Source organism: Jatropha curcas, chromosome 8 (genome assembly GCF_041381405.1).
Source record: "Jatropha curcas cultivar XTBG-Jc1 chromosome 8, XTBG_Jcur_1.0, whole genome shotgun sequence".
NCBI lineage: Eukaryota > Viridiplantae > Streptophyta > Magnoliopsida > Malpighiales > Euphorbiaceae > Jatropha > Jatropha curcas.
In genome coordinates this window covers 25,522,461-25,593,524 of record NC_143158.1, presented here as the reverse complement: position 1 = coordinate 25,593,524, position 71,064 = coordinate 25,522,461, and the positions used below count along the sequence as shown (strand labels likewise).

The window sequence follows — 71,064 nt, the reverse complement described above, 5'->3', positions numbered from 1 at the left end:
ACGTTGGAGCCCTAATCTGTATGTTGAAGGACAATGTGTTGATAAAAGTGATTGTGGTGTGTGTGACATTGGCTTGGAGCTCATGGGCTGCCTATCCATTCATGAGCACTGCAGTCAACCCAAGAAGGAAGGCTCTCGCCCTTTACCCTGTTTTTCTCATGTATGTATCCGTTGGTTTCCTTATCATCGCCATTAATTAATGCAACAAACCCATCTATATTGCCGAGATTTCCTTAAGCAATTGAAACTCACTTGCAGTACATAGGAATTTTATATGGTTGATTTTTTTTTTCTTCTCATGCTACTATATCTCTTTTTGACCTTATTTTCAACTAAACATGTTATGGAGACTCAAATGTTATACTGGTAAAAAACTTTGGTGTATTTCTATACTTTTTACATGGTGTCGTTTTTGTACCGAGTTAGTAATACTTTTCTCAACATGGAATTGGGTCTTTGATGTTATGAAATCCTATTTCTAAGATTTCTTGTTTCCTCTTAAGTCTTAAGGCTTGTTTGCTGTCCGAGGAATCTGTTTCAGGGGCCCAATCAGGTTCATCCTGTGACAGGCTTGGGAAGGTGGTCAAGTTTTTGACAGGAATCCAATCCATTGGGTCTAGCTGTTGCTTGATTTATTTATACCTCCAGAATGAAAATGAGAATAGAAATGGAATTTCATAATATTAACAGTGGAATACTATTTATTTTTTTTATATTTAAATAGATTAGCCAGGATGTCTAAATTTAAAATTTAATCCATTGTATAGTTCTTTGGTTTTATTTCTGTTTTATGACTAGATCAAATAAAATTTATTAGGATTAGATAGTGTAACAGGGACAAAATTAAAATATTATATAATGAAATTAATATAACATTCCATTAATGATTAAGTAGTGTATTATAATTAAATTCTGAAATGAAGGAAACCAGATGATTAAATAGTAATCCATTTCAGTATTAATGACAATGACACATCATTTTGTTTGTCAGGTCACAAAAGGCTGAATCTAATACAAGGCTTGTGATTTAGAATTAGGGTAAAATATAATTAGATTTCTAAATTATGTTCAAATTAACAGTTAGATATATTTAAAAACATAATTATGATATTTTTAACTTATATTTTTTTTGGTCTTTCCGCTCAATCCATAATGGTAAAGAGTTATTTTTTAAAAGTAAAATGTAACATAATCTTTTAAAAAAAAAAAAAAATGTAAAATGTAACATAAGTTAGAAATCTCATAATTATTTTTCAAATGTAAAAGAATTTAAGTATTAATTTATTAGCGATTCAACTATATTTTAGCTGAACTATTTTCCTCGCGATTATCTATGCACCCAAAGAGTTACTCTGATTCACATGCTTCGCCAGAGCCACGGGTCCTGAAATTATATGTACGAGCCTATTTGTTTTACTCATTTTTCGTCGAGTTTTTATTTTGGTAAGAAGATGTTTCATTTTATCAGAAAATCGGTAAAAATTTTGGCCCTATTGTAAATTACACATTTTAATTATAAAATTTTCAGAAGAATTAAGTTATGTAATTTCAATTTCCATCTTTTTGTGTATTGAGAAAATAAAAGTTTTAAATAATATTATCGGTTTCAAGACTTTTGCATATAGAAAATTCGGTTTAAAATATACTACACTTCTGTCTCTTATTGATTCAAATTTATTTTCCTTTGAAAAAATATGAAATGCTCATTTTCCAAAAAAAAAAAAAGCTCAAAATCAAATATATCAGATTTTCAAGAATGATAAGAACTACAAGGATTAATTATTTAAAATACTATTAAAAGATTTAATAATCATTATGTTTTAGCTTTTAATGAAGAACTTAATCATTATAGATTATGTGGATAAAACAAAATCGATACAGTATTTTATTGTTAAAGCTCAAATCAATCCTTCGCAAAGTACAAACAAGTTGCAGGGGGATTGTATCAATTGAGTGTAACAAAAAATAATTGATATGACTTATTTATCATTTATGCCAAGAAGCCAATTTGTTGCGGCGCAATGATGTTCCAAATGCTAAGCATGCAATTTGCTTTCAGAAGTCAAAAAGCTTATAATTTCATACGCAAAATTTCTCATATTTGCTGGGGGGGGGGGGGGGGGGGGGGGGGTTTGCTCTGAGGTTTGAGCTCGGCTTAATTTAAAAATTTTAGGTTTAAATTCCGTTTCTATCAAAGTTTATTCTCGACTCAAAGTTTAAATTAAATTTAAAAAATTAAATTTTAATAGTTTAAATTAAATTTAAAAAATTAAATTTCAATTCGGCTTGAAATTCAAGTAAGCTATATATATATATGCTTGATGAACTTTCAAGTTGACATAATTATGCAATTAGACTTGAACGAAACGAATCGAACTTTTTCGAGTTGAACTGAACAGCTCACGAGCCAATTCATCTCATTTGCACACCAATGATGTTGTTTTGCTTATATTTTCTCTCATTAGAATTAGGACTTTTTGTTCATATTTTTAATAGTAGTTTACAAAGTATATTGTTGAATTGTAAGAATTGGGATCTTTTTTTATAATTAATCCTAAAACAACTAGATGAGAAAAGTAGAAGTTATCCTTGATGAGTTTGTACAAATCCTCGGAGCTGAATACGGAACAGGATGGGACCTTGACTGTCACCTCTTGTTTATCATTTTTTTTTTTAAAAAAAAAATATATTGTTTATCATGTTAAAAACATGGTCAAACTTGACTACTCACCAATTAATTTTTTTATTTTATCAAATATTTATTAAAAGATAAAGATTAAATGACAAATAAAATTTCACAATTTTAGTATTATTCACTAGTTTGATGAATTTTTTTAATGCATTTTATTCTTTATAACAATTGTAAATCCATATATCTATCATCTTAATTGGCATGCTCATGCGTGCGGCTCACACGGTAAGATGTTGAGTAGTTTTTTTATGAAACATTAGAAACTAAACGTTGCATGAGCTAACTTTTCACAAATGCTATCATAATTTCTAAAAATTAATTCAAACGCTATGTTACCGAATAGTTTTTTAAGTAGTTTTAGCTTCTTAAATACAACTTAAATCTAGAAAACAATCATATAAATGCATAATTATTATGAAAAAAATAAATTACAAAGTGTCTATTAATAAAAAGAAATATGTCGAAATTGTAAAATTTTAAAAGAACACGTCAAAATTGTAAAAAATATCAAAGTTATGATTTTCTTTTTTTTATCATTACGCTAAAACCCTGTTCGATAATTGTTTTTAATATAGTATTTATGCCATATTACATATTATATTCGTGTTTAGTTGAGAGAAATAATAAAAGGAATATAAACGAGGAATTCATAAATTGACCAAAATACTCATATTAGTAAATTTATTATAAATTAATTTATTCAACTAATTATTTTATTAAAAAAAGGCTTATTATTTTTAAATTTATAATTTTTATTTTGAATAATAAAAAAAATATAAAAATGTCCAAAGCCATACAAATGTATAGTTAAAATCGTTTATATTATAACCTAGTAATGACTATCTGAGATGGTATCTTTAGACTCTTAAATATATATTGTCGTGATATGACAAATATGATTAAATAAGATGGCAATATAAATAAAAGAATAATGGAAAAAGAGAAAAAAAAATGGAATTTAAATTTTTATTAAATGATCTTGACTTGGTATGTTGCAAATGCAATGTTTTTAATTATTGGAATTGATTTTTTTTTTATAGCATAAGGATAAAAATGTACCAAAGAAGAGAAAGAGAAAATATAATATATCGAAAAAAAATATATAGCATAAAGGCAAATGGTATGATGGCATTATTAGTTGATGTGGTAGCAATTAGTTGTTAGCTATTAGAACCATTCTTGAACCACGAAATGCTCTAATGGCTCAGAATTCAAGTTTTGGATCGAAATTTCATTTATTCAATGACTAGAATTGGGGAGCCGGTGACCGAAGCCCCGATGGAAGAGAAAACAATGGATGTGATTGTCAAAAAAAATTAATTAAAAACTAAATGCTAAATACTCAAAAGTTAAAAACTAAAAGTTATAATATTTAACCCTTGATGAAAAGATTTTTTAAAAAACTATTACAAAAGCTAGATTACCAAATAATATAATTGATAGAGATAAAATTTTGACGTGATCAAAACACTAGAAATTAATTAAAAAATTATTGTTGAAGAAGGCAAAAAATGATATTTCAGGGAGAACCTAAGAATTGATATTATATGGTTTATTGTAATACCTAGTGAAGAAAGGAATGGGGAATAAATATCTTATTTCTATCATATTCAAGCTACTAAACATAACTTTAGAGTCTGTTCGACAAAATTAGTTGTTTTGATATCAGTTATTTGTTTTAGTAGCTAGTAGTTATTTTAGTAGTTTTTCATAAAACGCTAAAAATTAAACGATACAGAAGCTAACCTCTTATAAAATGCTACCTTAAATGCTATGTTAATTAAACGACCTTAATAACAGTGCTCAGAGTTTAATTTCTTTACGTTCGATGAACACTAGTAAAACAACTCACTAACAATTATTTTAAATACTTAACTTTATTCAATAGGATGATTGGATAAACATTACCTCATTTAAAAATAAAAAAATAAAAATTACATATATTTAGTCTTCTGGTTAATTTGGAGTTTTCTTATAAAATTACATAGACTTGAACTCTTATTAAATGAAAAAGAAAATAAAAATTACTTTTTTTAAAAATTTTAAAAATATTCTCTAACTCACCTAAATTTATTTATGTAGCCTGTCATTGTCTCTTCCATGTCAAGCCAAAATCATATTAAGAGATTAAGACAAAATGGGAGTAAAGCTTTTGTCAAATACTGCAACTCACTGAATAAATCAGAAAATGTTAGATTCTTATTTTTTACACATGAAATTTGTGTACGAATTTTTGTGAACATATTTTAATTTTGGGTCCTTTTCATTTGTGTAATTTATTCTTGAATTGATAATGAGATATAAACGTGTAAAACTTGAAACCATGCTGGACCACCCTTCTAGATTCGATTCTTGCATACCTTTAAGCAGTTAATTAATTCATACTTGGATTTGAATCCATCAATATTCATGGATCATAACTCCACGTGTGTTGGAGATTTGTCCGATCCATATAAAGGGGCATTTGCTGAAAGCCGAGGTGGAAAGCAGGAATTACACATCTGTCCGTTAGTCGGTCCTAAGAGCTGGACATCACTCGATGTTAATATATATATATATATATATAGCACATGAAAATACAAAACTCTCTTTTTAATTATTATATATGAAAAATAGAAGAGATTAGTTGTTTTATTAATTATGTTCGTTATATATTTAACTCATTTCATATATATAATTATTACCTATTACAAGAATCATTTATTTTTATAGATTTTTTATTTGTCTTTTCTATCTTGTATTAGTACTAAGTTAAGACTGGCAGATTCGGTAAACCATCATGTCTTTCAATTTAGCCGATTTTAGTTTGAATTTCAGCATAATGGACCCATACTTTAAAAAGCAATAAGGGAAAATTAAAAAAAAATACAGTATTTTAAAAAAGAAATTTTACAAAATTTATTTTCCTTATGCTCATTTTTTCCTTACAAAAATACAGTATATATGAGCCTAGTTATTTTAAAAATACAGTAAAAACTCAAAACTTTTCATTCTTCGTATAAGTGAGAAGACCAATCAGATTATCACTCTTTTGCTAACTTAAACTCTATTTTAAAATTTACTTAAATCATATGAATTACTATCTTTTAAAGAAGGGCAATATCATCTTTTTCTTAATTTCTATTGTTGTTAAAATTTTATAGATCTATTTCTCTTTTTTAATTCACATGCAAAAACAACGACAGGTATAAAAAAACAGAAGAGTATGGATAAAGCAATTGATGATTGTGTGGATAAAGCACAACCATCAAAATATTTTATATTGAAGCTTTGATCAATCGTTTGCAAAGTACAAACAAATTGCAATGGAATTGTACTAATTAATGCTAATATTGACAATTCACAACTAGAAGAAGCCATTCAAATAAAGAGCAAAAAACAAATTTTAAAGTTTCAAAGTTAATTATTAAAAAATCAAATTTTCTTATCAAGCACAATAAAAGAAAACGACATAACTTTTGTTTCTCATCACCTAACAAAAATGAAAAACATGCAAATTCCGACTCTGTAATTAAACTATATAGTTTTAGAATGAAATAAGAGGTTTGTTTTAGTATTAAATTCAAAAATATTTTACTTAAGTTTAATATTTTGTTATTAAAATATGTAATTAAAATTAAAAATAAAAGATAAAAGCTTGGTATATAGATTACAATATAGAATTTTCTATTATCTTTCCATTCTATATTTCATATACAAATATTTTTAAAAATACATGTTGTTTTAAATTTCATTTCAAATTGAAATTTGATTTGGATTGATATATTTCATACCAATTTACACCCTTACTTACCAATTAAAATTATTTATTTATTTTTTTATTTTATATTAAAGAGAAAAGCTAAATAATAGAAAAAAAATCACAATTTTAGCACTTTGTACCATTTTGATCGATTCTTTTAATATTATCGGTCAATATTTTGTATTTTATTATTTCGAACTTTTTACCATTTTGCTCAATTCTTTTAATATTATCGGTCAATATTTTATATTTTATTATTTCTAAGAATTATAATTATCATTTTAATTCAACTGACGTGGCAATTAAAATTGATAGAATGAGTCTCACGCATGATATACTAGTCTATTTCAAAACTATTAAAAAATTTAAGAAAAAAAATTGTCTTTTTAATTGGTTAGGCTAACCACGTGAAGTTGAGTTTTCAAAATTAACTATAGAAGAGTTGAATTTTTAGTGGATTTCTTAATTAATGCTGACATGGTCAATGCCATATATGTGGCTCACACCGTTAGTTTTAACAGCCACATTAGCTGAATTTAAACCAAATCATATAAATACACAAATATTATGGAAAATAAAAATATAAAATGTCAATTAATAAAATAAAAAATGTGACAAATTTGTAAAATTTTAAGAGAATATATCAAAACTGTGAAAATATCAGAGTGATAATTTATTTTTTTATTGGTTATTACCATAAGACTCTGTTCGATAACGGTTTAACGGTTTTTAATATAATATCAGTGTTTAACCATGTCAAAACATACTATCTCTTTATTTATATAATTTCAGATTATCTTAGATTCAACTGTTGCCATTTAGCAAAATTATAGATATTATTAAAAATATTTCACTTAAATATAATTCCAATCTGACTGTCGGTGTGAAAAAGAAAAAGATATTTTCAAATTAATAAAATATTCAAAGAATGGAATATGGATTTGTATTTTGTGGTTGATTTTTTGAGTTTTCTTATAAAATTACATAGACATGCACTCTTTTTAAATGAAAAAGAAAATAAAAATTAATTTTTAAAAAATAAGCTTTAAATCACTTAAATTCAGTTATGTAGCCTGTCAGTGTCTTTTCCATGTCAAGCAGACATCATGTTAAGACAAAATGGGTGTAAAGCTTTGGTCAAATACGCAACTCAGAGAAAAAAATCAGAAAATGTTGATTTTTTAGTTTTTACCACATGAAATTTGCGTACGAAATTTTGTGAATATATTTTAATTTTTTGTCCCTTTCATTTGTTTAACTTATTCTTTGGATGCATAATAATGACATATAAACGTGTAAAACTTTAAAATTTTATATTTCATCTAAATTATTTTAAAATTTTAGCTCATTTCGTTCAAATATGACGGAGACCCATACTTTAAAATTAAGAGGTAAAATTAAAAGAAAATTACAGTTTTTAAAAAAGAAAATTTACAAAATATTTGGAGATAGTTTCCACCGAGTGCACTGTTATTAATGCTATGTTTAGGCAACGAGAAATGAAAAATAAGAAAAGATTGTTACTGTTCATTTTCTGTATTTATTTTCCATATTATGTTTGGTTTGGAAGAAAATTACAAAGGAAAACAATTCTCACTCCATCTCCATCACTTTCTCTCCCATTTGAAGAGATTGAAAAATTAAAGGCCCAAAAAAAAATATTAAAAATTTTCCTTTCTCTCGAAATTTCTCTCTTGTTCCAACCAAGGAAAAGTGAGATTTCCAAGGTATTTTTCACCTATCTATTTTTTTTTTCCCCAAATATTACATTTGGTTGACGTGAAGAAGGTGAAGGTGTACGGCCAATTTAAAAAAGAGAGTTGGGTTTACTTATCGGAGGAGATTTACTTGCAATTGTAGCCATATATTATATATATATATATATATATATATATATAAACAGGACTGATACAGAAAGAGGTCAGATAATAACCAAACCCAAAAAGGATTCTCTGTTTACATATAAAACTGAAAACAGTGCACCTTTTGGCTTTTCCCATTGCCTTCTTTTACAGCACTGAGCTCTCTCCCTCTCTCTCTCTCTCCCTTACAAAACCATTACTTACAAGCAAACAAAACACATGGAGTGCAAAATGGAACAGAGATCTGATTTGATTCTTTTATTTATTCTCTCAATCAAAACTTATTTTTCTGTGTCATTGTAATACAGTTTACAGAGGGTTACTGCACGCGCTTTTCATGCTTCAAAGTTTTTTTTTTTTAACCTCAAAAATTTTGGGCGACCTAAATCTGTGAGGTCTATTACAGTTTTAAAGTTACAAAGATTTACATTCTAAGCTCTTCACGTTATAAGAAACAATAAATTTTTATTTTAGGACTTTTATAAATAAAGTATTGATTGAATTTACGGTTAGTTGCACTTTCACAGCATAATTTTCATTCCTTAATTTGTTTAAAGATAGAGATTAAGGGCTCGTTTGGTTTAGCCGTTTATACTAATAAATTGATGATAATTAGTAGCAAGTAGATGACAACCGGGGTAGGTAGGTGATAATAATTAGCTGATGATATTGGTGTTTGAAAAATTTTGATAGCATTTATTGTTAAAATGTAAATACCTATTAAGTATGTAATTGTTTTTTTATACATTATGATGTATAATGTATTTTTTTTTATTCTTAAATTGAATATATTATTTTTTATTCTAACGTATTATATAAATACAATATTAATTATATTTTTAAATAATATTTAATAAAAAAATATTACTTTGAATAACTATAAATAAAAATATTAATCAGAAATTTTATTAGTAGTTATTTCTTTGAGGTTATAGGAGTTGAATATAAAATAATATTAAAAGCAACTAACAATTGATTCGAAAAAAACTTCAAAACGTAAAATTTTTATGAGTTATCAACTGCCAATTAAAATAAACAATTAGTACGAATCAGCTGAACCAAACAATCCGAAAGTAAATTTAATTTATCTGGATGCATTTTGTTTAAACTCTTCATCTGTGAAAAAGCATTAAGAGAGCAACGTTATCTTCATGAAACCAGCTACAACCTTCCCGTGGAGATGACTATTATTGCATTCACTGTCCGCAGACAATCTCACCTCGTCTCTTTCTTGTCACCATTTAAATGGAATATCTCTTGATAAAAATTTTCATTATGCCTGAGCATACCACATATGAGCAGAAGGTGGGAATATCTTCTTCCAATGTTTATAGGTTTTTCGTATGTCGAGACTCCTATGAATTCGTATATAAGTACGCCAAATATGGTTGAGATCATACTCCACAAAAGTGCTTATAAAGTTGCCAAATTGCATACTGTTCCGAGATGGATCTAATAGGCAACCTGTGGATTTGCACACAGAACTCTGCGAAATATAATTCAATATGGGTTAGCTCCTATTTATCATTCACCTTTTGCATAACCAGAAGATGATTATTGAAGGACCATGGTTTTTCATTCTAAACCTTATTTAAGTCTACCTTATGAAAAAAATGAAAGGGTAAATGTTAGACCCCATCTCAGTAACACAAATTCCTTTTCTAGGATACTTTAGATTTGTATTTTCATTATACCAAAATTCACTCTTCAATCTGTTAGTAAACATATGAAAACCAAATTTATATGTTTCTAATTCTTGTGCTTTTCAGTTAAAATTGAGTCACTGTTCAATTTCATTTTTGAATCCTCATCATTAGATAAAACTATAATCGTGAAGTTTGCCTCCATATCTTGATTCCCTAGACCTTCCTTTATAGATCACAGTCACACATGCCATGTTATCTGCAAGGCGAGACTTGTTCTGCATATCTGCTTGTTAAAAGAAATGTTCTTTGATTTCTCCTCATTGTGTTTTTTTATCTCATCTCTCTCGCACTTATCTTCCTTCAGTATAAATTAGTTTTCATCGTGATGCGATTGCACGTCGTCGTTGCTCATTTTTATACTCGTTGTTCATTTTTTTTAGCTTTTTAAATTTTTATCATATTAAAGCATAAATTTATATTGAGATTAATGCCAATACAATGGATAATCGATAAAATCAATATTACATTAGAATTAAAATATGTTAAAATTTTTAAAGCAACTAAAATTATCATCTTTGATGTTTGATAAAAAAAATATGATTTAAAATTTTATACAATTTTGTAATTTATTTCATGTCAAAAAAATTTATTATTTATTATTATTATCCACATAATTTATTATTTTGTGGATGAAAATTTTCCTTTTCATCTAAAAATGAAAATATGGAGAGAAATCTTCCATTTCTGACCTAATAATAATAATAATAATAATAATAATAATAATAATAACAATACACATAGATGGATAAGTTTGATACGTGGGGCGAAAAAAAGTCAAGTGGGGCCCACAAAACCTTCCTCCTTCTTCATGCTCACTTTCTATTATTAATTCTTTTTCTGTTTATAATTCATTAAATTAAATAAAAAAATCGTTTTGTGTTTTTTAAGTATAATAGTAAGTTGGTAAATGAAATGATTTTGTTTGGATTTAATTCCTGGCATCTCACATGCACAAATCTCCACAACAAAAGGAAAGGAAAATTTTCCTTCCCCCTAATAAATTTCCTTTCTCTTTTCCAAATTTTAATTCCACTAATTATTATTTTCTGTGCTTTCTCTTTTCTCCTTGCTTACAGCTGCAGCTCTGCTGTCCTTAGCAGTAATTGGCAAGGCCTGTTTTTTAACCTCACTCATTCATTATCTCCTTTCTAGATCTTGAAAAATCACCGTCCCCCAGTTTTATTTTATGTCAGTAAAGCTGACCACATTACTGAATCGAATTTGAGTTGATTCGTTCGTTTCGATTGAGTGCTCTTTTCGTCTCAAAGAGTTTAAAAATAGTTTTTTTAAAGTTAAAAAAGAGATTTGAATATAAATTTACTCATGCAGACAAGCGAGAAAGAATTCATGCCATCGTATCTCATCTTCGAAAGTGAAAAAAAGTATTTTATATAATTGATTTTCATTTTAATTGAAAAATTGAACTTCAAAATCTTTTTAGTTCAATTTTGTTATATTGAATTCAAAAATAATAATCTATCCAAAAATAACTAAAACCAAACTGGATCAAATACATTTGATTCGATTTGGTTTTGCACGCTATTCAATTTTGATTTCAGTTTGCATCTGATCAAATTTTAATCTTTTCCAATTATATTTGGTTTGGTTTGATTTAAATCGAAGGAGGAAATACTCACTCCTATAAGAAAATTTTATTATTTATTTGAAAAATAGCTTAATTCAAATCATCCATAATAGGGTACAGAAAATAAGTCCAACAAAACCTCCTGTAAATCACTTCTCCTCTCTCTAGGCCCCATTTCTGATCTCCAACTCAAAACTCCAAAACCTCTTTTTGTCTTTTTCTCCTCTCTCTCTCTCTCTCCCTCTCTTTGTTGTAGTTCTATTTATTCTTTTTCATTTTATAATATTTTTTTTTACTTTCCAATTCTATAAATCCATCGGTTTCTCACTTTCTCAATAAATTAAGCATTACCCATTTGCCAATTCTCTCAAAATTCATTACCTACCCATTTCTCTCTTGTTTCCTCCACCGCGTCCACCGTCCCCGCCGCCGCCACCACCAATTAAAGCCAAAACCGCCCAAATGAAAGAGTATTGGACTTCTTTAGCCTCTCTTCTTGGTGTATTGGCTTTCTTCCAGAGTCTTCTTCATGTTTTATTTCCTCCAGAGCTTCGTTTTGCCGCTCTAAAACTCTTTAACCGAATCTTTAGTACTTTCTCGTCTTATTGTTACTTTGATATAACAGAAATAGACGGCGTCAACACAAACGAGCTTTATAACGCCGTTCAACTTTATTTAAGCTCCTCTCTTTCAATCTCCGGTAGCCGGTTATCTCTGACCAGAGCTCTGAACTCGAGCGCCATTACTTTTGGGTTGACGAATAATGACTCCATTTTCGATACATTTAACGGCGTTACTGTTCATTGGGAGCATGTAGTAACTCAACGACAAGCGCAAACATTTTCATGGCGGCCATTACCAGAAGAGAAAAGAGGGTTTACACTTCGAATCAAGAAAAAGGACAAATCTTTGGTTCTTGATTCATATCTCGATTACATTATGGAAAAGGCAAATGATATTCGAAGAAGAAATCAGGATCGGTTATTGTATACAAATTCAAGAGGTGGGTCTTTGGATTCAAGAGGACATCCATGGGAATCTGTTCCTTTCAAGCATCCAAGTACTTTTGAGACTTTGGCTTTGGACCCATTGAAGAAAGAAGAAATTATGGAAGATTTGAAAGATTTTGCAAATGGGCAAGGTTTTTATCAAAAGACAGGAAGAGCATGGAAGAGAGGGTATTTGCTATATGGACCACCTGGTACTGGAAAATCAAGTATGATTGCTGCCATGGCTAATTTTCTTGGTTATGATATTTATGATCTTGAATTAACTGAAGTGCATACTAATTCTGAGCTTAGAAAACTTTTGATGAAAACTATTTCTAAATCTATAATTGTTATTGAGGATATTGATTGTTCTATTAATTTGAGTAACAGAAAGAAAATAAATAACAATAATGGTGGGTCCATGGGCAGAAGTTATTACGAGTCAGAATTAAGATCTGGTGGTGGTGGTGCTGGAGGTGGCGGTGCTGGTGGAGGTGAAGATGGTGGAAATTCAATAACTTTATCTGGGTTATTGAATTTTACTGATGGGTTATGGTCATGTTGTGGAAGTGAAAGGATTTTTGTGTTTACAACAAACCACATTGAGAAACTTGACCCTGCATTGCTTAGAAGTGGAAGAATGGACATGCATATTTATATGAGTTACTGTTCATTTCCTGCGTTGAAAATTTTGTTGAAAAATTATTTGGGAGTGGAAGAAAGTGATTTGGAAGACGGGGTTTTGAAGGAGTTGGAACAGGTAATTGATGGAGCTGAAATGACCCCAGCTGATGTCAGTGAAGTTTTGATCAAGAATAGGAGGGACAAGAACAGGGCTGTTAGGGAATTGGTAGGAATTTTGAAGGAAAAAGCAGAAAGGAAAGTCAAGAATGGAAATGGGATTAGGGAAAATAATAATTTGAATGATTTTGAAGAGGAAGAGCAAGAGAAAAGAGCTTTAGAGAGTCCTAAAGAAGGTTCTGATTATGAGCAAGAGAATTGCAAGAAAGGAGAAGATGATGAAGAGAAGATAAAGTAATTAAAGAAATTGAGGGTTTTCTATAGCTCTTTTTTTTTCCTCTTAATTAAATCTTTTTTTTGTGTTGAAAGATAAAGATGCAAAAAGAAAGATTGGTTCTTGGGGACTTGGGGGAGTATTGAATCTTGAAAATTTTGGTGGTGGTGGTGGTGGTGTTGGTGTTGGGGGATGCAAGCTTGGAGGGAAGTGAAGTCAAACTGTAATGGATAACATTAGGTCTTCAAATTTTCTTAATGTTTAATATTAATATTATCATATAATATATATATTATTATTTATCTAATGTTAGTTAAAATAATGTAAGGAGCATTATATGATCAACAGATAAGCTTATTTGCATGTGGTGTGGTTGGCCATGTGGGATTTTCTTAAATGCTACTTTAGGGGCTCTATAGAATGACCTAACGATGCTACTACCCCAACAATATCCTATTGAGCCAGTGTCCTAATTTTCATGTTAATTTTGCAGTTACGCACTAATTGTATAATTTAGGGATATAAATGGATTTTTCATTGTTGTATCTTCTTTTTCCTATTTTAACCCTATAGGATTAGATGATTTGAGGGTCCTAATGACTTCCATTAAGGCCTTGTTGTGGAGTAGTAATGGATTACATAGGTGACATAAGATGGGAAAGAAAAGAAGTAAAACGTGATGGCTAAAAGAAGTTCCAAAAACATGCGACTTCTCGAGGCCAGGCATTAGGTAGAATATTTGACAATTGTAATAGTAATGTGTCAGCCTTTTTGTAATTATATATATATATATATATATATATATATAATGCACATGGGACGTTCTATTTCTATCCAATAGTTTTGTTATTATAATTTTTTTCATAAAAACAACAATTTTTACACCAATTGAAATGATTAGTTTGTTGATAATTAGATTTTGGTTAATGGGTCTTTGATTAAAGTAAGAAAAATGAACCGATCGTCAAAAGTTAATTTTTCGGCGGTTTTATTGATCTTTTCACTTATATATTATTTTGGTTTATTTTCACTTATATATTATTTTGGATTATTGGGTTTTCAATAAGTAAAAAAAATTTTCAGTCCCCATAATAATAATAATAATAATAATGAAGATACTAACTTTGAAAATAAGAGATTTATAAATAAAGAAAAAATTATCATTTATAATTTAATTTGAAGAATTAAATTTTAATCAATAATTTAAAGAATAAGCTAACCTTACAATCGAGCTAATAATAAAACAAAATTTTATTTTTCTAATAATAAAAAGAAGCTATTGTAATTAATGAAATTCAGATTTTGATGATTCAAAAGGTGTTAAATATTAAGAAATTTTCCATATGTATATTGGAAAAAACAGTTGAAAGGGAACATTAATAATTGAGGTAATATAAATCAAAAACAGAGGAAACACATATCATAACTAACGTCTTTTACAAGCATTGGAAAAAGTCTCATAACTTGTCTGAGTTTTTTTAAACTGTTTTGCACCAATTGGTACTTTTGTTTTGTCATTTTCCAATTATTGGCTTCAAGTAAAAACTATTTATTTCCAAAGTGAAGCAAGTGGGAAACTCAAGTGTTGGCTTCATGAGTTACATATACCAAATCAGTTCGCCGGTCGATTTGGGATGTTAAAATCGAAAAATCAAACCGAATCAACTATTTAGTTTTTTTGGCTTTAATAGGTTTAGTTTGTGATTTTAGGTAATTTTGATCTTCAATTTTTGGTTTAATAATAGAAAATAAGTCAAAATTACCTATAATTCAATTCCAACTTATCCATTTGATTTGGTTTTTGATTAAATTATGTATATTATACAATTTTAAAAATATAATTTGATGTTTAGTTTTATCGGTTTAGTTTGATTCAAAATCGAACTCATCCACTCTACATTTCTAGGTTTGATCAAATCAAATTGAGCCAATTTCCTAAATTTAGGTCTGTGTAGTTCAAAATGGTCTATTTCTTAAGAAGTATGCTTCCCAGAAATATACATTTGCAAGAAAATTATTTCTTAAGAAGTGTAATTTGAATGTGTTTAATATACAAATCAATTTATTGAAAGTAAACTGCTTTCAAATTACAAAAAACAACAATGTTTATAGTATAATGTAAATTTAAATTTATTTAAATCGTAAGACGAATTAATAAATTCATTGTACTTAACTAGAGAACTGCAATAATAGGTAATGAAAATTTGTTAAAAAGTGTAGCTAGAGGTTGATATTAACAAGAAAAATAACTAAATAAATAAGAAAATTTAAAATTATGACAAGAGGAAACTTGCTAAATAAATTGCTCCACTTGTTAAATGCAAGTAAACCACTAGCAATTATTTGAAATAGTTGAACAAGACCCTTTCTTTCTTTTTTTTTTTTTTTTTTTTTTTTTTTTGGAAAAGGGCAAAAAAAAAAAAAAAAAAAAAAAAGGAATGGTGAGATGAATGGAAGGTTTTATGGATAGGATTAGAAAGGGTAGTTTGGGAATGGAAAAGGGAAGCAAGTGAACAAGGCCAAGATTTCATGTTGGGGAAAAGATGGATAATTGAGGAGCAAAAAGTAAGTTAGAAAGTCTTCTCATACAATGAGGAAAAGAGAGACCATTTTTATGTTGTTTGATTTTGATACTGAGTGAGTTGGAAAGCTATTTGGCTGTCAAGCCCTAGCCTAGATCTTGGCCCACTCTCCTCACAAACAACTGACAACTGACAACCTATACCTCTTTTCCCATTGAAATAAAACATGCCTCTTCTTTTCTCTACCAAAATAATATAACATAAATAAACTTTTTCTTTTCTCTTCATATTGGGTTGTAAAGTATTCATTTTGTAATCTTTATTAGGGTAAAATAACACTTGTGTATTTTTAAATTACATTCAAATTAACACTTAATCCTTTTTATATTTGAGAAATAATTATAACGTTCTTACATTGTGCTTTGTCTCGCTATTGAGTCCTTTTATCTAAAAGGTGAGCTCTTTCTATCCAAAAAATAGCACATTCCGTTTAAAAAGTCTCTAATCAACTGTATAACTCACTTTTTGAAAGAAATGACCTAATAGTAAAATGAAAGTATAAATTATAAACATTATAGTTATTTCTTAACTATAGGGAGATTAAATATTAATTTGAACATAATTGAAGAATTCGGTTATATTTTATTATTTTTATTATTAAAATTTGAAAGTCATTTTTATACCTAATGTTAATTTTTATATGTTAATTTTTTTACTACAATATAATGGAAGCTAATCCACTTTTTAACTTTTTTGGTAAAGTAATTCAATTATCATGGTATGGTAATCGGCAAAGTCACTTGAAGTTAGCTTTCAATTTTTTAAGTAACTTTTAGCATTTTGACTTGTCAAAAAGTTAAATGTTATTTTTTATAATATTCGGTAATATAGTGTTTGAATTAGTTTTTAGAGATTAAGTTAGTCTCTTATAAAAGATTAACTCCCGTAATATTTAATTTTTAGCATTTTTTGAAAAGTTACTCAATCAACTAAACGCTAGTAAAACAACTATAAAACAACTAATTTTGCCGAATATGCTCAAATTCTTGGTTGAAATCCAAAATCAACAAACTTCAGCCACATCTTTAACTATTTCTTCCCCTTAATATATTTACACAATAATTTACTTCTTTAATTATAAATCTTATTTATCTTTGCTCTTAAAAATTATAGGTATTTGATATCCAAATCAATCAAGTTAATAATATTTCTAAATATAATAATTGGATATAAAAAATGTTCTAAAATCACACAAGGATGAAATATAATTTCCATAAACATATTTTAACAAAGGATATCGTTGTATCATGTTCTGTCTGATAAGCTGTAATGAAACACAATATAACGTAATTAAATATACCCATAAGCATCCTTAACCTCTTTCGACTATTTTAGTCAAAGATCTATGTAGTTGGAGAATGTAGGAAGGATGATATGAATTATTATGAGAGAAAATTTGTAGTTGAGATGGGTTGCATTAATTTGTAAATGTGGACCAAATATCGATAGTCCCATATTTGGATCTTGTATCTCCTAGAATGCGATTCTTCAACAATTATGCACTTTCTTTTTCTCTAAAACAGTAAGGGAGACGGCCTTCCTATCTCTTAACTTTTCTAATATTATATATATATATATATATATATATATATATATATATATATGTTGTTGATATGTAAATATTTAGTATTTTTTTTCATAATTAGAAGGTGTAATCCCACGAGTTGTAAAGCGTACAGATTTTTTGTCATTTTAGCAAAATTCATTTCTCGGAGCTCGAACTTAAATATCTAGTGTTTTTGGTGTTTATTCTTTGATGAAATGAAATTGTTGTTTGCCCTTTGATTTTAGAAGAAAAAGTAATTATAAATTTAGTGATTTATTATATACATCATTTTCAAATTGTATTGATATGTCACGTAGTTGATTTAGTGATTTTACAACACAATTTGACTCAAGATTTAATTGATTTAACAAGGGTCTAATGACTAGAGGTGGGTTAGGGTTCTTTGGAGTTGCATAGGTAGTAGAGTGTTAAACATAATTGTGTTTGTTTTCCCTAGTTAACATTCTTTTCATGTAATTAAGTTATTTTTAAATTTCTTCAAAAAGAAGGCAATCATGCATTTTAGTTGGTTATTTTACTCACTTTACTAGACTTAGAAGTGAAATGTCTTAGATTAATTTAAGTTTCTCCATCACTAAAATTATTTACTTATCTATAAGAATTATTAAAATAAAAGTTTTCTTCTTTGTCTTTTTTATAACCAATTAGTAGTATGCATTGCATTGGTTCTGTTTTATGGGAAAAACTTATCCAGATCGGATCCATTACCCAAAGCAAGGACACTATAATTTTTTATTGAAACAATGGTTTTCCTGATTATACATTTAGAAAATAAAGGATAAAGTAGGAACAGCTTTTAAAGAATTTTTAATTTCATTAGTTTGATCCATAAGTAAGGGGCATAGACTCGGGATAGACAAATATTTTTTCTATTTTATATCGAACTGAACTAATAAATCAAAGACGAGTCACAATTTTTTCCTATAAAGAAACAAACTTGAATTATGTATAAGATAAAATCGAATTAAAAATGTTTGATTTTGATTGTTTCAATTTGATTTTAAATAGTTTTGATCAAATTTGAATTTATTTTATAGGCTTAATAAAAATCCAATTGAATCAAATGAATCTAAATTTTTTTCATTCAAAACCGATCATTGAAAAATTGAATCAAATCGAATTAAAATAAATTAAATTGATTTGATTTTCGAATTTTAACCAAAGTTCGCTCACCATTTAACCAATAATATCATTTTAACTCTCTTTTTTATTTGCAGAAATTATTTAACTCATTTAACCCCTTATGAATAAAAAAAAAAAAAAAGGTTTAAAGATAAAAATAGTGTACTACATATATCTACAACTCTAATTATGTGAGTCTCACCCATAACTATATTGGTATCATTTCAAGAGGGAAATAATTGAAAATTGAGATAGCTCAACTTCCACACTCACACATCACAATCCATGCATGCTAAGAACCCAAAATAATTAAAAGACTTTGCTTTTATTGGTGATAAATACAAGACCTCTTATATTCTTATGGTTCCCCATTGAAGCATTTACATGTCCCACTCAAATTGACTACTTAGCTTTGCCTTTGCCGTACCACTTCCATGAACTAGAGAATAAAATTCAATGGTTATGGCTTTGGTGAAATCTTCTTAATTTAGTGATAGGATCTTGGACTAGGACTACCTATTTCTAGTAGTGTTTTACCTCGTTTCTTTTCCATTGATTTTGATTCTAAGATTTTAGATTGGATTGGAGCATAGAAATTTTGATTATTGGATAAAAATATTATTATTATTATAACCATTCATTCCAAAATAGATAAATAAATCATAAAGTCAAATGAGAACCTATTCTATGACTCTAACTACAAACCTCTCCAACCAATGGAAAAATGGTTTTTCAATTATTGTTCTTATTATCAAGACAGAGAGGTAGGTTATGTTCAGAAACAGTTTTTTAAGTTGCTATTATTCACAACGCTAAATACTATTTCTTATAGTGTTTAGTAACATAACATTTGAATTAGCTTTTAAAGGTTAAGGTAATGTTTTATAAAAAATTAACCCCTATAACGTTTAGCTTTTAGTATTTTATAAAAAAGATATTGAAACATGTAACAATTACCAAAACAACTAATTTTGCTGAACAGGTCCATAAATCGCTTTTAGCAAATATTTGCTTTATCTATGAAGACGGAACCCTCAACTTTAATTAAAAGATAAGAGTGTCAAACCACTTATCTCAACACTCCTTAGTTTAATTTCCTATATATTTTTATAATATGTTGTCAAAAGAAAAAAAAAAATGAAGCATTCATGGTTAGAATATTTTTTTAATCATCTTACACGAAACAATAGGTATTTTTCCATATTAATCATACACATTTCAAAAAAATTATTGGTTGAATATATAAATTCACCTCTAAATTTTGTTATTTTAATTTTGTGGTACCCTCAACTTATACTTTGACTTATTAAACACTTTAACTTATAAAATTACACCTACTGAACGCTTCAACCTTGCAAAATTATTTTATTATACATTTGAAGTTGCAAAATTAAATCGATTAAATACTTATTACATAATTAAAAATGTGAAAATTATTGTTTCAAAAGTCATGCTAACTACACATCAAAATTAATATTTTGTACTCCCTCCGTCCCATTTTGTTTGCTTGTTATTCCTTTTTTGGATATCTCAAAATGTTTGCAATGTTTTTAAATTTAGACATGTAATAATTCTTTTTCTCATAATAACCTTTATAATTGTTATGAATGATTTTTAGTATTTTAATGAGTTATTAAGGGGAAAGAAAGACAACATAATTTTTATTGACTGGATTTTTAATATGCGTGTTTTGTTAAACTATGCAAATAAAATGGGATGGAGGGAGTATATAAAATAAAAAATTCTAAAAACTATTGCTATTAATATAGAAATGTGTGTAATGTTACCAAAATTTATAAATTTAAGTGTATGATAGATTATTCACAAATTTCAGAGTGTCATAAAATTAAAATTGCAAAGTTGAGAGTTGAATTTATATATTTAGCCGATTCTTTAAACTATATCAAATCTTTGTAGAAAAGGAAAATGTACATCTTTAGTAATTGAATTTTGCCTGTTGAAGCACAAAATGTTTAGTGCTATATGATGTACTGTTGATAGAATATGCCCATGATGGACGGGCAACAATCTATATGCTCTGTCAAAGCACGTTATTGACTGTACACGAGCAACACTCAATTGATAAGATACAGTTGATTTGATTTAATGAACGATCTTTGTATGATAGAAAATTTAATTTTTTTAAAAAAATATTTTTGGAGAAAAATAATTACGAATCTTAAAATAAGAATAGTTTCATACTAAATGATATGAAAATATTTGATGGTAATTTAAAAAAGGAAAAAATTCTTATATTTTACCAAAATACATTACTTTTTTTGTCTCTGCATTTTTTAAAATATATAGATATATCATAATCTTTTATCTCCATTACATTGTTATATTATTCTGTCTTTTTTTATTACATTGTATGTTCACATTAAATACAGACAAGTTAGTTAATTTTAGCAAAATACATGAACAAAATAGTAATTTAGTGATAGAAAAGTAAAAAAAAATAAAATAAAATTGACAGAATGATATAACAATGTAATAAAGATAAAAAATAAGGATAAAGTTACATATTTCTAAAAATAAAAGGGCAATATTATATGTTATAGCAAAATACAAAGGTAAAATCATAATTTTCTATTAAAGACAATATATTTATGTTGTTGACTGATATAGTTTAATTGTTGTCAATAATTTGATAATAGCAGTGTTAGACTGGTTAATGGAGCTTCTCTTCTTAGTAGCCAAGATTCATTTTGGCTGAACAGCATTTTGATATTAGAAATGTGAATTTTTCTTTATTTCAGCTTTTTATATATATATATATATATATATAACCTATGAGGTAACATAAATAATATAAAATAAAAATAAAACTTGCTTATATTCGATATATAAGTTTAATCATGTGTCAGATCAATTAATAAAGATTTTTTTAAAAATTATTATTGTTTTTTTTTTCATGATGAAAAATTAAAAATACTTTGATTTCAACTATAAAAATCACTTTGATTTGATTGGGTATAAAGGGTAGGTGCATACACTTTTGTTGTTTATCTTATAAAACAAGAATTTAATTTCTGGGTTTGAATTCTTCCTCTTTGCCACTAGGATTTTAACCAATATAAATAAAAAAATAAAAAATTTTTAAAAAGCCTAATATATAAAAATATTAGAACTTGGTCAGCTTTTACAATTTTATCCTATTTTGACATTTGTGTTGCTCTTATCTCAATTTTGACTCTTTATAACAATATCACTATCAATTGTAAATAAGGAAAGAATCGGAAATAAAAAATAAGAAAAAGACATTTTCATCCTTTTTTTAAATCGTTAAGTCATCTTATAAAAATTTTAAAAACTTTCATTGGTTACCAATTAATATTGCACAAATTAATATTTAACTCTTAAATAAAATTAATATTGTTACTTTGATCCCAAAGCATAAAAATTAAATTAATAAAATATAAATTTTTTTAGTTACATTTTTTTAAATATTATCTACTTCTGCTGTCTCATTTTGTTTGCTCTTTTGCCTTTTTTGTCTCAAAATATTTACAAGGTCTGTAAATCTATGTATTTAAATAATTATTTTTTTTTATAATAACCTTTGTAATTGTCTATCAAATGAAGGACTTTTATACATCATATAGCGTACTCTAATGTTATTATGAATATATATAATGATAATATTTTTTAAATACTATAATTAACTGTTAATTTCTATATTAAATATTTAAACAGATATATTTTTTTTAAGTTTATACCACAACCTATTGAGCTAAACTTAATTCTCCTTGTATCGCGTTAGACTCATAAGGAGAAAGAGCTCCCAATAGGAATTTAAACAAGTATTTCAACTATTATAATTAATCTATTTATTTTTTTAAAAAAATCCATTTAGATTAATATATAGGTCATATGTAATAAAATTAATTGTTTTAATATCTATTAGTTACCCTACTAGTTGCTGGTTATTTTATTAATATTTCATTAGACGTTAAAGAAAGTAACATTTCATACTTTGTTTCCTCAAACTTTAAATATTAGTGTAAACTTATGCCATTAGATATTATTAATACTAAAGATACTGTTTTGAATTTTGTTAAAACACTAAATGCCACTTAAAAAGCTTGCTAAATAGAGTTATATTATAGATATTTTCATTTGATTTAAATTTTGAAATTAAAATTTTAGGATATTGCACTTAAATTTCCTTTTATTTTCTCATCTTTATTTGTTGAGTTTCTAATTTTTGAAGTGCAGTGTCACGGTATTTTCTAATACACGTATCTCTATATTCGGATTGAGTTGATATTCAAATAAAACTTTTCCAACAGTGATAACTATAATTTTTAAATACCTAATTTTATAAGTAAAATTCACTTGAAAATGCAGTTTACTTCGCACAACTCTTCTATCTTTAAATTAAGCCAAACAAATTCAGTCAGCAGAGCTAAAGATTTAGTCAAGTTAGAGAAATAAGAATCAGATGCTATTTTACAAGTTCGATTGATTGTGTGAACCTATCAACCATCGAAAGGTATAAACTAATAGCCTTCAGTTTTGATTTTATGTATATAATTGTTGGATTCTTTGTCCATCATTTAAAACCAATGAAACAAAGAAAGTTTGGAACTGAAGAATCCCTCTTGCAACGCTTTGCCTGGATTTCTAAAGGCACTACCATCAATCCTACATGAAATGTCCTACATGAAATCACGGTTCTACTGTATAATTTTTCCATTTTGGAATGTAAACAATGACAAATACTCTTGATAAATCCTAGATATAATGTAATGGATTGGAGGGAGAGAAACAACTTCTCCAACCAAATTTCTAACAAAAAGGGTTATCTTACTTCTATATCTCCGAACATAATCAAATTTTCAGTAGTAAGTGCATATACAACATAACAATAGATTCAGATTTCAATTCCCTTACCTAATACTAAAAATAAATAAATAAAAAATAATAATAATCACATAGTTGAAATTTTCCTTACAAAATATACTCCATTCTCATATGTTTAAATTTGATTACTTTATTAAAATTACAATTGTTTAAGCATTTATTTAACTAATAAAGAGTATAAAATAATTAATTTAATTTCAAAATATCAAAATAATAGTATACAACATAAGTACAATGTAATTCAATCTAATAAATTCCGAAATTTTAAAATTAAAATTTGACGAGATTACACTTTCTAGAGGGTAATTTATCTCATAAAGTTCTGAATGTTAAATCAATAACTTATTAAATTTTTTTTCCCACTCATCTTTATTGTTGAACTGTATTTCCACTATGATTATAAATTAAATTCAGTCAGCAGCAGTAACAAGAATCAGATGCTACTTATCAACCATCAAAAGCTTAATTAATTATAGAATATTAGGTCAAATAGCCTTCAGTTTTGTTTATTTAATTACATGTAAAGCTTTCAAAGATTAATGGATCCTTAGGCCATCATTTGAAACAATGAACCAAACCTTCAATTTATGACAGTATCAATTGGCATCTTGGACCTTAGTGCCTTTTGCTTTGCTCCATTCAAAGTTCTACAACCTCTTAAGAATTACGAATGTTATTTTCAATTTTAGACTTTTTTTTTTTTTTTTTTTTATATTGTCTTTTAATTAAGTGGTACAACGGATTAATTTTTATATACTTCATAGTTTTAAATTATTTTTTATTTTGCTGCAAAATCACTCTAAAATTACCTTCAGTAATATAGATAGTCTAATTTTGGTTAGACATATTAGCATCCCAAAAGCTTATTAAGATTAGGATTATGAATGAAAAAATAATAATAATAAAATGAGCTCTATGTTATAACCTTAAGTTGACTTATCTCAAGATTCATTGCTCACCGTTTAGAAGTTAGCATTGGATTTGGTTATTCGGTTAATTTTAATCAATTCGGTTTGATTTTAAAAATATTAAAACTCAACTATTTAGTTTTCTCGACAAGAAATTAAATTAACTGAACTAATCGACATGTAATTTTTTATCACTAACAATACATTTCTAACCCATTTTATGCTTATCAAGTTAGCTTTAGTTGCTTGTAGGAGTGAACAAACAGTCAGTTCAGTTCAAATTAGGTTACAAAAATATAAAATCAAAATTTTTAGGGAATAAAATTGAACTGAATCGAGATGTCATTTGAACTGAACCTGTCGGTTCAGACGGTTTTTATTTAATCAATTGACTTTTAATCCTAACCGACTAATTCATGTATAACTAATTTGAATCAAATAATAATTTTGATTCTGACCAACTAAATTGACAAACCGAATTTCTTTTGATCTTGAACAGGTTGACTGAATCAAATCAACTGGGTTGACTCGATTTAGCAGATGATTTGCACACCCTAGTTGCTTTTGTTAATTGTGTTGTGTTAAAGCAATTAAAGCTCCATTTGTTTTCGTGAAATAACTTGCATGAAAATATTTTTCACAATTTTTCATTGTTTGGAGCGTTCATGAAAGTAAGTCAACGGAAAATGTTTCCCTGGTCAAAGAAAAATTAACTCATTTTTGAGAGAGTAAAACATTTTTCGGACATTGAAAGACCTTATAAATTCATATTTTTTTTAATTTACTAATCATCATAGTCACTACCATCAGTCATCATTTACCACTGGCTACCACCACCGGCCGCTACCACAGGCGGCTTTCATAATTTACATTTGTTTTTTGCATTCTTATCATATTTAACAATAAAATTTTTAAATTATAAAATGTCTATTATTATTAATATTTTTTATGGTCTTATGAGATAAAGACTTTAATATTTTTAACTAATGTTCAATATTACAACCAAATAACGAAAAATAAATCATATTAAAAAATATTTTTCAAAGAAAATTTTTTTTATAGAAAATATTTTTCAGCAAGTTATTTTACGGAAACAAACGAAGTATAACATTTTTTTTTATTTATAAATAAGTTAAAAAGAAAAGGTAGGAGAGTTCTTTCATTGTGAATACAAGTTACTTGTAATTTGTTGAATTCTCTAGAGTGTTTTAGTTAATATTAACAAATTGTCCTTATTTTAATTTTAATTTAAATTTTATGTTAAATATAAAAAAATGATTTGATACAACTTTTTTAATTAAGTTAATAGTATGTCGCAATTAATCATTAAGTTTAAATGATAAATTAATTTTCTTGTTGTTTACAATGTATATATATATATATATTGATTTTTGGAGAAGATTTTAAATAGACTTATTATACTACATCAGCTATACACCCACTTAATGTTGCAAAGCCACATCAAGTATTTGTTTTTTCTCCGTTCCACATCGATGGCTCTTAAACCAAGGCAACTAGGTTTCCTATCTCTAACCAAATGGAAGACTTGAAAGAATTAACATAGAATAAGCTAGAAAAAAACAAATAGCTGACGTGGCTTTATTTCATTGGATCTATAGCTGACGTAGTAGATTGAGTCTACCAAAGAATTTCTCTGGCTTTTGTGAGTTTAAACATTTATCTTTGATAAATCAAAACAAAACAGATCATATATGTACTTAGTTACTAAGACTATGTGTTTATGTGATTCCAACCCTTCTATTGAGAACTTTGAAATACTTGAAAGTCCCAGAGTTCCTATCTAACTTTGGCTCCATCAATTATGGTATGCCTCAGATGTTTTATGAAACTTAAAAAGTTTTTTTCCTATTTTACCAAAATATGAATTTTCTTTTTTTGGTTGGTATTTGAGACGTAAAGTTTTGAAATGTTAGAAGTTTATTACTTTCTTCCTTATTTTCTTTTAGCAGATAAGGGTGGGGTAGTTGGTCAATTTTACTTCTTTAAAAATTAAATTAACTTTACAAAATTTCATTGCTATAGAAATTACACTAATGTAATTTCAACATTCAAAAAACGGAATGTAATTTGATTTTATTGGATGATGGGCTTTTAAGTTTTGGCAAAAAAGAATAAAATTTTCCAAAATTTTCATAGTTTTATAAAGGAATATATCTCATCCCTAATTTTCATAATAAATAAATAAATAAAAATTTAAATTGACCTTGAATTTGGGACAACAACATCTAAACATTTAAAAATAATTATATATACTAAGCATAACTTAATAATAAATCAACGTGTGACTTGATAATATCTATATTTGAATTTTCCTTCCTAATAATACTTTGAAGAAAAGGAAAATAAAACAATAAAATAACTATGATTGTATCTCACACACCAAGGTATAATCTAGTAATAAATGCATATATAATCCGACAATAGATGATTTTCACAAAAGATCTGGTAGCTTCATCAAATTTTACTTTAACTTATTAAATACTTCGACTTATACAAAGTATACTTATTAAACACTTTAATTTATAAAATGATGTTATTGAATACTTCTAATTATAAAATTAAATTGATCAAACACTTATTAGATGATTGAAAATAGTAAAAAGTAATTATTATAAAAATTATACCACTAATATATCAGTGTAAAATGTTGAAAACTTTATTGTCGTTGCAACTTGCTAGTATGAAAAAATGTATAATATTACTATACTTTATAACTTGTGGGATATAAAATTTGAAATGCCATAAAATATTTTTTTGAAAAATAAAGGATGAAATTATGTATTTTTACTATATAGAAAGGAGAAATAGGTACTAAGTTTTCATTAGTGTAGGTTTCAAAATGACCAAAATATCCTTTAAAAACTTCACAATTAACCTTTCTTTTTTTTGTCTTTATTGGCTGAAAAACTATTGCATAAAAAAGAAAAAAATGTCTTGGGTTGGGCTTTTGTTAGTGACTTGGGCCTTTCTAATTGTCTCAGCTGCAACCAGCCACTCTAATCTTCAAAGTTTTCATTTTAATTTATTTTAGAAAGAATGTTGAATTTTTCCCAGAGAGTTCAAAAATAAGCTTTTTTTTTTTTTTAATCAATTTTCTAGAAAACTTATGGATTGAGTATTATATTATCCACTTATTCTCCACGAAACAATATATATTTCCTGCCTCACCATCTGCCTCGCTACGACTGAGTCAGATAAATCTAATTTTTAAAAGAATCTGAATTTTATTTTTCAAATTTTTATTATTGCACCCAATTGGCTGCGAATGGGCTGAAGAAAATTTGTTGCAAGTGAAATAAAAAAAAAAAATGTTTGCATAACCGGTGCTTGTTATTATGCCCAAATGGATTTTCAAAGATTGCTTTTTGCATAACTTGTACTATTTTCCCTATCAATTTGAAGAAGAAGATTGCTTTAATGAAAATGGGAGCTTAACCAATTCTATTTGTGCTGTTCAGAGGTAATTTATTATCAATTTCTTTGGTTATTTAGTGTTTTTGTTAATTTTTTTTAATTTTCAAACTTATTTTCTTTCTTGGTTTTATCAGTTGCATTTTGTGACTATAATGCACAAAGTATTAACGCACATGTCATGCATTTGCAGCAAAGAGTCTTCATCCTAAGCATGCAACTTTACCGTAGTAACAAAACTAAAAACGGCATTTTAGTCTTTCAATCGTACTTAACGGTGAGGAGTCTTCGTTTTTGACGGAGGGATGATTTCGCAAATAGAAGATAAATGTAGTGAATTTGATAAAATTAAAGGGACTAAATAGTAATTTACCCTTGAATTTTTACGAATTCATATGTTTCTTTAGATTCGGAGGCGAATGCCGCCTTCTACACTGGCCTCTGACACTCAAGCAAGTTCTGCTGCTTCAGTTTTAGTTTATCAATGGAGGATTCTAAGGTAACCCATTTGTTTCAGCTATGCTTTATTCTATTCTTTACTTAATTCCATTTCTTGAACTAAATCTCTTTGTTTGCTATCTTCAATTTTTAGTTTTATGTAGAAAATTCATTGTTTTTGCTGCTTGTTGACTGTCCAAACACATACTATTATAACTATTTTTCTTTTTGGCCTTCTGCCTAGGGTTAATTGGTCTTTAGCATCTTTTGGTTTATATTTGTTCTTTAAGGGACATTTATTGTTAGCTTAGCTTCATAGGAGAAGGTCTGCTGGTGTTGTTTTTTTTTTTTAGTACATAAAATTCATAGTTTTAGGGTTTGCATTTGCAGTGTATGCAGTACGTTTTTACTTTTTACAACTGATATAAAATGTAAACTGAAAATCTCATTACTGATGGTGGGTTGTTTGTTTATTGCAGTTCTGTTCATCAAATAAGATAAAAGAAACTGATGATGGATGTACCATAGTTGTTCAACTCTCTCAAAATGATCCTTTTTTTGATAAAAAGAAGGTGAGAAGTAGAAGGAAGATGATATGTTTCTTTTCCTTCTCATTTAGGGTGAATGCTCAAAAAAATCCAATACAGTGTTTTATCAATTATGGTTGCTGCTTTTAAAATTATCAACGAGCCATCTAGTAAGTGATTTTTTAATGATAAGTAAGATTTTTAGTTACATTAAATTATTAGCAAAACTTAAACTTGATTTGTAAGTCTAAGAAAATAAGGAAAAATGAATATCAAATTAAAATTACAAGGTTTAGAGGAAATTTTTTTTTTTTTAAGAAGTGAATCAATTTGAAGTTTTATCATAGATAACCTTAAAATAATACAACAATCCATATAAACATACCAGGTAATTAAGTGCTCTTGGATTACAGATAGAAAGTAATGGGTGACTACAGTTGTTACTATCGTTCATGTGCATGCTTCGTTTTGATAATTTTGAAAGAAGTGGCCACAACTGGAAACATGTAAATGGATATGAAATTTTTTTTTTGCCACTAGTTCTTTTGCTTGCCCGACAAGTTCTGTTGGAATTAATTTATGTTTTTCCAGAAATATTAATTGTAATACTATTTTTTTTTTCTGAGCGAGAGAGAAAAATTAAAACTACATGTAGATACGAAAGCTTATTTGATGAAATTATATAATTTACATTGAGAATGAGCTTAAGATATAAAAAAATATAATTATCAAGAAGAACAAAGAAAAAGAAGAAGAATCAAGAATGAGGTATGCTAATGTATATACAAAATGGTTTTGAGCTAGATTTAAGGACAGATTTTTCTGAATTTCTGTTTTAAATGGTTTGTTTTGTGCATTAACATTTTAATTTGTGTGTTTGTAACCAAATGAAAAATCAATTCATTTCATTTTCAAATGAATTTTATTAGAATCCATTTGTATAAACTCTACAAAGAATGCAAATGGATTCTACTAATAGATATAAATTCAAATGTAAATGATTTTTTTTTTTTTTATTGTTCAATACATCATATGGTAGGATTTTTAGAATTTCAATGATTTTTAGCTGTGTGTCTGAGAGGGATTAACGAGGATGGGAAGTACACCATTTGTAAATTCCATCAGATTTGATGGATTTTTTTTATTTGTTTTAATTTATGCATAGTGAATTCTTCTGAATTAGAAGTATGGGGTTTTAAATGGATTCCTTATTAATTTCAAATATAGTGATGGTTGAATTGTGGATAAATTCCCTGAAAATTTTTATGTTCTAAATAGGATAAGTATAAAATTATTTATGGTTTTTATAAAAAGTTTATGGAATTCATTATGTATTTCTTTTATAATCTCCATTGATGTTGACTCTATTTTCGATTCAGAATGCAATTTTAGATCCCATTGCATATCAGAGAAGACCTATTTGACTGAGTTTTTAATTTTCTACCTTTCTTCTGATTATGTTTCTTGTTGTTTGACAGAGTTTACTTTCCAATAAGGGTTTTGATGTCAGAGAACAGATAAAGATCCAGAGTTCTCCATGTCCTGATTCAATTGCTACCACCTTGGAAAGAATGCTTGAGATAGCAAGAATAACACACTTAGACGAGGTAAACTGCAATTCTTCTATATAATCTACATGTTCTTCATTTTAGAGACATAATTGAACACTATTTTAGTGGATCTTATTCACTGATAATAATTTATATCAATTCATTGTTGCACCTATATTCTATGGTGTAGCAGCAATGATTTACCTTTAGCTCCTCTGAATCTGGCAGTTCTGGAGTCTTCTGTTTGTTTTTGCATAGCATTCCTCAATCTTAGTGTGTAATGAATAAATAATGCTGGCTCACTGAGTTGCAGGTAGAACTTTATTTTGGTCAATCTGATGAATGTTCATCATTGGAATACTATAGCCCAAGGAATGAGGTGGAAGCTCTCAATTCAATCATAGCACTTGTTAACAGCTCACCCTCTGGTAAAACACACACCGAAATGAATGTCTTGCAAGCCTTTCGAGATGCAATTCTTGATAGGATCAATGAACTCACAGACAAGAACAGAGAGGAGACTAAAATAGATAAAAGCTACAGTTGTGACAAGGAGAAAAGTCTAGTAGAATGGGGTGAAAGCAATGGCGTTAAATCAAGATTGGATATTGTCCGTAAGTCTTTAGTATTAGGGTAAATACTCTATAGATTGCACTAAACAATATATGGATTTTTTTCCCTTGTTGTCTGCCATCATTTGGTTACACAGTCTGAACTGCTACATGCAAATAACAAATAGCGAGAAAAAAATGATAATTTATGTTTGGAACAAGAAAAGAAATCTGCTTGTTAATATATTTTCTCATGCATCATTTCTTCATATAGATGTTGAAGGAGCTGGTAGAGGAGCCATTGCAACAAAAAATCTGAATGTTGGGGATGTCGCTTTGGAGGTCCCTATATCCATTGTAATTTCTGAAGAGATTGTTCGTCCATCTGAAATGGTGCGTTTCATTATTTATAAGCATATATAAATACACCCAGCCTTTTTTGGTTTTGGTTACATTCTCTTAACAACCTCTTTGGAAAATTTCTGGAAAAAATAGAAAGAGAAAGTAAAATAAACCTTCACATATCTGAAGAAATTGTGTGATTTGAGTAATTTCCTGTACCCAAGTTTTAAGTCATAGTTGTCAAAAGCATAGGCACACCCATTTCCATTATCATGCATACTGAATGGTCTGAAGTTAGGATTCAATCCTAGGTTGTGGGCCTGGGTCCTTACAATTGAACCTTTTAGGTGTGCCACAGGGGCCGAAGGATTTCTGTTAAAGTTACGTCCATTGGAATGGTTGTGTTTTCATTTTTCCTTGCAATATCAATATCAAGATGATTAGTACAATTACATAGAACCAACTCTTAAAAGGCATATATGAGAATGTGATCTGGTGCTCCAATCACGAATTAAACTTGTTTCTCTTGCAGCTTATCAAAGCAACTGAATCGAAAGATCACAACCATTGTATTTCTATTCTAGGTTTAGGCTACTCTTTGAGAAATTATAGATGAGGAAGTACCTTAAGTGAGGAAGATAAAGAGGAAGACGGCATTAAGGTCCTTAACTCTAATGAGGCGGAAAGAACATGATGAAATGAGGATTGCTTGTTTTTCTACAAATGGCTTTGAGTAGAATCGGAGATTCGCTCGTCTTGTGATCTTTTGAGCATGCAGGCTTTGTGGTGGTTTGTGTTTACTGTTTTCTTTTTGTTTCCATGTGTACATGGTTTTTGTTGAAACTAATTGAAGGATCAGTGTAACCTTAGGGTAGATTTTTCTAATTATACAACTGTGTGTATTGATTTGCATTCTAATATGGACATGACCTGCATTGAACTAGTCTCCATAGCAAACATCTTTGTAGTATTGCTGATTTTGTAATGAACTTCTTGATATTTAATGTGCATTTATCACTACTTAGAATTTGCGAACATTATATTAGTATCTTATGCACATTCAAAATTTCAAATAAATGCATGCTTCATATCGCTCAAGTGCCTTAGTCTACTTTTAACCTTTGACAACTGTGCAGTCAATTCCTGTCCAGGAAAAAACTACATGGAGATAACAAAAAGAACATATAGACATACATTGCATAACAAAGGCAGCTAAAATTGATATTGTAATATGATGGGCAAGTTTGTAGGCTGAGTCCTGACCTTTTTAGCCCACATATATTAACTTGTATTATGACAACAGAGCCTTCATGTCTCATGCACAGCATAATGGTTTTGCAAACTTCAAAAGATATTTTCTGCTTCACATTCTAAGATATGTTTTATTTCGACTCTGCATATATGTTGGTACTGTGTAGTAATGTTGGGTCTCAAGGCAGATCTGATTCATGTCAGCTTGCTCCACTTTGTTCATGATATCCCAGAATATGAACCTGATGGTTTGATACAAGAAGGTTTATTCCTTGGTTTGCTTGCAGTATCATATATTGGAGCAGATTGATGGGATTTCCTCTGAGACTATATTGTTGCTATGGAGCATGAAGGAAAGGCATAATTGTAATTCAAAATTCAAGGTTTACTTTGATACTCTGCCAAAAGAATTTAATACAGGTGTGTGGTATTCTGTTAATCTTGGTCAATGATATTGTGTATATTTGCTTGCAAGTGGGAACCGAATTCAAGTTCATACTTTCAGGACTAGTTATCCTTTCAATGAAAAATGTTGAGACGTGTATATATATATATATATATATATATAGATGACTGGCAGATATTACTTGTGCATCTACAATTTGGACTTTGCCAGAGCTGCAAACATTTCAGTTCTCTTGTTAGAATTCAATAAAATCCGTCCAACTTTATTTCTCACACTTCACTAGTTACTGAATATCAAACAACTGGGATCTAACAGAACTATTAACCCCATATATGTGCACATAAGTAGAAATGCATGATGAAAACTGTCAGTTTTTTTTTTGGAAACACTTCACTAAAGGTCAAAGTAAATTTGAAATTATCTTGCTGTAACACCATATAAGTAGCAATTCATGATAGAAATTGACAAGGATACCCTAGTTTTAGATGAAATCAAATTTGAAACTTCATCTTTTGTGAATGGGCTGAATATATAAATTCACCCCTGAACTTTATTACTTTAACCTTGTGACACCCTCAATTTTTATTTAACCATTAAATACTTCAGCTTATAAAATTACACCTATTAAACACTTCAAGTTGCATTATTATTTTATTGAATACTTCAACTTGAAAAATTAGATCAATGAAATGCCTATTAAATGATCGAAAAATGTGAAAACTATAGTTCCAAAAGTTATGCTAACTAGATCAAATCAATATTTTGCATATAAAAATAAAAAAGCCTAACACTATTGCTATTAGTATGGATAGGTGTGCAATGTTACCAAAATTTGCAAATTCAAATGCATGATAGATCATTCATAAAGTTTATGGTGCCACAAGGTTAAAGTTGCAAAATTCAGGGGTGAATTGATGTATTTGCCTTTGTGAATGAGATGAAATTGAGCTGAATGTTTGGTGACCATAGACCATGGTGAAATTATATTTTTGAATCATTTGTATACAATTATAGTTTATCAATTTTTTTTGTGTCTACTTAGGGGTGTCAAGATGAATCATGATACAGGAATACGATTTGTTTAATAAGGAAATTAAATGGGTTAGGGTTGAGTCTAAATGAATTCGTGTCATAAACAGGTGACCTGTATATGACGCAAGTTTAAACTCATCTAACCCATTTAATTAAGGGTAAAATGGTTATTTCATATAATATATATATCAAGCGGGTTATACAGGTTGTACGTGTCATACTTGTCGGTTTTTTGACCCGTATATAACCTATTTAATTAAACTGGTTGCATTTATTTACCCATTTAATTAAACGAGTTATGCGCGTCATGTTCATGTTTAAATATTTGGCACGATTATTAAATGGGTCATGTTCGTGTTGACCCTAATCGTGTCGGGTGTTAGACGGGTTCGTGTCAAACCAGACACGCCAACCCATTTTGACACCCTTACTTATGCATGTTGTTTTATCTGTAATGTTCTAAATTTATGGGTCCATTGACTGTTTCAATGGTAAAGAATTTTGAACTTGCAAGCAACCAAAGGTTGTAGTACTCCTAGAGCAATCTCTTAATGCAAATTTTCTATGGGATATAAAACGTCTTCAATTCCTTCATTTGGTGCCTTTTCTGAGGACTTTAATTGGATGTTAATGTTGATTTTGCCTGTTTGATTGGCTTTGATCTTTTTTTTTCCCCATTTTTTCTGAACTAATATCATCAGGGCTGAGCTTTGGAGTTGCTGCAATCATGGCTTTGGATGGGAGCTTGCTCTTAGAGGAGATAATGCAAGCAAAAGAGGTTCCTAACTTCCTGTACCATGTTATGCTGTTTATATCTATATTTAATCTCGCAGTTATTTTTTGCTTCATATGAGGAATGCTGGAGTTGTAGGAAAAGCATATTAATTTTGTCAGATAAATTGTGCATTTATTCTTTAATGACTGTGAGAAAAGACTGTTAGTTGTTAAGCTTGTGCATTAAATGTCACAAGCCAATGCTGTTGCCCAGGAATGTAACTTCCAGGAAATAACCTTTTTCTAAAAGAGTTCAGGTGTTTTTAGAGTTCAAAGAATCTCTTCTCACTGAAATATTAAACTTATGTATTATATGAACAAGATGTGTATATAACATAGTCAGTGTAGGTCTTGTATTAAGTTGTCCTCCATATTAAGTGGAGTCCAAGCTGGCTGCTTTCTGTCCTTGATTATTAATAATAACTAAAGATGGTGAAGATGTTATGTGTTTTGTTTTTCTTATGAATGGATATGGACAACAATATGTTCCTCAACTCTTTGGTTTCTTTCAGAGGTCTGAAATTTTTGGAAATAGAATTTCATAGAGTATAACTTCCTCGCTATCATATGTGTACATTATTTCAAGTTTCAGGGAAAGAAAAGTAGTTTCTTAATCTGGCATGTTTGTTTCTTTAAAATTTCACAGCATTTGCGTGTTCAATACGATGAGTTGGTTCCTGCACTATGCAATAGTTATCCTGATGAATTTCCACCAGAGCTCTATACATGGGAGCAGTTTTTATGGGCTTGTGAACTGTGGTACTCCAATAGTATGAAAATCATGTTTCCTGATGGAAAGTTGAGGACATGTTTGATTCCCATTGCAGGCTTTCTTAACCATTCGGTACGCCATTCTTCCTCTGTCTTTGCCATTTTGTGTCGCATTTCATGTACAGATGTTTTGGCTCCCAATGGTAATGACATTTATTATTGAATATTTTGAAACTGTGGTTATTTCAAATGGGCCAGAATGACTCAACCATTAGCAAGTTTGAAAATTTTCCCACATATACCTAGACTGGCTTAACCATTTCTGCTCTCTAGTTGTTGATTCCCTTGCTTTTGAAGTCGAAACTTCACAGTTTATATTTTATGGAATAGACTTTCATAATTGTTAATCCTCTATTCCTGCCCAAAATCTGACACTTCAGATGCTTACGCTTATTTGTACACATTTTTGCGTTGTTGGATCTCCTATGCTTACATATAAAAAACGTATCAGTTTGTTTTATTCAAGACATATTCTTATCAAACTTTGATCTGCAGCTCCATCCACATATCGTTCATTATGGCAAAGTAGATTCTATAACAAGTACATTAAAATTCCCATTGTCAAGGCCTTGCCGTGTTGGAGAACAATGCTGTCTTAGTTATGGGAGCTTCTCTAGTTCGCATCTAATTACATTCTATGGTTTCTTACCACCAGGAGACAATCCATATGATATAATTCCATTAGGTAATTTTCTTTACTCTATTACCTGGGAGGCTGGGGTTTTCAGAAGGGAGATCTAAATAGTATGGGGACACACTATGTATGTATTCTCATTCAGGTGTTATTGCGTCTTTGAATGAATTTAGTTAGCACTTGCACACTCGAATATGCTATGTTTTTATGTGCATGAATATTATGTAAATCCTTGTTTTTATGCAGATATTGATGCTGGTGAGACTGATTTTATTGAGGATAGCTCCCTATCCATCTGGACTACTCATATGGTCCGGGGTACTTGGCTCTCAAAAAACCACAATATATTCCACTATGGCTTGCCATGTCCGTTGCTAGATTTTCTTCGGAGGGCTCGGATACCTAAGTCATATGCTAAAACCATTGTAATTTTCTTTCCTTCATGTTTTATATATGTATATATTTTGTCTTACTGCATCAACTTTCTTAGCAATTAACATAAATTTTGAGCAAATTCGGTTGTTGACCCGTGAGTTTTATGATTATTTGTTTTGACAGTTTTTCCCTGCCTGTAAAGTATGCTTTTCTCAGCAATTTCTTGAACTGATTTGTCAATGAAATTATTCATTTCATATTGATGATTCTTTTTTTTTCTCAAGGAAATTTCATATTGATGATTCTTATGTTGTTTTCTCTTTATAATCTTCAAGACACCATCAAACTTGGAAATTGAAATAGAAATTCTGGAAGACCTGCAGTCTACTTTCACTAACATGATGGAAAATCTCGTCGAGACAGAGCTTGTTGTCAAGTAAAACTTTCCTAGCAAAAGTATAGCTTTGAAAATGCCCTAATTGAATGAAACAATTTCTGATATTTGTGGTTATCATTGCAGAGAATCTGCTAGTTGGGATGTTAAGCTGGCATTGGAATTTAAAGATCTGCAAAGAAGGATCATATCCTCAATTTTAACTTCATGCAAGGCTGGCCTGAAGTTGGTGCAAAATGAATTGTCAAAGTTCGCGGCTAAGGAGTGAACATTGAGCAGCGCAAGCATTAGCTGGATGAACTGGTTCAAAACAACATTATAGGCATATGCATACGAGCAAATGGACTGTCCAACCTAAACCTGGATAAAATATGGTATGTAGAGCAGACTTCCATATAAATATAAATTTTACATCAAGCTTATGCTGAAAAAAAAAAAAAATCAAAGATTTGTCAGCGCACAGTCGCAACGTTTTGCTTGTCACTTAGTATGATGTAAATTGGCATGAAGCATATGAGAATCTGACTGTTGTGATCTATTCTTAAAGCTATACTTTTGTGTTGCTTCATATCTTTTGCCTTGTTAACATTTGATAATAGAATAGACAAATGAGTGGCCTTAGGAAAAGGTATGTGCATTACTGCTTTTAGAAGTGTGGCCATTAAGCTCCTACCTAATTTTTATATCAGAAAGGAATTCTATTTTGGAGATGAGATATATATGCCATAATCTGACTTTTCAAACAATTTGCTTTTTACTAAAGCATCATTTATCATTTTCTTTATGCTGTGGATTCTGCAGTTTGACTCAGCCAACGCCATACACACACACACCAAAAAAAAAAAAAAAAAAAAAAAAAAAAAAAAAGAAAAAGAAAAGAGCATAGAAGTGGAGGAGATGCCCTAATTTAACTTAAACCTAAGTTTAAAGACCTTTAATTAATGTTTTCTTCAGTGTTAGTCTGCTGTTCAACAATGGTTCAGAGTTCAAATAATAATACAAAAAAACCGTGGAATTTTTTGAGTGATAAAATTTAAATAATTTGTGGATTTGTCAGATTCTTTTGTTTGGTTGAAAAAAAATAGATTATTGTCCATGGAATTGATAAATTTTATCATAGTTCCAGTTCCACAATTTTGGAAGAAATAAGATTGAGAATTCTCAATTCCATATTTCTTTTATTAAAAATGAAATTTAAATTATTTAATTTTATTTTATAAGTAATATTTAAACTCGTAATATTTTTTTTAATATCAAAAGACAGAATGTGATATTTCACGAATTTCACACTCTGGAGTTTACATTTCATTAATTTCATATTCCGTCTATGGTTTCAAAACGGGTTAAAAGGTTGTGTTTGTATAAGTTGACCTAAAATGGTAACATAAATACAATCCATGACACCTAAACAAGGGTGTTTTTAACCCTGCACTCGGAAATCTACACTTGGAAAGAAAGGATAAAGTTGGAAACTTTTTATTTTTGTAGTTGTCAATCTCATTATATTCTGATTAGCATGTTAATTACTATGTTATAAACTTAATCAAATATTATTATTTGAAGGTAAGCAATACGTAAGGCTTTTAGCACTAGAATTTCATTAGGTTTGCAAACACTGAAACAATTATCATTAGATATTGCTATCTCCACTCCTTAATGGACAAAAATTTTGTCTATGCTCTGCTGCCTCTATTTATTATTTTTTAATAATAGTGGTAGTTGAAATTGGTGAGTGAGGTTATGAGTCGGTTGATGTTACATATTTCCTGCCTAAAATATTCATTTCTTACCTTACATCAATTATTAAATTATTATTGATTATTAAATTATTTTGCTAGATCAATTTCCTCTTCATTTGTCTACCACGTGAAAATTATTTGTTTTTCTGATTGATCCAAAATTAGGATTAATCCCAATTTCTTATTCAAGAGGATCGAGACTGTCAATTTCAAGAACTGATTATTAACTCTAACTCTAGTTTTATTTGTTGTAATCAAAATCTAAAAGTTTTACTTGCCATTATTAATTTATAATTACCAACACAACAATTTTACTAAATAGATTTTTTTTTTTTTTAAAGTTTCTTTTTCTTAGATTGAGAGAATGTTTGGTTTAACTTATAAATTAAATATACTTTTAAATATTTTTTTTTGAAAAAATATGATTCACATAGATTAGATATAAAATTTTATTATTAATAGCTAATATAGTTTGTTGATCTTTTAACAAATCAAAAGAATATAAAATTAAAATTAAAAAAAAATATAATATTAAATTTTTCTACTCGGATATGATAGTAACAATTAATCCGTTAATTGATTTGGGTGACAAAATAATAACTGATCTTCTACATCTAGATTGCTTTCCCAAGAATTTGCAAATCGCTACTGTTTGTCAATAGCATTAATAGAAGAAAATACTGCATCACCAAGTTCCATTGATCAAAGATCTACACCTGCAAATTAAGATTTAAAATTTTTAATCAAATAAAATCAAATATCATATTTTTATTTAGTGATAAACCCTTACAAAGTATCAAACCCTCACAAAGCAACAATAATAAAAACAACAGTTCTGAGTTTATTAAAGTACATAAAATATTAAAAGTTAAATAAAAAATATAAGGTGAAGCAAAAAAATATTAAAAGTTAAAGAAAAAATATAAGGTGAAGCAAACGAAAGAATATAATATCAACAGTAGCTCGAATTAAAATTACGATTAGAAAAAGAGAAAAATACTTCTACCTATTTAAAAATTACTATTTGACTAAATAAAATACTATATTGTCCTAATCATTTTAAATTACTAATACTATTTCTCATTTTAATAAACAGTTAGACTTATCTTCAAAAACAAAAAAAAAAAAAAGACTTTTAGTTAATTAATCCATATATCATTTTTGATAATTGTGACAGATTAAGTTACTTATGAGTACTACTATTTGCAATTTGTGGCCACAACACCACTTCGTACTAATTCTTAAATTGACTTATAATAACTTAAAAGGGATATATTTAAAATTAAAAGCTAAAAGTGAATAGTTTAAACAAATGTTATGAACAACTACTTTTTTTTTTTTTCTAAGTAATTGGAGAAATCAAGAATCCAATTTTTTATGATAATGAAATTTTGTTTATTTTTTAATTATGATTCATTAACTTTAATCTAATTAATCTTAAAAATAACTATGTCAGATATTTTGTAAAATAGATAAGATATTTTACTCATTCTCTTTAAATATTCAAATGTCATAATGATGCTAGCTTTAATTTTCTTACTGCCAAGTACATAATTTAATTCTTGAAATTTTTTTTTTTTAAATTGTGGTCTCCTAAATTTCACTTTTTAATTAATTCTTGAAATTTTTTTTTTTAAATTGTGGTCTCCTAAATTTCACTTTTTAACCTCATGGCCTTTTTGAGTTTTATTTTTTTAATAATTTCATACTGATTGAAAAGTGAATTAGTTTCAGAGACCACAAGTATAGAAAAATTATAAGTTTAAAGAGCACAAGGTTAAAAATTAAAGTTTGAGACTACAAATTTATATTCAAAGTTCAGCAGCTGCAATTTTTTTTTATAAAAGTTTGAGTTAAATTAAGTATTTGGCCATTTCCCCTGTTGTTTATGACTAAATTTAGGTTGCATGCACATACAGATAGAATACTTGACAATATAAATGTATGATTCGATAATTTTTGAAAAAAATAGGACATGAAAAGTTTAAGACAAGTGATAGTTAAAAATATAATTTATAAAAAAAATTTCAAATAAGTAAATAGTCATACAAAAGTTATAAGGATACAAGTCATACATGACCTATTCCAACCCAATTCAAATCCAAGCAATCCAATCCAATCTAGCCTAGCTGAGTTTAAAAATATAATAGATTGGATTATTCAAATCATTTTTATGATTCACGGATGGGATCATTTTTATGGTCATTTCTATGGTTCATGGATTGGATGTTAGAAGCAAGTAACATCTCATTGATTTGTTTCTCTATCTCATTTATACGTGATTAACCATATAAGGCCTAACATTTATAGGTTTTGCATTCAAGATGAGAGGAATTGAATGTTCATGACCTCTAAAGGGTGGAAGGAAATGGGATTCTTAAAAGATATCTTGGTATTGATTAAGTACTTTGTGTATGGTAGGACGTATTATGGAAGTAGAAGGGTGACATATGGTTGTTTGGACTTCAACAGAGAACATATGACCAATGGAATGACATTTCTTTCGAAAGAATCTTTAGAGAGACTTACAATAGATAAAGTGTAAAAAAGCTAACTCAACAATCTCATAGAGCACTAGTGGTTTAGCATCTAATTGAAGGGTGAGTGAAGGTGAAATAAAATTAAATAGAATGGGCTTAATACTGTTTAACCAATTTACACCTAAGATAATGTGGTATTCAACAATTGTAGGACTCTAAGGCTGTACCGAAAATATGTATTTTGGATTTCCACTCCCAAATCTTGACACTTTGTTTTGCTATGTTTGACCATTAGCTACCTTGATATTAAGGGGGAAGGTTTTTACTACCTTAAGTTAGGGATTGACTGAGCTTATAATCTATGAAACTATGGGTACTACCATTGTCTATTAAGATGATGACAGTTTGACTTTGAGTTTTCCCCTAATCCTAAGAGTATTAGAGGACACAACCCTCTAAAGCACTAAACGATGGTATTATCTTCCTCTAACTCCTCTATCTTCTCCTCTCCTTCCACTAATTGACTATCGACTCAATATCAGTACTTTCTAAGTTCAACAAATGTTTAAGCTTAGTTATACATCTAGAGAAGTATTTTCCCCACATTTAAAAATAAGGTTTGGATTTATAAGTGGGTTCAAAAGTTTTTGAGAGGGTTTCAGATTATTTTTGGGGGATGTTAGGTGACTTGTGAACTGAGGATGGAGTGTTTGATTTAGGGGGAAAATGTTTATCAAAAAGTTTATGAGACTTTAATATGACCTCAATAGAATGTTCTTGCAATTTTTCTTACTCATAAGCTTGCATGAGAGTAATGGGATGAAGTAATTTCACCATGGGTCTGAGGTGTTCATTAAGTCCACTCACAAAGCTAGATATGAAATATTGCTCAGTGAGTCCATGGTTACGTTTTTGCATGAGGGATTTGAGGCAGTCAAATCTCTTTTGGTAAATAGAGACAATCTTATCTTTTTTTTATTGAATTCCTTTATGATATCCATTAGCGTAAGTTCACCAAATCTAGTATAGAGGACCTTGATAAACTAATTCCAAGTGGTATTAGAGTTATGAATGATCCACCCTTGAAACCAAACATCAGACACATCACCAAAAAATAAATTAGCCAACTCTATCATATTGGGTTCTTGAATCCCATAGATTAGAAAATATTTGTTGTGACATCCTACCGAGTTGAGTCTTTGCATTGAGTCGAGTCTTGCATTGAGTTGAGTCGAGTTGAACCAAACCTGGTTGGGGTAGAATGGGATTATTAGTGGACTTACTTGATTGAGAGAAAAAGAGCAAAGTGTAAGGATTAGGATTTAATGGCATTAAAAGAACAAGCTTGAGTATCAAGTTGTAGCTTTTACCCACTTGAGGTACCATGTAGTAAGTTTCCATCATTTATCTTGATTTTGTGATGACTTACCCGTAATCATCATTTTACTTTCCCTTGTTTATCTTTATCGCCATCTTCTTCATCTCCTTCATTTCCTTTCTTTCTCCATCCCATTAGGCAACCTCAATTCTCTCCAAGTAAGTAGAATTACTTGCAGCTTTATGTTATTCAGTCTCCACTTGAGTTATATTGTAGATAAGTTGTAAGAATTTTGATGTGTATAGGAGAAGGGAGTTCGAAGAGTGTAGAGAAGAGAAGCTAGAACAGAGCTCAAGCTTTTTGGAGTAAAGGTTTGATATCTCTTGATTCTTATTATTGTCTTTGCATGAGAATTTGTGTGGTGTGTTGCTATTGAGACAATATATTGTTTCATGTTGGAGAATGGTAGTGGTGAGAAAACAGGGGAGGTATTGAGTTTATGTTGAAAACAGGGGAGGACTTCATCTTGATTTTGACCCCAGTTAATGATGGAATTAGGAAGTGTCATAGAAGAGTTATTTGTTCCTCTATGTGTTAGCTTTGCATGGGTTTTTGAATCACCCAAATTGGATTTGTATATTGAGAGATATGACCAAAAGAGTGCAGACTGCGCAGGCTGGAAACGCGTCGCGACCTGGCACTGCGTAGGCTGGAAGCACGTCGCGCGCTCGCGACTTTGCACTGCGCGCGCGCGACTTCCACTTCAAACTCACTGACTCTCATTTTGCTCTTCTCGCGCTCGCGACCTTGCAAGACGCGATCGCGAAGTTGGCCCTTGGCCTGGAAGCGCTCGCGACTTGCACTGCGCGCTCGCGTAGTTGGCATGAAAACTCTCTGACTCTCAATTGGCATATTACACGATCGCGACTCTCAAGTGCGCGCTCGCGTAGTTGGCATGAAAACTCACTGTCTCTCATTTGGCACACTACGCGCTCGCGACTTTCAAGTACGCGATCGCGACTTGTGCCTGATAACACACTGTCTCTTATTTTCTGCATCTCGCGCTCGCGACTTCCACAGGCGCGCTCGCGACTTGGTTTTTCCTGCATTTTTGGACTTTCTTTTTCTATGTAATTGGGTTCTTTGCTCAACTTGTATGCATCCAATCATTTCAAAACAAAAAGACAACATTAGAACATGTATCAAAACAACATCCAAGCATGCAAATGATGTGAAATCACATGAACATTATAATTTATGAAGTGATGAACTATTACTATGATGTTGTGTTATACATTTGACATACCAACATTATGCTCCATTGAGGTTAGGTAGAAACCATGTCGATAAGGCCATGTCGCGACATAGGATAGCAGATCTGCGCCTCATACAGTTTGTTACTCCGGCTACAGGCCGTTGAGTGGATATGATTATATGGGCCATAGCAGCCAAGTATACAGTATTCATCTAGTTTATACAGTTTTTCTTATCACCTCGGTTTCGCTATAACCTTATGGAGCCATACAGATATCTGGATATAATATTGCACATATCATACAGATAAATGAAAGATATCATGATATGTGTGCTTATATGTGCCTTGTGTGCCTACATAATTCCTTATATACAAGTATGTGCTTTATTGTTTCTTTCCTTGTTGAGATATCCACTGAGCTTTATTTGCTCAGCGAGTTACCTGTTTAACTCGCAGGTTTTGAGACTGGTCCGTAGAGGGTCCGTTTACAACTGCTGCCGTTCATCTGTAGAAGACCCGGTCTTCAGGGTAGAAACTCATTTTGTTATTCTTTTATGGCATGTACAGGGCACACAGTTGGGCCCAATCCATTTTGTAACTAGTATCATGTCTTGTAAATATTCAGTACATTATTACTATAAGCAATCTCAGCATGATATTAGATTCATTATACATTATGATTTCAGCATGTCAGTTCATTCAGTCAACCAGTTTGTAGCGTCTCGGCTCGGTTTATTCGGGTTTACGGGTGGACCGGGAAGGGATGTTACATTTGTGGCATTTCCTAATCCACCTAGGGGGATTGGAGCCATCAAACACATAGAGGTTCATCTTAAGGTTTAAAGTGCTATCCCATGGATTTCTTTGGGTTAAGAGAATAGTATTCGATGCATTGGTCCTAAGAGATCACATTGTTGATATTTGAATAACGTTATCCTTAATTTTCATAATATTAGAGCCATGATTAGGGAAATGAGGACCAAACAAATTAGGATTTTAGAAATTTGACCCAAGTCCTAAATTAGGTTTACAACCTCCAGAAGTAGGGTTAGAATTAAAATCAGTTCCTTGATTAGGGTTTGACCCTGATGCAAATCCAAAATTAGGGTTTTGGTTAGTAGGTGAACACCCAGGCCAACATTTGGTGAAAATGGGTGGGTAGGGTTAGAAGTTTTCTCCTTTTCCTAATTTCGAGGTGTGCCCAAGATATCTCAGTCCCATTTAGTGACTTTAGGCATTTCCATATCAATCAAAGAGGGATTTGAGACTTACCTTTTTACGCACTCTTGAAAAGTTTTGTGAATTACGATAATTGTTGGGTAAATCCTCTAGGACCTTAGATTGATTTGTGTGAACAAAATTCACCATAACTAAATTCCACTAACTCATTTTGAGTATTGGCAATACTTGGATTAAAAGTCTTCTTGAGTAAGAGAACTGATTATTAAGATCGTCAATCGATTTCTCATGTGCTCCAAATTGCTCTTCAAGATTTTGCAAACAAGAGGCATGGGTTACGGTGGATTTCTTCGTGAGTTGGGAAAATAAAAAACCAGAGTCTAATCAGAATCAATCAGCTCTGATACCAAAATGTCAAATCTAATGGTAAGGAGCTTGATATAAAATTGATTTGGGGCTTAGGGTTTAAGACATGGGAAAGAGAAAGAAATAAAGAGAACAAAAATAGAATAGAGAGAAAAGGAAATTTTGTATTACCATTCATTAAGATGCATCTTCCTAATACAAATTACATATATTGCTGAGTTATTTGACACCTCATCACATAAGCCATATTAGTAGACAACCCATCAATAGCAATTACATAAAGATAAATTAGAAAGTAAATACTTAGGGTGTGTTCACTTATAGAAGACTATAGTAGTTTTCTAGAAAAATTTTCTAAGAAAGTTGAAAAAACAGGGTTTTGTGTTCAAATCAATCAGCTTTCTATTTGGAAAACTCTTAGTTTTCAATTTTTAAAAAACTCCTAGTTTTCAAAATTTAACTAAGATTTAGAAATTAGCTTTAAGTTGTTTTCAGAAATTTTCCTTTATAAAAAGAGACATATTTTCCAACCGTTTTGCATTTAAAAAAAAAATTACACTTCATAATTAAAATTATAATATCTATCAATATTTTTTTTACAAAATATTTTCCTTGAAAGAATAAAAATATTTAAATAACATAAAAATTTATATTATGCTTTAATAAATAATTAATTTTATTACTACAAATATATTATATCCTTTATTTTTAAAAATTTTACAAAATGATAAAAAATAAATTTATTATTATAAATAATCAATAATAAAAAATCAAAAACTTTTACATAAAAAATCTCTAAATTTATTTTATAACATTTTATTTCTTTTAATTATGAAAGTTATAAATAATATTTATGAAGTTAAATTAAAATATAATTTTTTGTGTTACTAATTGAACCCATTTTCCACTTTCTATTTTCTAATTTTCATTTTATAAGAAAGCTATTTTCTATAAGTAAACACCCTATTAGCAATTGGGTGAATTACAAATATCATTTAAGCATCCAAAATATACTATCAACCATAAATAATTCCAAACATAAATTTATCCAAATTAATAAAATTAAGAAAATAATTAGATATATTTTTTAGACTATCTGATATATATTCAGAAATGTTCAACAAATGTTCATGTTCTGTACGAGTACATTGAACTTTTTAATGTGTAATATAATTTTCATCATAAAATTGTTTAAGGTCAAATGACCAAAAAAGTCTGAATTTTAGCTACTTTTTCAATTTTAGGAATTTTTTTTTTAAATTTTGATAATTATGGCATGGAACTTATTTTTTCATTGCAATTATAACCTCCACTGTGTATCTCTTGAAAGTTGCTAACATTGTTGTTAGTGGATTTATGTTTAGTATGTTTAGCTTCATATTGCCGCGTCAGTATCCATTTTGTAATTTTAATCAATTTTTTAATTTTGAAATTGACATCGTAAATTTGTTTCTTTTTCAATTTTTAGATTTTTAAAATTATTCAATTTTAAAATTTATATATTCTATAAATAAATTATTTTATATTATAAAAAATGTTAAATTTAAGTTAAATGGAAGATATATAATGTTATTTGTGTGTTAGAAGATATATAATATACTACTATTTACTATAGTCATTAAAATTTTAAAAATTGGTTGAAGTTATAAAAATAATTAAAATTCGTATTTTTTTTGTTATTTTTTTTCATCATTTAGCCTTTATTTAATGATGCAGTTGGACAAGCAGGAGTACGGTAACATCTAGAAATAAACCTTACTTTCAAGAAGAACAAATTAAGAAAAAAGAAAATAGAAGGAATATTAATTTTATCATTATTATTCTTTGGGGTGACTTAAATGGGACCCACGCAAGTAGATGAGATGGCAAATAAGCTAATGACAAAAGCATAAACACGTACACGCTGGCTAAAGCAAAATGCTCTGCGCACCACCCCCTCTTCCTATTTTGTCCCTTCCCATCAATTATTTAGTGTTCTCAATACCACAATATTTACTTACCTAACCATTTAAAATGCTCCACGTCACAGAAAATTAGTACGGCGGTCTCTGATTGGTTAATAATTTGTTAAGAAGAATAAAATCAGAACTGGAGATACAACCTCTATTTTTTTGTTTTTTTACCAGAACGAGGAAAATGAGAGAAATAATGGAAATATTCAAAGCACACCAAAAAGAAATTATAAAATAAATAAATAATGAAAAGAAAAGGGAAGAGAACTAAGGAGAGAGAAAGGAAAGCAAAGGAAAGGAGAAAGCAAAGGAGATTTGCTTATACAACCATTTCTGTGTGTGCTTTCTCTCTCTTTAATCCTTTGCTTCTCTTTGGCACAGAAGTGAGGAGAAGGGAAAAAAAAGGAAACGAAGAGAAGGGAAAGTGGTGGATCCTTCCAAGCATAACAATAACAAACAGATTAATATCTGGGTTTTGTCTGTGCTTGGGAGGGATTTGATTTTAAATTCTATTATTTTGTTCGTTGGTTTGGGTTTTTTTTTTTTTTTTTATTTTGGTAAGAGAAGGAAATAGAATAGAAATGATGGTAGCAAATAGATTCGATTTATGGCAAAAGGATGCCTTCTTTTCTGCAGCCGAAGAGGTTCAGGAATCTGCTGATGTGTATGTTTCATTTCTTCTACTTCTTCAATTCGTGGGTTGTTCTTGTTGTTTTATGTTTGCGGTTTTTCTATTTGTTTCTTGAAGTTTTTTGAAGAATTTTTATATGGGTTTTCTTTACTTCCTCATTTCTTGGGTCTTGGTGACGTAGGAATGCTACTTTTGGATTTTGTTAATTGATTTTTTTTCTTTTTTGATTTTTACTTTTAGTGTTGGCTTCTGGGTCTCACAGATTTTGTGTTTTTTAATTTGTTTTCAAGTATATTTTTCATGTGGGTGTAGTTTATTTTTTGGTCAGGAATTAAGGTAAATGTCTAAATAAATGTTATGTTAAATTTTGGAGCAACTTCTTGGGGATTTGTTTTGTGAAGTCCTCCACTTTTAACTTTCTAAAAAAAGTTTTGCAGATTTTTTGCACTAAATTTCTTCTAACGAGCCTTGATTATTCGCAATGAATAGAATGGATATGGATAATGGATGTTGTTGTTGGCTATGGTTTGCTTATGATTAATATTTAAAAATAATCACTGCAGCCTAACATTAGAAATAATGGTTTCACTAGTAATAAAGAGTCTGCTTTGTTTAATTTAATTTAATTTTTTACAATTTGAATTTTCTTTCTTGAGCTGCAAAATCAATATATATAACGATTTTGGGTCAATTTCCTGTATTAATTTGGTCATTTTCTTAATCTGAAGCCATTCTTCAATACGTTTGTTTGTACAGAATGCAATCAGCATATAGGATGTGGCTAAGAGAGAAGAAAGAGGAATCAGAGATGGGGGATCTAGATGAACTGTCTAGAGAACTCCAAACTGCACTAGGTACTGCAAAATGGCAGGTATATCTTCGCTCTTCAATTTCTAAATTTCACAATCTTTTTTAATTTCTGGTTTTTTAAGGAAAATTTCTTTTTGTTTTAATAAATATGATTTTTAACTCTTTTCCCCTTTTATTGATCTTTACATTATGTCTGAGTTCTTGGAAACTTTAGGAAAACCATGAGAAATTGCTATCCAGCCTTATGTTTTTGTTATTCTTATTTCTGGCAAAGAAAAACTCCCATCATCTTATCCAGCTGTCAATATTTTTATGAAAAGGTCACGTATACTTTTTTTTATCAAATCTCATTCATTTACCTGTATCCTTTTCCCCATGCAAGTTATCATCAACCAATATGAGATTAAGAATTCATTTAGGTACTGCTTTCAATATTTCTGTTTGGTTTAGTGGCTGCTGCATTTTTCAACCTGTATTATTGAAGTTGAACTGTGATTGGGAAACAGTTGGAAGAGTTCGAGAAGGCTGTCAGGTTGAGCCATGGACATTGTGTTGATGATATTACAGCATCTAGGCATAAACAATTTGTTGCTGCAATTGAAAGTCAAATATCACATGTTGAAGCAGCATTAAGAGAAGCTTTTAATGAGGAAGGAAAGCCACCTCTTCAATGGGTGAATCTGAACCAAGAAGAGCGTGATGATTTAGCCTTATTTCTCTCTGGAACTATCCAAACTCCAGAAATTACGAAAGATGATTGCTTTACAGTCAGACCACCTGTGAGAAGTCCTTTTACGGATCACCATTATATGAGAAAAGATGCAGACCATAATCTTAATGCTACCAGCAGTGGAGGTACTTACGACGAGAAAGATGTCAACGATGTTACAACTGATAAAAATGGTGAATTTATTATAGATGTAGATGAAAAAGGAAGTTCTAGAATGAGGGATGATATAATCTGTCAAGCGGATAGAACAGCTGGGACAAGGAAAACATGGAGTTCACCAAATTTTGGTGCTTTGAAGATTGTAGTTGCTGATAGAGATGAACATACAGATGGATCAATGCCAAGCATTGAGGCGACACCTAAAGAAAAAGGATTGAAGCGTCTCTTTTGGAAGCAAAGGTGTGGAGAATATTCTCGAGCAAGGGGACCATTTAATTTGATAAATCAGGTAAATAAATTGTGTATTTAGGAAATGCAATAATTGGTAATTTATCATTGTGAAAATTTTACGTGTTATCCTCCTTATACAAAGCATGTTTTACCATTGTAGGGTGAATTGAAACGGGTTTTGCCTGTAAAATGTTCAAGATATATACTTTTGATTGCTTCACATGATTATTTTTGGGTCAGTTCCTAGGGTTTTATAAATTTCTACCATTTGCAGTTCTTTGGTCAGGTTGGTGGGTTCCAAAGGCAAATGCAAGCACCCGCTCACTTGCAATTCAGTTGTTCTGTCCAGCTGACACTGGCATTAATGCTAAGTATTTTTCTGATTGGTAAGTTCTTAACACACATGTTCTTTCTTCAAGACATAAATATAACTATGTTGCATCCCTTCTTCTTGTCCTCTTAGTATACACTAGTTAGACATGAGGCACTTGGTTGGAATTGGACTTGATACAGAATTAGAAATTATTTGTCCATATATTGAAATAATCTGATATAATGAAGACGATTAGCTGTGTAGTTCAGAATTTAAATAGTTAAAAGAAAAAGCTATTTTCAATAGCATATGTTGTCTGATTATAATTTGTTGTCATATCAAACTAAGCAGACATGTCATGATTTGCAGTTGCACCTCTATTCTTTAGAATGTTTAACTTCATTATCTGTCTTCAGAAATCTCCCTAGTTAACTCTTTTCAAACTATCATTTGGTTCGTGGCTAAATTGTTTGAAGTTTTAGTGTGTTTCAAAGCAACATCAAGGAGGAACTTCTTTTACAGCCACCATTATGGTGTGGGATGTATTGATTATTACAACTACCAATCATATGAGGCCACTGTTATTAACTATAAAATGGAAACCTTTTTAGGATAATTGTGTGTGAATTATATTTTAGGTTATAAGATAATGCTTGAGAAGGTTGTGTTTCGGAACAAACTTTCCAACATTGACAATGCTATTTTTCCAACATATCCACAAATCCTCCCTCTACTGTTTCTGGGAAATGTTTTGGCCATCATTTTCAATCCAAAATTTATGAAGCTTAATTTTTGCACAACATGCATGACAATTTGTTTCTTAGATTTTATGCCACAATGTATTTCCAAATTTTTGTTTGATGTTATGCAGACTTTTTGTTGTTGCCTGTTATTTGTCATTTTACATTTTTTGAAGTGACTAAAAGTTCTGTTTAGAAGCATTCTTATTGTTTGCTGGAACCCCAATACCTTTTTTTTTTATATTTCCTAAATGTATATAGCCAGGCTGCCTGGTACATCACATTTTTTTTTCACTTTTTGTGTGTGTGCACGCACGCGCAAATAAACATTTTGAACCACCAGATATTTTACAAATTTTGAGTGAGAAATAATTTTTGAGATATAATACACTATCACCATAACCATAAACCTTGTAAACAATTTGGATAAGTAGGTATAAGAAAATCCATTTAATAATTTGGTGTTCTTAACCACGTCACATGCCTCCTGCTATGTTGTAACTTGGAATGTGGAATCTCCTCATGTAACCTGTCCCATTTTCTTCTATCATCACTTCTATATTTGACAATAGCCAATTTGGGAACTATGGACTAAGTAGGCATGGAAAACGCTATGCTGATTCAACTGATCCAAACATGTCTTTTGCTATTGTATTCCCTGATCTATGATTTTTAGTGAAAACCATGTTGATCGAAATCTTATTTTATGTCTCTTTTTTCTGCAGTGCCTTTTCTAATTTATTCAGCTTGAGAAGAAGTGGTCTTTACAACTCATGATTAAGGTAAAGGTTATTTTTTACCCCTGAAACCTTTTTGTCTTTTTCATTTTCCACAGTGGTGGCTTCCTAACTCAAATTTTGCAAATCAAACATACACGTGAGGTAGTAGAGCGCATGCTTCTTTTGCAAATGTTGGGACTAAGACCTGCAATTCTAGCTCTATGCTGATGACGACTTATTACTGAACCATGGTGGTACTCACACATTACTAAACCAAGATAGTGGATGAGTTTTTTGAGATGTTTTTAGTTTCTTTTCCTTCTCTGGTGGTTCTACTGTTTTCATCATGTTACCATAGTTCCAATTCAGTCTCAAACTTGAAATGGAAATGTTCGGTAGAAAACAACTAGCCTTACACTTCTTTTTCACATCTATGAGATGCTGGACTTCAGCTGAAAAATGAAATGGAAAAATCTCCTTGGAAGTAATAAATTGAGTCCTTATACTTCTCAGAATCTCGAGACTGACATAACTTGAATCTCATCCTTTCCGAAAACTTGGCATTTGCCAAGATCTAGTGATGAGAGGTTTAAGTTGCTGGGGCTGAAGAGGAAGTGGCTGAAATGGAACAGCCACCAGAACAGGTTCATGTTTATGGTTCATGTGTATATATCTATTTAAATTTTTACTAAAAGCCAAAGTCCTATCGAGGCATATTAAGGAAATAGAAGGGCTAAAAAACTTAATAAATTACAAAAAAAAAGATCTGAAAGTTCCACTCTATGAGATATGGCATTACAAACTTGTCTTCATTGAATTATATGAATAAGTTGAAAAGAAGATAGTGTGCTGAGCGTAGCTGGTTTGATTGATGGCCGTCTCTTGTTTGGTGGAAATGGGAAGATATTGTATTTGCAACAATGTTGGTGATGTTTTATCTACAGGTACTGAAGCTACTTCTGAATCGAGAAAAGCGTGCAAGGAGGATCCGAACGATTGCTGACATCATCCCATCCATTATGTTGGAATTTGCTTGGCTTCCGGAAACTAGCAACAAGAATTGGTATTTGCTTAGATTGGCAAGCCTCATAATTTGTACATGTATTCTTGTAGTCTGAAACATATATGGTAGTGTATAAAATCCCATTTGGAATTGAACGTGAAATTTAAGACCAGAAATTTGTATGGCTCTGAATTGTAACAATGGAGGAGTGCTTTTTTGTTAACAGTAAACGTTCATTAAATAATTAATGCTTCAAAAAATATTCACTTGTATTCTATAGCTTATAGTTTATTAATCTTTCCTTTCCTTTTGTGTGATGAATTAAATAGTCTCAAATAGTAGTAGTAAAATAGTCTTTTTGTTCAAAATAATTATGATATTCTCTTCTATTGCATTGCTTTCAATTCATTTAAATACTATTTCTCTCTTTTGGCTGAGTTCAAATTGATTAATTCATTACCTGTTTAATTAGTACTCTTAACAATATAATAATTATTCATTTTAATTTTTGATTTTTATTTATTTTTAATTTTCAAAAAATAAAAAAATATTTTGGTGTTAAATATGTATATTAATGAATCTGTACATTAAACGAATAATTATAATTGAATATGAGATGAATTTGCATAATGTAAGTAAAATTTTAATGTGATGTTAGGTTTTTTTTTTTTTTTTTTTTTTTTGACATTGAAATATTGCTCATATATTATTAAGAGAAAAAACGAGCAATAAAAGCGGGAGCAATATTTCAAGTTCGAAAATAAGCTCCACTAGGAACTAATTTAGCCAAAACATGAGCTATATTATTAGCTTGTCTTCTAATCCAAGCCAAAGTGACATGAGGCAATTGGACTAAGAGTAACTTACATTTAAAGATGACAACTTCAAACTCAAACAAGTCTTGGACAGAACTCCTCATAGTATGGTAAACTTGCAGGCAATTGGTCTCAACCTGAAACTGTAAACTAGAGTAGTCCGACAGCAACCAGAACAAAACATTTCTTAGCGCTTGAGCTTTTGCTAATGCTGGAGAAGAACAACCCTGCAATGATGACACTGCTGATATAAATTCGCCATGACAGTTTGAAATTACGGCACCAAAAAGCTCCATGGCCAACAGAGGCGATGAGAGCTGCATCAAAATTTATTTTAAAGGTGCCAGCAGGTGACGGGAGCCATTGACTACCCGCAAAAACATCTATACCTGAATTAGACGACTTCAGCTAGGCTTTCTTCCGAGAGGCTAGCATGCTTCTAGCTCGAGTAATCACATGATAAAGTCATTTTTCTACTTGATTTCATTTCAACTCATTACGGCTCAACCAAACACTCTAAAGTCTCATAATAAAACTCTCAAAGAACTCACTCTCCCACACCTTGTGGAAATGTTCCAACATCTGTAAGAAACGTGATGTTAGGTTATTGCTCACCTCATCCGCTTTCATATATTATTAAGATTTAGGCGTTTTAAAAAAGTCTATTGATTATATTTAGAGATGGAGTTTGTTAAATTTTTCTTGATTAATTGATAAAATAATTTTACTTTGCTGATATAAAAAATCTACTACTAAAACTAAGAGAAAGGGTGAAACAATAACATATGTTTTTAAAAACAATTATAAAAAATAGGTGTTATATTTAATAGTGACGGGTGAAACAAAAAGACAATTACTCTTTTATCTAATCTTTTAAAATAACTAAAAGGGCACGAAACCATTACTTTATACTTTGCTTTTGCTCTCCTTCATCCTAGGAATAATATTACTATTTTTTATAACCTTACAAACATAAAGGCGCCTATGGCCTAATGGATAAGGCGCTTGACTTCTAATCAAGCGATTGTGGGTTCGAGTCCCACTGGGCGTGTATCATTTTTTGGTTTTTAAATTTTTTATGTGCCTTAGTTTCATGGCGATTGTCGGTAGGAGTCCCACTAGGCATGCATTATTTTTTTTGTTTTTAAATTTTTTATGATATGCTACAAAATTCTACACGCCTTAGTTGCTTGTTTAGACTGATTAAATTAACGTGAAATTTAATTGATTTACAAATGAATTGTATTAACTCAAATTATTTGTAAATGAATTCTCAATATTTGTAAAATTAACAATTTCTAGCAGTAATTTTACTCAAGTTAAATTTGTAGCACTTTTATTTTATAGTTCATTTATATATTCTACCAAATTTATTAAGATTTGATTAAAGAATAGACAATTTTCATGAAATTTTGAGAATAGAATTTCAGCCACTTTTCTGAAATTTCATAATATTTCATAATTCAATTAAATCAAACAAGCTCTAACACCTTATTTAGACTCCATTTATTTTCAGAAAACAATTTATCTTTGAAAAATATTTTTCCTTAAAAAATATTTTTCAAATAACTCATTTTCCGTTATTTGGTTGAAATATTGAAAATTGGTTATAAAAGATATTAAAAATTTTTCATTTATAAGACTATAAGATATTTATAGTTATAGAAATTTCGTATTTTATTAGATTATCAAATTGGGTTTGAGTATGAGAATAAAATTATTTAGCCCGATGTCACGATGGTGAGGAGAGTGTGGGCTCAACTGAATTAGGCTTACTACGGGCTTAGAAGATTTTAAACCCACCCAGGTCGTAGTGCCGGTCTGGCCCTTGGAAGTGGGTCGTGACATCGATGGTGCCAGTGGTGACTGATGACCGATTGGTGGTGGATGCGGGTGATTAATAAATCTAAAAAATATAAGTTATAATAAATTTATAAAATATTCAAAAAATATTTTCCTCTCTTGAAAGTGGGAAGTCATTTTCATTAAAAAATGACTTAGCCTTCGTTTGTTTCTAGAAAATAACTTACCTTTGGGAAATATTTTCCAAGTTTGAAAAATATTTTTCAAATGTTTTATTTTTCATTGTTTGGTTGCAATGTTCAGAATTAGTTAAAAATATTAAAATTTTTAACTCATAAGACCATAATAATAATAATATAAATTTTGTATTTTAAAAATTATATTATTAAATATGAGAATAATGTAAAGAAAAAAAGGTAAATTATGAAAGTCGCCGGTGACCAGTGGTGGTGGTGATGGTGGTGAATGGTGAGTGGTTATAGTGGCCACCGATGATTAATAAATTAAAAAAAATATGAATTTATAAGGTTATAATAAGTTTGTAAAAGTCTAAAAAATGTTTTACGCGGATGAAAATGGAAAGTTATTTTCCTTAAAAATGACTTATTTTTCTTTTGATTAGGAAAACAGTTCCCGTTGACTTATTTTCCTAAACACCCCCCAAACAATGGAAAATTTTAAAAAATATTTTCCTGCAAATTATTTTATGGAAACAAATGTAGCATTAGTTTTTCTGTAACTAAGAAAATAGTTTCCGCTTGATTGATTTTCCTAAACACTCCAAATATCAGAAAATCTATAGATATTCAAATAAATTATTTTATAGAAACAAATAGAATCTTATTACATAAGTGTTCGCACTGAAAAACAATTACTGCTGACTAACAACTTGAGCGTGCTAGGTATTGAAGTTTATCAACTTCAGGATAAATTGTGCCACATGAACTTCTTAATCAAAAGATTGAAGGTTATGGCTCTACGATAATCGCTTCACCAACCGTTGAAAAATAGACAGTGCAAAAACTAGAATTCTAGAGAAATAACACAAAAAATAGAAATTACTTTGAAATTGAAATACTGTATTAACAATGACTGAAATTACAAAAGGCAATTCTTAGATGATTCCTGGAAAAAGAAATTACAATAAATATAAATGAAATTGAAATTGTTATATGCTGGAGATTGTATTTGAGTCTGATTTTTTAGAGTTGATTTTGTTGGGGCCATGTTCTGTGCTTGAGCTTGGCTTTTATAGGCACTTGACGATTAACACTTTTATGCACACGACATCTGAACTACCTAGATAACTGCTTAGGTAACTTCTCTGTATCGTGCGCTAGCAGTTACTTGATCTCTCTGTTAACCACCTCCTATTAATTCTCAATATATTTACTTACTTATTAATTAATTAATTATAGGCCTCTAATATTTTAAAGGCCAATTAATTAATTAAGCCCAAATAAATCATAAAATCACAAGTCAAATACATGACACAAAAATAATTAAAATATGGTGTAAACAGTGAGATAAATATCGTGAAATCCCTTTAGAAATTCATGCTTTCATATTCATCATAAATTTTCATTCACTTATACGTTTTATAAAATTTATGGTAACTGAACTTTGTTTGTTTCATGAAATTAGTACTAGATGACATCCAGCTGGAATATATTATGTTAAAATTTAAATATTAAATTAAAAATAACTATTCAAGTATTCTAACATTGTTTAAGGCAATAAATATGTTGGGATATCCTCCCAAGTCTCACGTCGGAAAAAATTGAGAAGAATAACCAAAATATAATGGTTTAAATCCAACCCATTAGTATGATGCCTTTTAGGAGGTGCCCAAAAATAAATCCGTGAGGGCTTGGCCCAAAGCGGACAATATCATACTAATTCGGGGTTGGGTGGTACAGTCCCAACAAAATATTACTTTATTAAATAAAATTTATTTTTTTGACATTAACTTCATGTTTTGCATGAGCAAAACAAATAATAAAAATTGATTTGGTATGACATATATATATATAGGATAACAAAAATTCATTAAACAGATGTGAACATGGTAATGATATATATATATATATATATATATATATATATATATATATATATATATATATATATATCATTACCATGTTCACATATGTTTAATGAGTTTTTGTTATGCTATTAGGTGGTTATATAGCCAAAGTAAATACATGGGTTTTTGTTATAAAAAGTTTTTAAATATCTCCAATTGTGAATTAAAAAAAAAAAAGAAAAAATATATCTCCTACTGGGTATTTTTGTTTTGAGATATTGGAGTAAACTAATAATATCTTTTACTTAGATTGGCATATATTTTGCTAGTAATTTTAACTTTTAAATTAGGATTTTTCAAATAATTCTATTTTGATAATAATTTCAATATAAAAAAGTAGTGCTCCAATAATAATATTGTGGTTCTCCGTTATTCCGTCTCTATATCTCTTCATCTTTCTTTTAATTTGGAAGAAGAAAAGTGGCGTGGATCGAATTGTTTATATAGATATATATGGATATGATAATTCAAAGCCGCCTCATATAAAGAAACTAATAACTTCCAATAGATTTCAAGAAGGAAAAGGAAACCTCATGCGTCAAGGAAAATTAGAAATACCGAGTGAAAGTCCACTTAAATCGCCAATTTTATGATTTAAACGAAATCTTTTAACGGCTACTGGAATTCTTTCGGCTTAGAGAGTTAGAACGGGAATATTTTACTCTAAGTGGGCCATATTCGGGCCCAAGTTTTCATTTAAAGCTCAGAGTTTTAGGCTGCTGCGATACCGACCCAAGTCAATAAGTGGACCATTTTTGGGCCCAAGTTTTCATTTAAATCTCAGAGTTTTCGGCTGCTGCGATACCGGCCCAAGTAAATAAGTGGACTTACAAAATAAGAAGTATATACGTAAGACAATATTATATTTCTACTAATATTGAAAATAAAATTGAAATTGAAATTGCTATAATTTGAAATAAATAGAAAAGAAAAGTAACCCATCTCTTGAGACAAAAAAATAAATAAATAAATAAAATAATGTCTTATTTAGGATCTGCTAATTTAGCAATATTACTAATCTTATTTAGGGTGTTGAATGTTCAGAAAAAAAATTTAGTAGATCCTAAATAAGATTATTTTTCTAAATCAATTATTGGAGATAAGTAAAATAAAACCTATCTTTAATTTAATCTTTTAAAATAAAAGATAAAAGGGATTACTTTCTTTATACTTTGCTTTCGCTTTACTTGGTTAGAACGCCCCGAGTACGATTACTAATTTCACTAGTAAATAGCTTTAAAAACACAAATGAAGGCGCTCATGGCCTAATGGATAAGGGGCTTGACTTCGAATTAGGTAATAGTAGGTTTGAGTCCCACTAGGCGTGTATTATTTTTTTGTTTTTAAATTTTTATGATCTTCATAATTTATAATTTTCATCTTTTCTTAATTACTATTATAAAATTCTACACGCCTTGGTTTGTTGTTTAGACTGATTAAATTAACGTGAAATTTAATTAATTCCCAAATGAATTTTATTAACTCAAATTATTTGTAAAAATTCTCAATCCTTGTAAAATTAACAATTTCTAACACTAATTTTAATCAAGTTAAATTTGCAGTACTTTTATTTTATAGTTCATTTATAAATTCTGCCAAAGTTATTAAGATTTAATTAAAGAACTAGTATTAGAACCTACGCCATGCACAAAGCAATATTAAATGATGAAATAATCTTTTATAACATCGTTCAAAAATAACAAAATCATTAGGATGTCAAAATGGGTTGGCACGTCGGGTTCGCCTAACAAGCGACATGATTATAATTAACACAAATACCACACATTTAATAATTGTGTTAAATTTATCAACACAAACACAACTCGTATAACCCGACTAATATCATAAACAGGTTAAGTGGGTTGTATTGACCTGTATACCACCCATGCAACCCGTCTAATATCATAAACAGTTTATGTAAGTCATATTAACCTATATATGACTCACTTAACCTATTTATGATGTTTTTAAGTTTCAACCAGTTTAATTCAAATTATGTTTAAAAATAAATTTTTAAATATAAAATGCATATATTCTTCAAGATTCACAACTAAAATAAATAAAAAAGTAATACAACAATAAAGTTTAAATAGGATTTTAATTGGAGTAGTTATGCCTAACTTGTGTGTCAACCCATGACACGACATGTTTATATTCATGTCATAAATGGATGACCTGTTTATGACACGAATCCATTTAACCTCAACTCTAACCTACTTATTTGGCGTTCTAGGTAAATCGTATTCGCATGTCATGATCCATTTTGACACCCTAAAAAATTGTATAATAAAAAGATTGTGAAATGCATTGCAAAATTGTATCTCATTAAAATATGCTAAAAAAATTGCAATGCTAGGATGTGTCTTCTTCAATATCTTGTGAAGCCTTTAACCAAGATATGCAATAGCGAAAGTCATATATGGTATGACCTGCATAAAAAAATGTATACATACTATTAATATATTTTCAATAGTGATAATAATTTTGAAAATTTAACTAATTATATTGAAATAAGAAATTATGTATTTTGTTTTTGGTCGAAAACATAAATTCACTTGAACTTTGTTATTTTAACCCTATAACATTCTCAACTTTTACTTTGACCTATCAAATACTTCAACTTATAACATTACATCCATCAAACACTTCAATTTTCAAATTATTTTATTAAACACTTTAACTTGCAAAATTAGATCAATTGAATACTCATTAAAAAGTTGAAATTTATGAAAATGATTGTTCTAAAAGTCATGTTAACTATATGTCAAGTCGATATTTTATAAATAAAAACTAAAATCCTAAAATCTATTGATATTAGTATCGAAAAGCGTGTAATATTATCAAAATTTATAAATTCAATTACACGATAGATCATCAGCAAAGTTCAGGGTGCCACAAGGTTAAAGTTGTCAAATTCAAGAGTTAATTTCTGCATTCAGCCTATTTTTTATTTTATGTTTATTATTTATAAATGATTGTTTATTTATTTAAAATATTAATGTATTATACTTAATGTATTATACTTTATATATATATATATATATATATATATATATATATATATATATTTTTTTTTAATTTCAATCTTGAAGAATGAAAAGATGCATTGATATACACCACTAATAAATTACTTGCAAGAAATTTTTTTTTTTCATTTTCCATTTTATGCTTTTAAACATTTGCCATTCTATAATCTAATATACTGTCAAATAACAAACTGTGCTACTTCCACTTGATTTCTATACAAGGCAAACGGAAGGGAGAGTTTATTGGATTAGATTAGAACACCGGTCTTCACTTTCAGAATTTGCTTTTCTTCACTATCCCCCGCATTATTACTGACAATAATTTCTTTTTTTTTTCTTTTTTCAATTTAATATTTATAATTAATTGTGTTAAGATTAAATACATAATGCAAGAATCTGTTGACATAATATATTCAACTCAAGTTGAGCGAAGTTTCAATAACAATTTATTCAATTTGCACGGCTTTAGTTATATATATTTTAATTTAATTTAGTAGAGGAATTTAGAAATGTATATGATACATGAAAGTTGAGTTTGATATTTATATTTATATTTATAAAAGGCTAACTGAATCCATTAAAATATCAAAACATTAATATCTTATTATAGTCTTCGTTGTGTAATTGGATTTGGACACAAGTTTTTTTTTTTTATAATTTTATTTATTTTTTAAAATTTTTGAAGGTATTATTTGAAAATATAAAACAACTTATCTTAATGAATTTTATTAACTCAAGTTATTTGTAAATGAATTCTCAAGCTTTGTAAAATTAACAATTTCTAACACTAGTTTTAATCAAGTTAAATTTGTAGCACTTTTATTTTATAGTTCATTTATAATTCTGCCAAACTTATTAAGATTTAATTAAAGAATAGACAATTTTCATGAAATGATGAGAATAGAATTTCACCTACTTTTTTGAAATTTCATAATATTTCATAATTCAGTTAAATCAAAGAAGCTCTTGAACCTTATTCAGACTTCGTTTATTTTTGGAAAACAACTTGTCTTTGAAAAATATTTTTTTATAAAAAATGTTTTTCTTAAAAAATATTTTTCAAATCATTCATTTTCCGTTGTTTGGTTGAAACATTGAAAATTAGTTAAAAAGATATTAAAATTTTTCATTTATATGACCATAAAAATATTTATAGTTATAGAAATTTCGTATTTTAAAATTTTATTGTTAAATGTAAGAAAAACGACATAAAACGATAAATTGCAATAGTTGTCGGTAAGAGTGGTGGTGGCTGATGGTGCTGGTGGTGATCGATGACCAATTGGTGGTGGGTGCGGGTGATCAGTAAATTAAAAAATATAGAGGTTATAATAAATTTGTCAAAGTCCGGAAAATATTTTCCTCTCTTTAAAGTGAGAAGTCATTTTCATTAAAAATAACTTAATTTTTCTTTAACTTGGAAAATAATTTCCGCTTGATTGATTTTCTTAAACACTCCAAATATTAGGAAATCTAGAGATATTCAGACAAGTTATTTTTTAGAAACAAACATAATCTTATTATATAAGATAAAGTAACGTAAAATCCCTTTAGAAATTCAGCTTTCATATCCATCATAAATTTTCATTCACTTATATGTTTTATAAAACTTAACATAACTGAACTTTGTTTGTTTCATTAAATTAGCAGTAGATGACATTCAGCTGAAATATAGAAGAGATATGCAGGAAACTTTTACAGCAGAGGAAAGCAGAAACCGCAAAATATAATCTCTCCACAACCAGTCTGTTAAGATAAAAGCTTGTTAATTGCTGATCCTCAAGAAAACTGAATGCTTAATCCCACAACTTAAAGCATTCAAAGAAAACCTCTGGAATATGTATAAACAAAGCAGGAACATTCTCATTGTGCAAAACAGCAGGAAACTCTTTCAGATTTTGGTGTCATCAGGAAACATGGCAATTGGCAAGCGGAACAAACTCCTGGAACGGATGCTGCAAAGACACTAAGATGAAAGGGAAAAAAAAAGCTCTAGAATCAGTTTCAGTTACAATCATGCATTTCAAACACGACACAGAATCTTGATTTCTTCTTACTGTCCATTTTAATCGAACCATCTGCAACATCATTTCTCTACCATTATAGACATAATAAATATAGGAATAGCATTGGATGCATATTCCTAATTTGTGCATACAATTCAAAAACTTTCATGGTCTTGTAATATCACAAATATTAGGTATCTATCATATGCCTTGTTAGATTCCAACAGGAGCAGGAGAAAATGAAGATGAAGGGATTTCCAAAATGCAACATTTTTGTGTTTCTTCATTATTCAGCTCACACGCTGAATCAACAAGGTGAATTACACCATTAAATGTATGGATGAAGAAAGGAAAAAGTGGACATGAAAGCCTCTCTTTTTATTCATACATATCTTACGGTGCACCAATTTTTTATAGTATCAACAAACATTAACATATTTACCAACATAAATTTCATTTTCCTGTAGGGTGGCCATAGAAAAGGGCAAAAGACATTATGAGGGATATTCTGCAGATGTGATAATTTCATTTGTTTGCAGTATGCCAATCATTTCAAGCAAATCGAGTTTGTATGCTGAAGGTTTATGCTCCAATGAAAGAAAACCATAAAAAGAATAGAATAGTTCCATGAATAACTACAGAAAACATATGGTAACCAAAGGTGTATGCTCCTGCACAGCCTTTTTACATTATATGCTGAAGAATTGAGTTTATACACAGAAATTATCAGTATGTAAACTACAGTAGCAGAAACTTAATTTCTACTAAGATCCAAGAAAAGCATAAAAAAAGAAAAAAGAAAAAAGATTGTGTGTCCTCAAACATTAATTGAAGCCAAAAATGGTATTAAAACATAATTACAAACTACAAGTACCTATAATATTCTGTTAGGCCTTTTTTCAGTCATTTCTATCTGCTAGTGAGGTTCACCATCTGATCATTATATAGGAGCACACACATGGAAACAGGCATTTTGCCTTCCACCTTTTCATTTCCATCTCTGTAAAAGGAACTAGTTATATTATATCAACAAAATGAATTGTGTATAAATCAAATAAGAAAGGTAACTGCAAATAAGAGCATGGCTCAAATAAAGCTTTGTCTATTTTACAAAACAATTTTGCCGAAAATACATGCACTAGTGCTATAGACAATTTTGCAAGACTATCTAAGAAATCACCTTCTGTATGGTGATCAAGGTTTGTTGACAGAAATTATTCGCTTCAAAAGTGATCAAAAGAAATTTATTCCCTATAACAAGATTTTACAGAAATAGTGCTAATTATTTAGGAATGTCTTCACTCATGCTTTATTGCTTGTGAGAAAATGCTTGAATGTATGAGAACCCATGTTATAGAAGAATGGATGTCTAAAGAGAAACCTAGATATGCTACTCCGAGGATGAAATGAATGAAAGGAAAAAGGGGAGAAGTCAATCTTTTCCAAGAATTAAGCATACATGGACTTATGAAGACAGGTCTGTACAACAAATTGCAGTCAAGTTTACATACAACTTAAAAACAGTTAGTTACCATATTTAAGGCATGGTGAAACAGACACTTTGCATTTTTATGATTAGAGCCACGATATTATTTGCAAAGCAACTCCTAGAAGTCAGTTTCTATGGCACTTGCTAACAAGCTCTTAATCTAAGAGAGTAAGACTGATTTTTTTTTGTTCTTTTTTAAATATGGTCTTCATGTCAAATTTGCTGGTTTTGTGATGATGAATCATTGAAAAACAAACGGAAGCAATTGATAAAATGATTGAGGGCAGAATATACAATATAGAACTTTGCCATAGGCCAATAGTTGAGGAAAAATGCTAAACATAGTTACCCAAGCTAATAGAACTCAAAATTAAAAATCATTGGCATCATGTCGAAAGTTCTGAATCTTTTTCAGGATAATTCATTGGGAAAAGGTAAAGGAATTCGATTAAAAGGATTTGCCCAGAGTGAAAAATAAATAAATTTACATCAATTCAGCAAAATTTTACTGGAAGAAGAAAGCCAACCAAACTACCCAAGCTAACAACATCATTCAGGTGCAAAAATGAAAAAACAGAGCAAATTATCTTCTTTCCAAAGTAAAATCACTAAATAATCAAACAGATAAAGCTTACAAAAAAATTGCTACCCTCAAATGATGCTATCTTGACATAAATCTGTCGGTTATCTGTCAATTCCAAAAACCCCTTCTCTTCTAATCACATATTCACAACACGAATAAGGCAAGTGAGGTGCAAAGACAACATGAAGCCACCTTCTTGTTTGACAACAAGCAAAACCACTTTCAGCCCCAGTGTCGTCCCTAGCCAAGAATAGCCTTAAATTCACACAATTAGCCCATGCCAGCCCTAATGCAGGACAAACCCTTCTTCCAGATGAACACAAGCTACCCAAATTCCCAATCCTAACCCCATTTACTCCTTCTCCAGATCCCATAAAATCTACCACCTGATTAGTTACCACCACCGCCAAATCAAATCTCGCAGCTAAAGCCTTTAATTTTCCAGATATCTTGAAAAATAGCGATGATCTCCTCTTCAGATCGCTTGGGGTATTCTCAAATTCAGATCTAAATAGCGCTGCAACTGAATCAATCACAATTAGCCTCATTGGCAATTGGGTTTTGGAATTTAAAAGAAAAGATTCTATCTTTGGCATTATATCAAACAGTTGATCAGCAGAATGTACACTTTGTACATATATGTTATCACATGGATTATAACTTTTATTATTGGTAGAATCACTGTCATTGATAAAAATCTGAGGGTATAAAGATTGAAAGGAGTGGGAGAGTTGGTTAAGGCGGCGAAATGGAAAAGGGAATTCAGTATAGAGGTAGAGAGAGGAAGCAGAGAGGCCGCCTATGGAAACTGGGAGCTGAGCACAGAGAGAGAGTTGCAGACAGAGTTGCGTCTTCCCCGAGCCGCTTTCGGCAACGATTTCGGTGATTGAATTGCAAGGGACGCCGCCGCTTAGACAGCGGTCCAGGATTGGGCAGCCGAAGGTGCATTTTTGGGCGGGGAAGGGATGCTGGAGGAGATTGTGAGGCGTCATGGATGGTTATTGGGCGTCTAGGGAAGTAGTTTGAATTAAGGGCTTGGTAAATGGCGCCAAAACTAGAGATTTTTATATAATTACTACTATCAAATAAGGGAATATAAATTAAAAGAAAGGAGATTCAAAATAATCTAATTTTATCTATTTTTCTCTATGTTAATATTTTTTTAAAAAAATTTATTTGCAAAGCTCTAATTGAGATTATGAATCAATAAATCTTTCTTAATCTTTAGGTTAAAAACTAAAAAAAAAAGAACTTTGTTTTCTTAATCAATCGAATTTTTTAATAATCAGTAAAATAAAATTAAAAAACATCACAATGAAAATTGTCCTTTCTTTAATTGTTGTAAGCATGTAAATAATTAACAAATTTGATTATATACACTAATTTTTTATTTTAAAATTAAAAAAAATAATTAACCAAAATCTAAATTGGGTACCATATCGAACCCTAAGGCTGCTCGTGGGTCAATTTGATTATGTTCGAATATAACAGTTGAATAAAATATGAAGTGGCGGTTTGAAGAAAATCAAAATCAAAATCAAACAATAAAAAATTTCAAATTAAGACATTTAGTGATAGTTTGAATTAATTTAAGGGTAAATTATTATTTAGTCCCTCAGGTTTTACATAATTAATCAACTAATCTCAAGTTTTGAGCAAATATCTAGCTAGTCCCTCAGGTTTAACTTCGTCTAATTAAAAGGTCCTTCCGTCCGAAAAGTTAGTTTTTTTCCGTTAATTGAAGACTAAAAGACTAAAATACCCCTCCCTAGCTGACGTGGACCATAAGGAAAAATTATTATCTAGTCCCTCAGGTTTTACATAATTATCTAACTAATCCCAAATTTTGCACAAATATCTAACTAGTCCCTTAAGTTTAACTCCGTCTAATTGAAAGGTCCTTCCATCTGAAAAGTTAGTTTTTTTTCGTTAATTGAAGACTAAAAGACTAAAACACCCCTCCCTAGCTGACGTGGACTAGTATGAAACGATAATGATATACCTAGTTTGTTTCCCTTTTGTTCCTTCCATGCCATAATGATATACCTAGTTTATCTTTTGCACAGATAACCTTGCATTAAATATTAATATTTATATTCAAAGTTATGAAATTATAATAATATAGGTGGCAATAATAATTACTTTTTTTATCTATAAATAACTATTATTTTAGAGCCGGTATTTTCTCCGCAAATATCTTTTTTTTTTAGAATATTAATGAGTAATTAAATTTTTTTTTCAATTTTATCCTTATTTATATTAAATTTAATAATTATTTTTATAATTTTCCAAAATCATATAACATCTCCTCTCTTACTTAAGGTTACGTAATAAAATTAATTAATATTTTGTTATAATTTATAAGAATAAATTTACTTACTTAATTACCATAAAAACATTAAAAGTATTTATGAATAGATGGAATACTTTGTTTTTTTTTTTTTTTCAGATTTTATCAATGATAATAGTAATGTTTCTTGATAAAATTTGCATATTAAATATGAATAAAATAGAAAATTATGTTTATTACTTTTTTTCTAAAAAAGAAACTATGATGATAATTTGGGGTAAAAAGAAAAATGAGGTATTTACTTTTTTGAAGAGGTATTTACTTTCATGATTCACTTAAATTTAATAATATTTAATTAGAACATCAAATTAATTTTTTTATCCTTTTTTTAATACTGTTTTTGTTCCATAATACTTGTCAGATTTGAGAAAATAGTTTGTTCTAAAATATTTGTCTTTTAGGAAAAATTATTATTTAGTCTTTTAGTTTATACAATTCCCTCCCTTATCGCTTCATACTGGTCCACGTCAGCTAGGGAGGGGTTTTTTAGTCTTTTAGTCTTCAATTAACGGAAAAAAAACTAACTTTTTGGACGGAAGGACTTTTCAATTAGACGGAGTTAAACCCTAGGGACTAGTTAGATATTTGTGCAAAACTTGGGATTAGTTAGATAATTATGTAAAACCTAAGGGACTAGATAATAATTTTTCCTTATGGTCCACGTCAGCTAGGGAGGGGTGTTTTAGTCTTTTAGTCTTCAATTAACGGAAAAAAATCAACTTTTCGGACGGAAGGACCTTTTAATCAGACGAAATTAAATCTGAGGGACTAACTAGATATTTGCTCAAAACTTGGGATTAGTTGGTTAATTATGTAAAACCTGAGAGATTAAATAATAATTTACCCTATATATATATATAAAAGAAATCCCATTATTATATGGGGTCCATCTCCATCTCTCTCCTATCTCAGTACATGAATTTCTCCTCTCACTGACATGCATCCCCATGAAAGCACCATCTATGGAAGCGACTGTGGCTATTGGGTATGATCAGGCTTGTTATTTGTAAAACAACCCACTATCTATGGAGGTGTTGTGGCTTTGATTATCAAACACATATAAAAAGCAGTTGAGTTTGTACTTCTAAACGATGCAAGAGACAACAACGACGTCGTGGATCAAAATTCTAAAATTTCTTCTTCTCCTGCCTGCACTCGCTTACAATCAAATAACACTACAAGTTCTTTTCTCCTTTTCTTTTTCATTTAGTTTGCTTTCTTTCTCTCTACCAAATATCAACGTGCCTAGGTGTTCCAACCCATAATTTTTTAGGAGACTCCTAGAAAAACATACTGATATGTACTATAATGTTATCAAGATTAGCGCAAATGGGTTTGAAAAGAGGGTTTGAAATGGTTCAACCAGATGAGATTACTAGATTTCTCCATTGGGCAAATTCAAACTTTGTCATTTTGAATCATTCTCTTGCTGCAGCTTTATCAATGAATTCACCTCAAGCTTGTCCTCATCCCTCTCTCTTTTGCTTAATCTATTACCAATCCAAATTTCAATTTCAATTTTCTAGTTCTCCGATTCCTTTAATTTACGATCAAAATTTTCACCACAAACACTTTAGGGAAATTACTTGGTTTCAAATAGAGACCTATTGGTAGTTGCGTGCCATCGGTTCGGCCAATTCGGCCAATTCAGCCAACTCGGTTCAGTGAAGAGAAATTCAGTTAAAATTTCAGGTAAAAAAAATTTTGATTCGGTTATCGGTCAAAGGTTCGGCCAAGAAGCAATTTGATCGAGTTAATCAAATTAATTGACATTTTAAACGATGTCATTTTATGAAGACAGAAAGTTAATACTGAATCTATCAAAACCTAATGCAGACACACGCTATACGCTCTCTGTCGAAACTATTCTCTCTCAGCCACTCTCACTCATAACCTCTCCTTGCTCCGCCGCCGCTCACTCCAACTTGAAGTCTCCTTGCTCCGCTGCCGTTTGCTGCTTCCCCTCCTTTACTGTTCTCGGTCATCTATTATCAAGTAAGTCATTATGTTCAAGTTTCAACCATTTTTCTAATCCATGTTTTTCTTTGTAATTGCTTTTTAACTGCTTGTTTGTTTTATTTGTTCATTTCTTTGTTGTTTTCACTGAAGTTGGTGTTAGTCTCCTTTGTTGAATGTTGAAAATAAAAGAAAAAAAAATAATATAAAATTAACTTTTGCTCAATCCCACATCGGGGAGATTGAGATTTGAGGGTAGGTGGTTTGGTTATAAAAGGAAGCTAATGTTTAGCTTTCCAAACACACCAAAACACACCAAAAACACTTGAACGTGTTTTATATTAGGGAGTCTTTTGGAATCCCTTGGAGTATAAAATATTTGGGGTGTTTTGAGGGTGTCGGGTAGAAAAATATTTTGTAATTGTGGTTGTAACAATTTGCCGCATAGTGAATATTTTTCTTGATTGTCGTTTGACAACGGCCGTGGTTTTTCTCCACTTGGAGAGTTTTCCACGTTAAATTATCGTGTTCTCTTTAATTTCTCAGTTATTATTTTATTTTCTCATTTATTCTTGCTTGAAGCCGGTCCGAAGGGCGGAAAAAATAGCGATTTTCCCAACAAGTGGTATCAGAGCCTGGTTGTTAGGCGGAGCTTTTAGTGTTAAAATAATTTCTTGTAATTATAAGTATGCTCTGTGGTTGCGGCTTAGTCTGATCTTCCACATCAGAAATACTGTTGTTAGAAATTATTTTATTTTAAAAGCAGGTGGAGTTTTGGAAGTCTTGAAGCGGGTGGAGCTTTGCTTTGGTGTGCTTGAGTATCGGTGGTGAATGTCCTGACATAATTATTGAAGTTATTCTATTCTGATAATATACCGTGCACGTAACTTCTGTCTAGAAGGCCAGATTTTAAATGGGACCACTTGTGACCCCTCCGTCCAACTGAGATTTTACGTGGAATGGTAATATTGTCTAGGAGATCATTGTGATCTTTCCTGGGTATTGCCGAATCGGTTTACTTCACTAATTATTGGGTTCACTGTTATAAGCACAAGTAAGCATGTCGGCTATGAGATGTGAGATTGAGAAATTTGACGGGAGAATGAATTTTGCACTGTGGCAAGTGCAAGTCAAAGACGTGTTGATTCAGTCTGGACTACATAAGGTTTTGAAGGGTAAACCAGTCAGCGGAAAGAATTCAGGAAAAGACAGTAGCAGTGGAGACTCAGAAAAATCCAAGATTAGCGATGAAGAATGGGAGGAGCTGGATATCAAAGCAGCAAGTCAAATTCGCATGTGTCTAGCAAAAAATGTTCTTGCTAATGTGCTTGGATTGTCCACGACAAAGGAGTTGTGGGAGAAACTGGAAGAATTGTACTAGGGCAAAAATATATTCAACAGGTTATATTTGAAGGAGCAATTTCATACGTTGAAAATGACGGAAGGTACAAAGCTGTCAGATCATCTGAGTGTTCTTAATGGCATCGTCTATGAATTAGAAACTCTTGGAGTGCAAACCGAAGATGAAGATAAAGCTCTCCGACTCATCCTGTCACTTCCTTCGACATATGAGCACATGAAACCTGTTCTGAAATATGGTAGTAAGGAAGTGGTGTATGCGGATGTGGTTAGTAAGCTCCTTACTAAGGACAGAAGACTGAATGAAATGAAAAATAAATCATATGAGGATTCAGCTTTATTTGTTAGTACCAAGAAAAAGAATAAAAGCTCCGGAAAGAGGAAGGTTGTCTGCTGGGTTTGTGGTCAAACTGGACACATGAGGAAGGATTGCCCGAACGGTGGAGCTGATTCGGCTAGAAGCTCTAATGTTGTTGCTGCCAATGTGATCTCCTGTGGTGAAGGAGATGATGTGATCTCTCTGTAATTGAGAGATGTATGTCCTCATGGCATGATTGCTACCCGTTGAGATGCCATGAAAGAGAACGGATTATTGGTAGCTGGTCCACGGAAATGCGCACGGCATTGGTTGACAGTTGATGCAAAGTGTGTGGTGGAAAAAATATGTCGATGGCTAATGAACTCTCGGAAAAGTCAACAGGAGGGTTGCACCATAAACTATTAGCGGGATCCGACATGGCCGATGGAAAATTCTTGGAGTCGATAAAGTGGTTCCAAGTGGCGATACTCTTTTATGGTGGAGTATGATAATTCTTGACGATAAGAATTATGATTGTCGATAGCAGACAATGTT

General features: G+C 29.8%; 5 protein-coding genes and 1 non-coding gene across 12 annotated transcripts; 5 read left to right on the top strand and 1 right to left on the bottom strand.

Moving 5' to 3' along the window:
• LOC149494410 (protein YIP4b-like) lies at window positions 1–392 on the top strand (the record flags this gene model as incomplete). Its single annotated transcript, XM_089724700.1, is given in 1 exon segment — window positions 1–392. A coding segment is annotated over 1 exon segment (200 nt), but the record flags the coding sequence as incomplete, so codon positions are not given.
• Window positions 393–11,882: 11,490 nt separating this feature from the next.
• LOC105635594 (AAA-ATPase At5g57480) lies at window positions 11,883–13,954 on the top strand. Its single transcript, XM_012218674.4, has one exon. The coding sequence runs from the start codon at window positions 12,050–12,052 to the stop codon at window positions 13,613–13,615; it is 1,566 nt and encodes a 521-aa protein (XP_012074064.1). The 5' UTR covers window positions 11,883–12,049; the 3' UTR covers window positions 13,616–13,954.
• A 13,906-nt stretch (window positions 13,955–27,860) lies between these two features.
• LOC105635593 (SET domain-containing protein) lies at window positions 27,861–37,681 on the top strand. 3 transcript variants are annotated; one of them, XM_037641423.2, is made up of 14 exons: window positions 27,862–28,117; window positions 28,262–28,567; window positions 28,986–29,078; window positions 30,512–30,640; window positions 30,897–31,011; window positions 31,087–31,197; window positions 31,409–31,527; window positions 33,015–33,147; window positions 34,867–34,943; window positions 35,586–35,783; window positions 36,206–36,395; window positions 36,591–36,769; window positions 37,055–37,155; window positions 37,240–37,681. In XM_037641423.2, exons 2-14 carry the CDS (start codon window positions 28,553–28,555, stop codon window positions 37,379–37,381), a joined length of 1,602 nt encoding a protein of 533 aa, XP_037497351.1. In that variant the 5' UTR covers window positions 27,862–28,117; window positions 28,262–28,552; the 3' UTR covers window positions 37,382–37,681. The 3 variants fall into 3 exon arrangements, with proteins under 3 accessions (XP_089581346.1, XP_037497351.1, XP_020535568.1); XM_089725220.1 differs by having other exon boundaries at window positions 27,861–28,117; window positions 30,897–31,197; window positions 37,055–37,150; XM_020679909.3 differs by having other exon boundaries at window positions 27,864–28,117; window positions 30,897–31,197.
• Window positions 37,682–47,788: 10,107 nt separating this feature from the next.
• Window positions 47,789–53,010, top strand: LOC105635592 (hypothetical protein). Of its 3 annotated transcripts, none has more exons than XM_012218671.4 (6): window positions 47,789–48,066; window positions 48,790–48,904; window positions 49,350–50,021; window positions 50,238–50,349; window positions 51,742–51,798; window positions 52,680–53,010. In XM_012218671.4, the coding sequence occupies exons 1-5, from the start codon at window positions 47,984–47,986 to the stop codon at window positions 51,765–51,767; spliced, it is 1,008 nt and encodes a 335-aa protein (XP_012074061.1). In that variant the 5' UTR covers window positions 47,789–47,983; the 3' UTR covers window positions 51,768–51,798; window positions 52,680–53,010. The 3 variants fall into 3 exon arrangements, with proteins under 3 accessions (XP_012074061.1, XP_012074062.1, XP_020535561.1); XM_012218672.4 differs by having other exon boundaries at window positions 50,250–50,349; window positions 52,680–52,900; XM_020679902.3 differs by lacking the exon at window positions 52,680–53,010 and adding an exon at window positions 51,902–52,027.
• Window positions 53,011–54,531: 1,521 nt separating this feature from the next.
• TRNAR-UCU (transfer RNA arginine (anticodon UCU)) lies at window positions 54,532–54,604 on the top strand. Its single transcript has one exon. It is a non-coding gene; the product is annotated as a tRNA-Arg (tRNA).
• Window positions 54,605–62,030: 7,426 nt separating this feature from the next.
• Window positions 62,031–65,595, bottom strand: XRCC3 (homolog of X-ray repair cross complementing 3 (XRCC3)). 3 transcript variants are annotated; one of them, XR_002284509.3, is made up of 3 exons: window positions 64,599–65,595; window positions 63,349–63,474; window positions 62,031–62,434 (listed from the first exon to the last, which is right to left on the bottom strand). XR_002284509.3 is itself a non-coding variant. In XM_012218669.4 (2 exons), the coding sequence occupies exon 1, from the start codon at window positions 65,536–65,538 to the stop codon at window positions 64,648–64,650; it is 891 nt and encodes a 296-aa protein (XP_012074059.1). In that variant the 5' UTR covers window positions 65,539–65,595; the 3' UTR covers window positions 63,127–63,474; window positions 64,599–64,647. The 3 variants fall into 3 exon arrangements, 1 of the variants encoding a protein (XP_012074059.1); XR_002284510.3 differs by having other exon boundaries at window positions 64,613–65,595; XM_012218669.4 differs by lacking the exon at window positions 62,031–62,434 and having other exon boundaries at window positions 63,127–63,474.
• Between the last annotated feature and the right edge of the window lie 5,469 nt (window positions 65,596–71,064).

Excerpts from the sequence above, each read along its gene's own strand:
- LOC105635594 (XM_012218674.4), top strand. The coding sequence starts at position 12,050 with ATGAAAGAGTATTGGACTTCTTTAGCCTCTCTTCTTGGTGTATTGGCT.
- XRCC3 (XM_012218669.4), bottom strand. The coding sequence starts at position 65,538 with ATGACGCCTCACAATCTCCTCCAGCATCCCTTCCCCGCCCAAAAATGC.
- LOC105635592 (XM_012218671.4), top strand. The coding sequence starts at position 47,984 with ATGATGGTAGCAAATAGATTCGATTTATGGCAAAAGGATGCCTTCTTT. Across the intron at positions 48,905-49,349 it reads TAGGTACTGCAAAATGGCAG|TTGGAAGAGTTCGAGAAGGC; the intron begins GTATATCTTCGC and ends ATTGGGAAACAG. Across the intron at positions 50,350-51,741 it reads GCTAAGTATTTTTCTGATTG|TGCCTTTTCTAATTTATTCA; the intron begins GTAAGTTCTTAA and ends TTTTTTCTGCAG.
- LOC105635593 (XM_020679909.3), top strand. Across the intron at positions 31,528-33,014 it reads TTGTTCGTCCATCTGAAATG|TATCATATATTGGAGCAGAT; the intron begins GTGCGTTTCATT and ends GTTTGCTTGCAG. Across the intron at positions 36,396-36,590 it reads ATATGATATAATTCCATTAG|ATATTGATGCTGGTGAGACT; the intron begins GTAATTTTCTTT and ends GTTTTTATGCAG.